Genomic DNA, 72,089 nt, shown 5'->3' with positions numbered 1-72,089 from the left:
ACACCGGGTAAGCCACCCTGGGTCCTCAAAGCCTTGTTTCCTTGTAGTTTGATCGACCAGCTAAGCAACCGACGTCCGAGCTTCCCTCTAGCTAGAAGCAACCAAATCACACTCCATCACAATCAATCCAAACTTCCAATTTCAAACTTTCAATAAGGAATACACAAACTCATTGACTTATTCAATATAACAAGGTTCAAACTTCAATATATCGGAAAGAAAAATTTAGGAGACGTATTTGAGATATACTAATGAGGGGTGATTTGGCCCTTCAGTGATATCATGGCATGTGGCACCTTGGAATTGACATACATCAGCACCAAGTAGGCAACAATTTCGGGTGCACCTTAGACACCTCATGCACACTATAAGAGAGTATCAACACCACCGCGGCAGGGCCGATATATAGGCACCTCGGCATAAGGGGTGACCTCTCATTGCTGACCTGTCTGAGGCCCAATTGGCAACCTGCATGACGTGGTGGTCGACCTCCTTTACCTGTGAGCTATAATTCCAAATCCACTAGAATCACGTCGCCATTGACAGAGGTAACTCCTGCCTCGCCCGCTTCAGAGGCAACCAGATAAACTCTACCGCTTTACGTGAAAGTTGTCTCTGAGGATGAAACCACTCTGAGCGAGACGGACCGATAAGCCATGTCCTCTCGGAGATCTCGAACGTGCAACGTGAAGCCCACAAAAACTTGCACCTATATAAAGGCGTCCCATTAATCAAAGGATACGCGCAATTTAGCTCTCAAATTCTCTAAGCCCTCTCACTTTCAAGTATTCATACACTCTTCACTAACTTAAGCATCAGAGTGCCCACCCTAGGTACTCTGATCACTACTCTCTTATAGTTCGGCCAGTCGACCTTGCCACTTTGACGTCCGAGTTGTCCTTCAACAAGAACCATTAGATGGTGCACCATCAATTGACGTCATCTGTGGGAACTCACTACGAAAAGCCAAGTTCTCACCTTTCTTCTAAATGAGCAATGATATCCTCTAGCAACAACAACATTAATAATGCCAACAACGTCTAGATTGATGACACTTCGACCGGGAGCAAAATCAACCCGTGTAGAACGTAGAGAACCCATCTATCACAATCAGGTATATTACCATCCCCCTAATGCTACCAAGCATCCCGGCTGTCTTGGGACTAAACCACCCTCCACTACCTACTGAGATGACACCTCTCCCACCAATTGAGCCCTTGGTGGTTCCTGTTAGGATCAATGGCCACAAGTTTTATGAGCTGGTGCAATACATTCGCGGCATCAACCTGTGGATGCAAACTTGGGAAGGCCATTTCACAGCAATGGCCAAGATGTAGCCTCAATTTGTACCTAGCATGCAAATGCCACAAGCACTTCAGCAACGGCAACGGTAGGTCATTGGCCAGATCCTTGCACCGACAGTCAATTTGAACCTGAACCAGCAACATGGCGACTTGAATCAGAACCAAAACCAAGTGTCAAACTCCCCCCGCCATTAGAACGGCCAAAACTAGAATCAGGTCGGAAACAACAACTAGGAGGGGACTTGCATTTTGGAAGCTCAGGACCCCACTTATGTCCCATTTGAAGAAACCAGTCAAGCTACCTCCTCGGTCGGGCCCGCCAATACCGACTCAAGTGAGGGGTCCCGAAGGAGGCACCATAGATGCACCCATCGTGCCATAGGGAAAAGCTGCTTTGCCCTAAAGGATGAGGAAGAGGCAAAGAAGGAAGAAGACAGTTAAACAACCACGTCGTCCACCCCGCACATCTCTGTTGGCAGCCAAGATCCTTACAACCCCCGGCCCAAGGACTTCAAGGCCCCTAATCTTGAGTCTTGCAATGGCACCAGTGACCCAGTGGACCATGTCGAGAAATTCCAGGCCCTAATGCAGCTTCATAGGGCTTCAAACACGAGCCTATGCATGGCCTTCCCGACCACCTTCTGAGGCATAACTTGGATGTGGTATTTCGGATTAGTTGTGGGCACAATCCACTCGTGGAAACAATTCGCAAATTTATTCAACACGCACTAGTAAGCACTGCTAAAAGTCCGCTACCAATCTAATGAACGTGGTCTAGCATCATGAAAAACCGCTTAAGGACTACGTCAAGTGGTTCAACTTGGAACTGCTACATGTCTCAAACCTCGACCCCACCATCCAAATCATTGCGGTAGTCAATGGCGTCCAACACCCTAACTTGTGCTGGAGGGTTGAGCTGAACCCTCCTACTTCTATGGAGGAGTTCCTTGACCAAGCGGTCAAGTACATAAAGGTCAAGGAAGCGCTTGGGTCTCGAAGTGAGCCGAGCAGGAAGAGGAAGAGGTCGGAAGATGACCAAGGTAGTAGCAAGTAGCGAAAAAAGAGCAGGTCACCCAAGCGTAGCAGGTTGCTCCATTGTAGAACTAGGTTGCCCGGAGAAGCAGTAGATCATCAGGCAAACACTCTCAGACTCCCCTAGAAGGGGCAAGATTCTAATGGGGATTAAATCGGCCAAGTATTTCAAGTGGCCACCTCGCCTGAAGGAGGCCCAGCCAATTGCAACCAGGAAAGGTACTACCACTTCCATAGGGAGAGAGGACATGACACAAAAAAACTGTGAGAACCTCAAGGACGAGATTGAAGAGTTGATCAGGAGGGGGTACCTAAAGAAGTTCATCAAGATAGATGACTGTGATAGCCTCGTAGAGCAACCAAGATGAGAAGAGGCTTCATTGAGGAGAGAACAGCCCCTGTGCAAACTGTAGTACGACGACCGCTCGATCTGAGGAGTTATCAATATGATCACGGGTGAGTCGATAGTAGCATGTTACAGAATCATGGCCAACCAAAACTTAGTCTGCAAGCTGATCCACGAAGAGAAGAACCCACTTAAACTCCCACGGGTTGAAGAGGTCATCTACTTCATTGAGGATGACGCATGCGGGGTCCAAAACCCTCATGACAACACCCTCGTAGTCAAACATGTTATCCATGACTTCGAGGTAAAGCGGATTCTCGTATACTCGGGCAGCTCAGTGCATGTCCTATTCTTGGAGGCCTTTGAGCATATGGAGTTGCAAAAGGACTTAGTAGCGGCCGATGTACCCGTTGTTAACTCGTGGTTAGCTTCAGTGGAAAGGTGGTGCGACCTATCAGGAGGATAAATTTGTGAGTGATAGCGGGCTTTGCAACAAACAAGGTTCACTTCATTCATGACTTTCTCGTAGTGGCGACCTTCTCTCCCTACAATGCAATTATGGGTCATCCAATCTTACACGTGTTGAGAGCAGTGGTGCCCACTTGCTATCTAGCGATGAAGTTCCCCACCGATTTTGGAGTGGGAGTAGTGTGTGGCGATCAGCTAGAGTCATGAAAGTGCTACGTGGTAGCCCTAAAAGGCAAAGGAAAGCAGGTCGTAGAGGTAGACTTGGAGAGTCCCCCAAAAAACAATGAAGAAATAGCTCGTCCCATGGAAGATACTGCCTTGGTTCCGGTCTCAAATGATGACCCCCAAAAGACAGTATAGATTGATGCTCAAATGCAAAAACCACTGCGCTCTAAACTAGTAAGTTTTTTACTTTCTAATTTAAATGTTTTTGCTTGGTCGACTACCGACATGCCCGACATAGACCTCTATATCATAAATCATAAACTAAATGTTGACCCCTTGGTTAGACTAGTAAAATAGAGGGAAAAGGAACTTCACCCAGGAGAGGAGGAAAATAATCGATGAAGAGGTCAGGAAGCTCCTTGCAACAGATTTCGTTAGAGAGGTCGAGTATCCGAGCTAGGTTACAAACGCAGTGCTCAGGATGCGACCTTGGGGTTCAAGCTGTTGAGTTTCATGGACGCCTATTCCAATTACAACCAGATTCAAATGGATCATACTAACCAGGAGAAGATTGCTTTTGTAACTAAAATGGGCTTATATTGTTATAAGGCCATGCCTTTTGGCTTAAAGAACAGTGGGGCGACCTACTAGTGACTTGTAAACAAAGTTTTTTGGAATTTATATGCAATAAAGTTGAGGTTTATATAGATGATATGGTAGCAGAAAGTAAATCTTCTAAAACTCTAATTTTCGACTTAAATGATGTTTTCACCGTACTAAGAAAATTTAACATGAAGCTCAACCCGAACGAATGTATCTTCGGTGTCACATCAGGCAAGTTCCTCGGATATATAGTAAACCAACGTGGCATTGAAGGCAACCCCAATAAAATCCAAGTCATCTTAGACATGTAATCCCCTAGGTCCATTAAAGAGGTCCAAAGGTTAACAGGCTGGATATCCGCCCTCGTTTTATGTCTAAGTTGGCTGGGCAAAGCCTTCCATTCTTCAAGGTCATCAAAAAGGACCAAGACTTTGAATGAACCGAAGAGTGCCAGTTCACGTTCAATGAGCTCATATGATACCTTAGCTCTCCACCTTACTAACCAGGTCGAAGCTCGAAAACGAGCTAAAGCTCTACCTCTATACGGGTGACAAGGTTGTCAGCTCGGTATTAATTTGAGAGGTGGACAGAGTGTAGCAACCTATCTATTACATAAGTAAAATCCTGTACGCTGCCAAGACTAGATACCCTGACATTAAAAAGTTAGTTATCCTTGGTTTTAGCATCTCGCAAGTTGCGCCCTTACTTCTAGGCCCATACTATCGTTGCCCTCACTGATAAGCCTCTAAGGCAAGTATTGAAAAATCCCAAGGTGTCAGGAAGGTTAAAAAAATGGGAAGTCGAGCTTAGAGAATGCGATATTTGATTTGAGCCTCATCCAGTGATAAAGGCCCAAGTCTTGGCCGACTTTGTCATCAAGTGTACATTCAGCTCGCTGACCCCTAAAATTGGAGTACCTGTGACCACCTCGAAGGCATGGACCAGTGTGGCACCTATCCTAACCTAGGATGAAGATCCTTGGATCCTCCATGTTGATGATTCATCCAATCAAAGAGGAAGCGGGACTGGACTAATCCTCCTTGGACCGAATGATGTCAAGTTGGAGTACGCTCTCTGATTTGCATTCTGAACATCAAATAACGAAGCATTGATTGCATGTTTATCTTTGGCCAAGGGGATCAGTGCAAAGCACCTCACCATCTACAATGATTCCCAGCTAGTAGGTAACCAAGTGAATGGGCAGTACGAGGCTCGAGAGCCTGCCATGCTAGCTTACTTAGCCAAGGTTAAAGAGCTCCTCCCAAATTACCATTCCTGGTATATCCAACAAATTTTGAGGTCCAAGAATGTCGAAGCCAATGTGCTTTCTAAGCTGGCCGATGCGACAAACATAACTCGAAGGACTGTCTACATCGAAGACTTGTCGCATCTAAGCATTGAGAAGGTGGCAGAAGAGGTTGTTCCCATCATGGCAGCAAAACCGAGTTGGATAAATTTGCTCATTGATTATCTACGCCACGTGAACCTAACAGAAGACCGCAACATGGCATGGAGGATAGAGCGATAGTCAGTTCGCTACGTGATCATCGGTGAGTAGTTATACCATAGGTCGTTCACGCTCCCCTAACTGCACTGCTTGTACCCAACCAAGGCAAACCAAGTGCTACAAGAGGTCCATGAAGGTCTCTGCGGTGGAAACTTGGGGGGCAGGGCATAGGCCCAAAAGGCCCTGCGACAAGGATATTATTGGCCAACAATGAAGGAAGCCGCTATACAAATCGCGTACAAGTGTGATAAGTGTTAATGACATGTTAATATACCCCATCAGTCCACATCCAACCTAAGGTACCTGGCTAGCCCATAGTCGTTCACATAGTGGGGGATTGACATATTTGGTCACTTCCCACCAGAAACTAGGCAAATAATGTTCTTGGTTGTTGTAGTGGATTATTTTACTAAGTGGGTAGAGGTTGTGTCTATCACAACTCAAAATGTGTAGAATTTTTTCTAGAGGAACATCGTCTGTCACTTCGAACTCCTATGCATGCTGATCTCAAACAATGAGAAATAGTTCGAAGAAATCAAGTTCCAATATTGGTGCGCTGAGATGAGGATCTAGCAAAACTTCACCATGATGGCTCATCCACAAGCGAACGAGTAGGCCGAAGTGACCAACTGCACCATTCTACTAGGACTCCAAGCTCGACTTTCCCGAGCTAAAGGTTTATGGATAGATGAGCCACCTAGCGTCTTGTGGGTGTACTGAACAACAATTAGGACGACAATAGGCGAGACCCCATTCAAATTAAAATACGGCATTGAAGTCATCATTCCCACCAAAATTGATGTTCCTACCCTACGCTCCAAAGCATACAAAGAGGAAGAAAATGATGACGAGTTACGAACCAACCTAGACTTAGTGGAGGAAGTCTGTGACTTAGCGTACATCCAAACTTTAGCATATCAGCAATGAGTTCAGTACTATAATGCTCGAGTTAAGAAATGCCAATTTCGAGTTGGCGATCTGGTACTCAGGAAAGTTATGGTACTTGAGCCCGATTTGGGAAAGTCGGCCCCTAATTAGGAAGGCCCCTATAGGGTAAGCAAGGTGATCGGTTCCGGGACGTACGAGCTCAAAATCCTCGAAGGGAGGCAGGTCCCCCATGTGTAGAACATCGACAACTTGCAGAGGTATTGTGTAAAGATTACCCAAGTTTCAACCTACGTATACTAAAGTTCACAAAGTCAGAGTGAAATCTCCTAAGTATGGAATGCCACCTCGGAATGATGAGCTACCACTCTATAAACCCAACCACCCTCTTTAGCAACCTGGTTAAGCCGACCCACGCTTCGACCAAAAATCAAAGGGAAGGCAAACCGGTTTTAGCACCAAAGCACCCTCAAACTGACCTCAAAACACATCAGTAGTAGGTGACTAACCTGCACAGGTCCCCCCTGCTCAAGCACATTGGCAACGCTTTGACTTAGTCGGATTTATAATAGGCCAATTCGCTCTTAACACCTCGGCTAACATTTTTGACTCAACCAATTTTTCTAAGATGGAAAATTAAAAGGCACAAGGGGGGCACAATGTGTTGGGGAAAACCAAGCAGATTTCATTACCTTGAGGGAAGAGATATAAGTTTTTTTTTTAAAGAAAAAGAAAAGGAAAAGCAACATAAATTTCCAACTTTCAAGCGCATAGGCTCGAAGTACATCAACATAGAAGAAAAGAGAACAAATCCCCAACAACTACTCTTCCTCATCATTAGCCATTGCCTCAACATCATTCTTGCTGCACTCCTCATCCTCCGCTTGCTCGGTCAAGGGTTCCACATCGACCTCCTTGTCCATCTCGCCGGGGACTAACTTGATAGACACAGAGCCAAAGTCAAAGTTAGGGTAGAGGGACTAAAGGAAGTGGCGGCACAACTTGAAGCCCCTTTTGAGAGAGGGCACGACGGCCTCAACTTTCTTGCACTCATACTCAAACAATAGATGGAACCGTTCGATAGCAGCCACTTCAGCCTGGCGGATGTCCTCGGTGTACATTTCCGCCTTTCGTTGAGCTAGTGGTCTCATGCCTGCACTTCGCTGGTTAAGGTGGTGATAGTTCCTCCAGCCACCTCGAACTCGCAAGTCATATCGACACTATGGCAAACCACCGGCAATCCTCTTCGGCATTGAGACAACCCCCTCCAATTAAGAGAGAAGGAACTCCATGTTGGCCTTCATTTCACGGGTCTCGCGCCTTGAAGTGGCGACTTGGTCCAACAGGATTTGGCCCATAGTGTTGGCATGCAAGCAACAAGAACAATGCGGTTAGAACCAACAAAAGATGTGAACAAGCATTCGAAGTGGAGTTACACACTTGCAGTATACTCCAAATCATACTGGTGCCGACGTCAGTAGGGTCGAGCTCTTTAAAGGCCTGAATGTCCTTGGGAAGGAGGATCCCCTTCCCATTCGAAGGGTGAATAAGGGGTTGTGAATCCGATCAGTGGAGGAAACACCTAGGTGAGGGATGAATGGAGGACCTTGCGAACTAGAGGCATTGGCTTCATGCTCAAGGGCGGCAATGTGAGGCGAGCAAGCTGTTGGATTCAGGATAGCGTGGGATGGATCGACATACATAGGGTCTCCGCCCTCCTCGAAGTTGACCACCTCACACTCCTATCTAGCCAACCTGCCTTCATCCTGTCCTTGTTCCATCGCCAACGAACGAGTCGAGGAGTCACTAACCCTTCTCTTCTTCTTGGAAGGCCTCTTAGCAGCAATCAGAATGGATGAAGTACTCAACATATCTGCAGCAAAGGACAATAAGGCTAATTAGTCAATGCAATGAAGCATATTAGAGTGGAAAAATAACAAAAGACAATAAGGCTGACCTACCTACGAGGCTCAGACCAGCCTAAATGAGCATTGGCACAGTAGGAACTTGTCGATCAGTAACCGTCGAGCTTCGAGGAGCTTAACCTTGTTGCACAATGCCTCGTCGAACTTGACCTCAGGAACCTTTTTGGCTCATCTTTCTAGGTAGTGCCTATAGGCTAGTCATTCTCTTGAGACAGGAATAAATACCTACTCTTCTAGTGCTCCACCTTGGTCGGGAAGCCACCAAAGAGTTTACAGTCAGGTCAGTTATAGTTTGATTTGTTGGGCACCCTCTTTATTAGACAAAGTCATAAGAAGATATCTATGTCCAAGGAGAAGTTGAGGTGGTGACAAAGCGAGATGGTCCCTACGATGGCTCTAATAGAATTTGGGTGAAGATGACCTAAAGAGATGTCATAGTGCCTAAGAACCTAGCAGGGGAAAGGGTGAAGGGGAAAGCGTAGGTCAGCAATCAAAGCCTTCTCAAAGATGCAAACCTCGGCCTGACCATGACTCCAAGGATATTGGTCCTTGTCGGGCTGAATGTAGCCAAAAAAGGTATTTGGAATTTGGAAAGTCGAGATCAAACCTATGATCTCTTCTCCACTCAGGTCAGTAGGTCCAAACTTAGACCTCAACTTCGGTTGACGTTGGGAGGACAGGGCCCTGTTTGGGACCCTCATTGCTCTTGATCCAAGGAACCCACCTCAGCTTGAACGGACTGATAGGACTTCCTTTCCGACTCACTTGAAGACATAACTTAGGCAGGGGAAAGGACCCACCTACACAACTGAGAGAAGCGACCGACCTCGCCTAGCCAAACTGATCTTGTTGAGTTGAAATCGACCTCGCAACACATCTCACTCCCTTCAAACTCCTTGACCTCTCGTTCTATTCCTCCGCAAGAAGCTCAAGAATAGTGCAAATGGGACCCCTTGGGGGTCCCCCATAGGCAAGGGACCCGAGCAACCAACGATCGACATGCGTTTGATCCGATGGCTCATAGGGACATGCCACTTTGATTTCCAAGGGTGAAGTCAAAATTTGAATTTACGTACTCAATTCAAATTTGAGTTTGTTGTTCGACGCTACGTGTGCACCTAGCCCGCCTATTGGATTGGTTGGATGAGTTGATCGAGATGACAAATAGACCAACCGAGCCAACCACTTCGATCCAAAGACCCATAGCGAGCTACTCCCTTCAACTCGAGAGTGGGGGCAATTGATGAGGGGTGATTTGACCCTCTAGTGGCATCGCGATGCGTGGCACCTCGAAACCAACACATGACACCTTAGCACCAATGGACAACGACCTCGGACACACCTCAAACACCTCACTCGCATTGTAAGAGAGTACTGACACCACCTCGACAGGGCCTATCTGTAGGCACCTCGACATAAGGGGTGAGCTCTCGTCGTTGACCTGACTGAGGCCCAGTTGGCAACCTATATGATGTGGTGGCCGACCTCCTTTATGTGTGAGCTATCATCTCCGTATTCTCTGGGATCACATCACCTCATCAATGGAGTCGACTCCCGCCCTGCCTTCTTTGGAGGCAACTAGATAAGCTCTATTGCTTTATGCAAAATCCATCTCCGAGCTGAAACCACCTCCGAGTGAAGTGGACCAGTAAGCCACGTCCTCCTGGAGATCTTGGACATGCTACACAAAGCCCACGGCAACTTGCGCCTATATAAAGGCGTCCCATTAATTAGAGAAGGTACACACAATTTACCTCTTAAATTCTCTAAGCCCTCTCAGTTTCGAGTATTCATACACTCTTTTTTTACTTAAGCATCAGAGTACCCACCCCAGATAAAGCACCCCAAATACTCTGATCACTACTCTCTTGCAGCTTGGCAAGCCGATCTCGCCACTTCGACGTTGGAGTTATCCTCCAACAAGGAGCACTAGATCATGTACCATCAGATACATACATGAATATAGATGATATGCATGGAAATACTATAGACACTTCAATAAATCATAAAATACATCAATAGCATTAGATATAAGGCCTAAATGAGCTATATATACACAAAAATCATATGCTTTAGTGATTTTTGTGAAAAAAATATATCATAATCAACATATAGAACATGAGGGTATTCTTTAATAAGTTTATAACTACAAAATATAAGCTTAATAATTATTAAATGAAACATTTTATGTATTTTTTAAACAATTATTTATTTACTATTAAAGCAATTATTTTGTTTTTTATTCCAAAAATTAAAAAAAATGTAACAAAAAAATAATGCTATGGATATGATAAGTTATCCATAGAATTACAACATAGCAAATATTATGATTAGACCACACCAAAAAAGAAAAAAGAAAACAAATATTTTTTTATTCTAAAAATTAAAAAAATATAAAAATAAATATTTCACAAAAGAATTTCAATACATCTATGGATATTGTCAATCATCCATTGATTTGAAACATATTAAATGTATGTTTAATCACACAAAAATTAGAAAAATAAATATTTTTTATTCTAAAAATTACAAAATAAAAATAAAAAAATAACTATTTCACAATAAATTTCAACAAATCTATTGATATTGTAGATCATTCATAGATATATACATAATAAATCTTTTAGATCTTACTAAAAATGAAAAAATAAATAAATATTTTTTATTCCAAAAATTATAGAAAATAAAAAATGAATATTTTACTAGACTATGGATATGGTAGATCATCATAGATCTATGACATAATTATTCTTCATTGGCAGATTACACCAAAGATATAAAATTTTCTTTTTTTTTATATTTTTATGATTTTTTTTTTCAAAAAAATTATATAGAGCTATTTAAAGAACCAAAAAAATATAGGATTTTCAACTAAAGAGAGTATATCAATGCATATAGAAGCATTTCCAAGCAAGGGCAGAGCCAGTAAATTTTCATTAGGGGGGGGGCAAAAATCTAAAGTGGATTAGGAAGAGGGGGAATAAATGTAAATGGACCCATAGGGGGGCCAACCATTGGGTTGGGGAGTGGGGGACATGGGAGTTTACGTGAAAGATTGTACTAATAGTGGTGGATTTCTGGACCCTAGGGGGGGCCATGGCTCCCCTGGGTCCCCCTATCTCCGCCTATGTTTCCAAGCATCAAAACAAAAGAAACACAAAATATTGCAACATATTATCAAGTAAATTGAAAAATACCTATTTTCACAAATTTTGAAAAAAAAAATAGAAAACTTCAAAAATCTTGAGTTTTAGAGGTTGTTTTTGGAATTTTTTTTAAGGTCTTGCAGCCCAAGAATGTGTAGGGACAATTTGGTGAATTTGAGAGAGAAAGAAAGCTTTTGGAGAGACTTAAAAGCCATCTTTTTTAAAGGTTTTTAATTTGTTTTTCGCCTATAGGAAAGTCGTATTGTATTGGCCAATACACCCTAATACAATCTCGATATAGCTATGATCAAGGTTCAAAGTATCAATACATATCGGGCCATATTGACCGATACATATTGTATCAGGGGCTTTCCAATACGCCCCTACAGGGGGTGTTTTGGGGTCCCGGCTGGTTTAGAGAGTGAACGGTAAACCAGTCATCTGAACCAGATTAAAAAAAAAAACAAAAAAAAATAAAAAATCTACCAATATACCACTACCAACAGGCGTATTGATATTTTGAACCTTAGCTATGATACACCCTGATATAGCCACGATATGAGGTAAAAATAATGAAAAGACATAATACCAAGGATTTTGTAGCATTTCTTGTAACGACCCCTTAAAAGATATGATAACTACAACTATTACCAAGCCAAGGTTCAAAGCGTTAATACCCTTAACATGTGATTTCTATGTATTTAGTGTTTTGAATGATCAAAATTCGTGATTATTTCTACCATTTTGTTTGGACATGTTGATAATGGCTAGTGTATAGACTCTGTTAATGATTGAATTTTTAAATACTATAAATTCTTAATGAAGCACAAATCACTGACCCTAAACGTTGATGTATATTGTATGATATGCATCGTTACATTACCTGTACAGTCCCATTTGTCTCTACAATTACTGTATCCGTACAGTCCCACAGTTTATGCACTCTTTCCACGTGATTTCGAGATTGATAGAGAGAAAGACAAAGAGCCTCCATGTGTTTCTAAAGAGGGGGGAATGTAGAAGGTAGCTGCTACTCTGGCCATGGTGTTTCTCTGGTTCTTTATGAAGGATAAAAAATGATAAATAAATAATTTTTACAACTATAAGGTATGTTTAAGTTCATTTGAAAAACTCAAAGTATATTTAAGTTAATTTATGAAAATTCAAGGTATATTTAATTCTTTTATCCTAAAAAAAGATTCTAGTCAATATTAGAAATCTCCCCTGCCATATAAGACTTGCAATTATTTCCAATTTTCTAAATATTGACAAGAAATATAATCTGGTTCTCGTCTCGAAGGAAAATATAAAACTATGATAACAAAAAGTTGAGATTTGCTAGAACTCTGCTTTTGAAATATAATATATATATATATAATTGGGGCAATAGAACTGGAACTAACCCATTGATACTAGATCCTAGAACCAAAACTAGCCCAATCAATTGGGATCCATCAGGTCAGACCTGACCCATTGACAACCCTAGCCTCATGTACACCCATACCCGCAAAAGGCACATCCTAGGGACAAACCCAAAAATTTATAGACTAGGTTGGACTTAGTCATGATCCAAATGAAACCCCCTTTGTTAAAGGCCTTGACTCCACTTTACATCTAACAAAAGGTAGTTGTAGATCAAGCTACCCAAGCACGCAACTTAAGCCCACCATAAAGAAGATGTTCAAGGCCATGAGCCAAAACCATTAGATTGTTGGAAGAGTGTAAAGACAAATATGCTCAATGCAAAACCATGTATACAGTAATAAAACCATTATGCTCAGTTTGGAAAGAGTACATATAAATATACACACTTATACAGTGCTAAGAATACTATATACAAGGTTTTATACTGTACATATTTGTATTTGTACTGAGCCTTGAGTAAAACCTACAAGGTATCAAGACAACAAAATAACAGGCTTTCCCAAAGCCCCAAGGCCAAAACAATCAATCAAATTTGCACGACACCATGGCCAGGACAATTGTTTCAGTTTCACGAACTCCTCTCTTGAACATTGTCAAAGAAGGCTTTGCTACGAAACCACAATCAACTGATATTAGACTGATTTTGAAGTGCAATTTTATTTGTACTGGTGCAAAAGTTCAAGTCAATTTCTAATCCATTTCTGATTTACTATTGTTGCAAAATTTACTAAATTACTGTTTGCGTAAAGTTAAAAAAGGTCTGACCTCTGAAGCAAAAGTTTAAAGCAAAATTGACCACAATTTGCACCTTTCATTTTAAACTCATGAATTATTATTTTTTTTTGGGTGAAATATGACTGGGGGAACACACCAACATTTTAGGATTAGGATTTTGAGATTTTACAGCCCATACGAACACACAAGTACAGATAGGGTAAAGTATTAGGCTAAACCCAACCCTAATCAATTCATACATTGAAATTGCTAAAACACCCTTAGTATTTATAATTAAATCATTGCACAAACTTGTGTATTAAGTGCTGAATAAAGATCCTTAGATTGTTTATGTTTTCTGCATGTTTTAATCAAATAATTAAAATTTTTTACATTTATTCGTATCATTTTAACTTAATTACAGGAAATTAGATACAGGCTTTGAGGCTTTGGATCACACATGCCATGATAACAACCCCTACTGGTTTTGGGGGAGGATATGAGTTCGAAGGTTTGAAGAGGGGGGGGAGGGGGGAGGGTTTAGAATTTACAAAAGCAGCAAGCAGCCCCCTGCCCTATACGGCAGAAACATCGATTGAAAGCCGCTGATTTTATGCATGCAAACCACTTATTAGTGGCATGACCAAAGACAAAATGAGTTCACATCTCCCGATTATGTCTTGTGGAGCGCAGATGTGAACTCAGACAAAATAATACGACAGGGGCAGCCAATCACCGTTTCACGTACAAATCAAATCAGAAATAATTGTCATTTGGCAGGCATAAAGGATGCAGCCATCAACGAGTGTCCATGAATTATAACACCGAAAAAGAGTAATCTTCAGACAATCTGAAAGGCTTCTTTCATTTTAAGTTAGTTCAACAAAAGCCTAAGTCCAACCAATAACAGAGCACATTGCAATTGGTAAGATACACTTGGAGGTGTTGGCTGAAAAAAAAAAACAAAAAGACCAGCCCGATCACCATTTTTTTTACATTCATATGTAACATGTGGCCTGGTTTCACCACGTCAAAAATTAGTCCTCAACTCCAGTATACAACCCGTCAAGCCCAACAGCACTCATTTTTGCAAGATCCATAGTTCCATACTTCATGATTCCTGAATTGGCTATTCCGCCATCACTAGTTCAAAGAATGGCAAGGAAAACGCTGAAAGACAAGAAAAATCTATCGTTCTAAAAGGCATGATTGCTTTCAAATGGCCCTGTTAGTCCAACACTTGAGAAGAAAAGCTGAAAGCTTGTGCGGTTGAATCAACTTTGACATGAAGAAAGAATAACAGAAAACAATCAACACAGCACCTGGAATATATTACATAGTGGCATTTCATTTCTAAAATTTTTTAGGTGAGACTAGTGAGAGGAAAAATGTACAGAATGTTGCAAGCATGATATGATATTTTGCTGGAAAAAAAAAGGTACCAAGAGCTGAGGGCCAGCAGAAATCAAAAAGCATATTGGTGAAAGTGGCCTGACACCTAAAAGTATTAATTCGAATTCAAAATGAACTTCCCCCTAAACTGAGGTTAGACATCAATTCAAGTTTAGAATCGAGAAAAGGAAGGATCCAATGAATCCTGGGGTGATTATAATTTTACAACATGGCTTTTCTGATATCAAGCTCCACTGCAAGCACGAACCAGGCCAGAAGAATATCAATGACAAAGATAACAACCAGTCACGTTGCACTGTGTATAATTGATACACATGATCCTACTAAGAAAATAGATGAGGGCAAGGATAACATAAAACATTAATATATAATACGAATTTACGAGCAGTGAACACAGTTGTGATCATCACCGGCAATACGTCGTGTGAATTTAAAGAGCACAGCGCAACTGGAAATAAAATGGGATCCACCCATTCAAAGACAAGGCATGATTAAAATAACACCAACAAAAGGAAAGAAAGACCCTATAAGTTCTAAGATAACTGGAGATGAAGATCAGATTCAGCAGCATAGACAGTAACCCAGCCCCCGACAGAAGTCAGATGTGAGTCCACCCACACATTTTCGAATTGGCACTCTTTAGGAGGCAAGAAGAATTCCAGTACGAGGATACTAGGAACTTTAAGTTCCTCTCTGGAATGAAAACCTAAATGAACTACAACAGAGAGGAACCTCCAAGTAAGAAAACTCCTAATTGAAACTAGAATTCACCTTCAATTTACTGGATAGATTATCTTTCTCATGCTGCCATTATGAATGCCTGGATCAAGTTCTCAGCTGAACGCTTTTGCTCTAATGTGCCAGATATCTGAGCCACTCGATCACCAAGAGAAGATTTTGATTCAAGAATCTCTATGGTTGCTCCTGAGATCTGCCACCAAAAACAAAACACATGCATCAAGCTGACTTAAAGTAATAATGCTGATGGCAAATACTCCATTCAATTAACAAAATGATTTAAATGAATCATAACAGATACTAGTTAAACAACACACGCTTGTTGCTGCCACCCAGGTCATGAAATGCAGAACCTCAGAAATGATGATATTATGGACATGCTACTTAACAAATTTCCTAAACAACACAACCAAATGTTATTTCAATAAAGAAACCATGGTATATGTAACCAATGAAGCATATGAATTCATCAAGTAAATATGATAGATTTATAAGTTTTCAGTAGAGCCAACTGGCTAGAGAACAGAAAGGCAAGCAAAGATCTCTTAATCCAGTAACCAACATAATTCAACCTATGTTGGAACTCGAGTTCAGTCCTCACAAGACCGTGATATCGTACTCACAGCCACTTGTAGCCGTGCATTGAGAATATCTCCCCATGAATAAAAGCATAAGAGTATTCCCAAAACACAGTTGCAAGTGGCTGTGAGTACAGAGTGAGCATGGTCTTGTGAGGACTGAATCCTATCTCCCTTGGTTGACCATCAGTATTTCATTTCATCAATGCTTGCACAGCCAGGTGAAAGGGAATAAAGAGTGTATGAACTTTGGGGATCATCAATTCATGGTTCAAGAGAATGAGAGAACAATGAATACATGGCCATTGAAACAGTATGACCTGTCCCTCCACCACAGACTATTCATGCAGCTCTGCCAGTGTAATCTCTCTTCAGGGGCCAAATAGCTTAGAAAAGTAACGTTTGCTATATCTATAAACACAAGTTAATAAACAATAAGTCATACAATCATCAAACATACAGAACTCTGTCCAATGATTGTTTTGCCTTTTGAGTAGAACGGACAGTAAACCAACCTTTCGGATGTTGCTAATGTTTGCACCACCTTTTCCCATCACTTTACCAACTGCATTTGCAGGGATCACCATCTCAAGATTTGAGGGTGGAGGCAACCTGTGCAGAAGTATGGAATATAAAACCCCGCCAAATTTAAAAAAAAAAAGTCAGCCTGAAAGAAATGCAGCTAAAGATATGAACTCAGATCAAACACAAACCCAAAATATGGCTTAGATGAATATGAAGAAAGTGATCCATAACCATTCTCTCCAACCTAAAGGGAAAAAAAGCAAGTCCAAAGATATAAAAGGTTAGCACAGGGGGAAAAAAGAAAAGTTTACACAAATGGCTAATATACAAGGTAAGCCGGAACAAAAAAGCTACTTACTGTATGTACTCACTTCAGTGTGAACAATGCATAGCGCCACAATAATAAATCACCACAATACAACTGTTTATACATCCAATACAATCATCTCTGCCATGTATGCATATACAGGTTCGGTGGCCTAGTACACCACCTCATTCAATAGGATTGAATGTTTGGTCTACAAGATTTTTTAAATAATAACAAGTGGGAGGCCCAGATTGATAGAATTGTGCACCAATTTTGCAGTACCTTTAAGTATGATGTATATAGAGTGTGAGACCACCCAAGTGAACTAGAAGAATGTTTTATATCAAGTCTTAATTTCTCTTACACAAGCAAATGGCAACCAAAGAGTGTCCTTTCATAGCTAGGTAAACTAGCAAATCACCACTAATAGCCAAATGCAAGCATTTCAAGAGGCTCTTTTTACCTATAATAATGATATAATTAATGATGAAATGAAGAAAAAACACTGCTAGAATGAAAGCAGTGGCAGGGGAACAAACGGTCAAGTTATCAGACCAACGAAAGGCTGGAAGAACAGAAAACGAAAAAGGAAACGGAACAGAATTAGTATTGAAGTAAAATCATTTTTTTCATGTAAATATAATATTTTTTTTGAGAAAAATATAATATTCAGGTGTTGACATTCAGTAAATGGTGCTCATCTGGAACTCAAATGCAGTAGTTTGTTTGGGTTGCTAACACGCAATCATTTAAATACTCTGATCCAGAGAATTGTACAACCAAATATATATAAAAAACGGGCAAAATGTTTCTCTTTAGCAAGGAAGACTTGGAATGAGAGGTGCAAGGCCAAGACTTAATTTCATACTTGGTGAGGCATTTCTTGAGATTGTAACTTGAGCCTTTCCCAGTTTTTTTTTTTTTTTATTTCCTATGTTTCAACAGTATAAAGAAAAGAAGAAAGCAAAGAAATTGATTCTCCAACTGGTTAAGAAAGAAATTGATTCCAGCTAGATGAATGGAACATACCGACAATGATCCATATCCGTAGAGGCTGCTTGAAGAAAGCATGCCCAAGCCACTTCCAGTTTCAACCCGATCATAACCCAAAGGAGCAACTGGTGGAACACTAGGGAGGACTGAAGGTACTGAAAGACCACTACCAGAAGAGTACAGAGAATCAGAAACAGGAAGGGGGTTGCGACCACTATCCCTATCCTTCAAAACATCGTCCCGAAGCCGCAGAACAATTTGAATTAGTGCATCTCTCACACTGCTAACAACTCCAACAACCTGAATGGGCAATAACAATGAAAAACTCAACTTTGATAATGACATTTCCACTTAAGGTTGGCTTGAGATAAACAAATATACTAAAAATGAGAAACTTCCAATTAACTGCAAGAGATACAGACCTCAACAAGCTCATCATTGGCCTTAGCACATTTAGGCTTCTCACTTCTGGAGATACGGACATCGGCTTTGGTTCTCCTCCGCATTTCATTTATAATTGAGCCACTCCTTCCAATAATACAACCAATAATTTTAGAAGGAATAAGGAGACGAATGCTAACAGTATCATCATCTTCATCATTTATTTTCTCTTGCAGAAGTAGAACAGCTTCAACTCCCATAGATTTCATATCATCCGAAGCCTGCCAATCAACAGATGCCACAAAACAGCTTTTTAATAAGCCTGAAACATGGGAAGAGGACCAAGGGGGAGAGGTGGAAGAAAAAAATTGTAACCAAAACCCTGCCAAGAATATCTATTAGGATGGAAGACATAGCAGATAACCCTAACCATTTTATCAATTCAGGAAAGAGTAGGAGGATTTTATAATGCAATCTGAAAGACAAAAATATACTAGACCCTCGCATTACTCAAATACACTATCCTGATGCAAGAAAAATGTTAAGCGAATTAGAAACATATATCAGCATTTTGTGACAACACTTGTATGAGAACCTTTGGAAAAAAGAAATGTAAGGGATAAAATCCTAACCTCTGTAGACGTGACTGTGATAAGACACTCATCACGATCACCCTTAGTATCATCAACCTCAATACGAGCACCACTTGCCTGCCTCACACTCTTGATGGAACTTCCTCCCTTGCCAATAACACGCCCAATCTTATCAAAGGGACACAGCAATCTTATTACTAACTCTTCAGATTGAGACAAACCACCATAACTTGAAACTACAGGAAGCGAAGATGAAGAATAGAGAGGCCATGCACTTCCTGAATCTGTGTATCCATGGAGATCAGGTATATGTGGTGTAGCACCAATTACTGAGGGAACAGATCTAGATGGTGGAACAATAGGATCTGCACTTGGATAAAATCCACCAGCAGGATAAATAGAGGCATCTGAAGGGATAATGATGCTTGGAGGAGCTTCAGGAACAGTTGTGTCGAGAGGAATTTCTTCTTTTGGAGAAAACTTGTATGTGATAGAAGACACTGCATATAGTGCCTTCTTCACAGCTTCAGCATCACCAGAGATCTACTCACAAAGATAATAGATCACAAATTAGATATGTTAAACGCAAAAGAAATTCAAGATTTCAACAAATTTCAAATAAAATGGATATCACAATAACTATTTTTCTTTGCAATAGACATCTTGTGGAATATGAATAATATATGAAACATATATTTTATGAGAGTAAATCATGAAGCAGGAAATAAGTAAACAACCATTGAAGTAATTGGAATTACATGGAAAGAGTACATTTTATCCCCACATAAATCCCAAATGTAAATCAAGTAAAATACTATTTCACTCCAATGCATTTGTTTTGCATTAAAGAAGTCAAAGCATCAAAAGAGGGTTTCCTTGCTAAGGAAAGGCAGCCTCTCATATGGCAGAACTTGATGAAATTTATAGGCCAGCCTGCTGCTGTTGCGATTACCTGTTTTTCTATTTGTTGAGATTTTTGAAAAGAAAAGGACAATAGGGTAACATAAAAGCATGTTTAGGCCTAACAGTACATAAACATTCTATGTAGTCCCCTCTTTTTGGAATAAATAGGAAGAAATTAGATGTCAAAAACAAATAAACAGAAAGAATTTACCCACATATCATTATCTTGTACATAGTTTAAAAATCAATGTCAGACCCAGACTTACATCAACATTACAGGTAATCTATGAATTTTGAGTATGAACCTAATAACTTCTAACAGTTACAAATTACAACATGCGTCAAATTAAAGGTACATGTGAATTATTTTGCCTCCACGTGAAACTGGAGAGAAAACTGACTCAAGGTCATTACTCAACTTGTGGCATAAATTTAAAGGGTAAAACTTGTAGGTCTGGTTTGATTTTGTCATGTTCAATGGGTTATCCAACAAGATCAAGATTGAAAATTCCCAACTACAAATGTCTAAGTTACTAATGATTATGAAGGGCCAATGACTCTAACAATATTTCCTGTTACATTATTCAAATACTGAGCTAATTTTTATTATTCAAAAATGATTGATAAGTATTGGTTTTTAAAATTAAACAACTGTTAAGGCAGGAAGATGGAGAAAAGGTTCGTGGAGGCAGGAAGATGGAGAAGAAATCTGAAGGTTGAAGCTAAGGTTTTCCTGTTTGAAGAAGAGAAAGGTAGAGGAAAGCTGAGTCTGAAGATAAGTGAAGCAAGGAGGGCTATGGTTCTGTTGTCTGGAACAAAAGTAGTGGAATGGTTGCAGAAGTTTGTGGAAGGGGCTAGTTTGAAAGGTAAGCAAAATAACAGTCAAGAGCTTGCAGTTGATGAAGGTACGAAATATACTGTTGAGAGCAGAAAGAATGTGAAAGGGTGCTACATAGCTCTGGCTGAGTTCTTCGGTGGAGGAAAGAAACAGCTGGTTTGTTTCGCAGCAGGAAAACAAAACCAGGGGAGGAGGGATGTGAGTAAGGTGCTTCAGGAATTTTTGCTCCGTGGAGTAACAAGAACAAAGGAGAGTTCAGGAAAAGCAGATGGGGTGGTTGAGAGAGATACCTTAACTGGAAGCATGGAGCAGGGATCTGTAATCTTAGCAAAAGCCAATGGTCAATGCAGGGTTTTGGATTACTCGAAGAAGGAAGAGTGGGAGAACAAATTTATAGTAGAGGCAGGGACGAAGAATGTTGAATGGAGGAGAGTTGCAGATTATTTAATATTGAACCTGAAACTGAAGCATGAGTTTATTGTGACTCCCTTTGATAAATGTAAAGTTGTAGTTGATTTTAGGGAGAACAGAGTAGACCTCTCGGCTGTCAACTTCCAGACTGATCTGGGGACTGTCACAGCAAATGGAATCCCCTCTCTAATGCCAAGAACTTCTCGATTGAAGATGGGGTTCTGATAAGGATAATAGGGCTGCCATTCCATCTGTGAAGGCAAGAAGTTGCAGAGGCCATTGCAGTGATGTGTGAAGGGAATTGGATGGTGCTTACTGGGGGGACCTCCACTCTGCAGCTATTCTTCTTAGTGGAGTGAGGCCTGAAGATATACCAAGAAAGGTGGAGATTAGAGTGGAGGGAGTTTTCGTGTCAGTTTGGTTGGCTTCCTCCATTGAAGCAAGAATGGAGGGAGGAGAACAGGTGGAGGAAGCAGCTGTATGTGGAGGAAGCAGATTGGAATTCTCAAAAAAATCTGGGTCTTACACTAAAATGGGCCAACAGCTTTTGGGGAGTCATAAAAACAAGGGTTTTTTGGAAAGTCAGAAACTTGATACACAAGTAACCCCTCTGACATGCAGCAGGTCTTTTTCACAGGTGGTTGGGAACAATGCCACGAAAAGTTTCAAGGTTGGGGAGGGGAGTAAAGAAGAAACAAGTTTTAAAAAGCCAGCTTTTGGGCCAACAAAGAAACTGGGTGAACTGGGGGTGGGTCGAAATGGTGGGCCTAATATTCAGGTGGGGTAGGACAAGAATGCTGAGCCTGTGAACCCTCTTATTTCTCCTGGGCCAAGGGAGAGAAAATCTTATTCAGTTGGGCCCAGTTTTGAGTCCATTTCTAAGAAGCCAAGGTCACATGATCACTTAAGTCCACACGTGACCACAGGGAGGTTACATGGTCACTTAAGTCCACACATGACCACAGGGAGGTCACATGGTTACTTAAGTCCACGTGACAGGGAGGTCACATGATCACTTAATGCAGCAAGTGAACAGTGGGAGGGAACCTCTGATAGACGATGTTAACCGTCTATCATCTTCATCCTCGAGTTCTTCAGTTCGTTCTCGAAAGGGAGGGCAGAGTCAACACTCAAGCTGCTCCCTGCAGTGGATCCCAGCGAAGAACCTGAATCGGCTATCGCCTGAGAGGCGGAATCCAAGAAGCATCAAGCGGTCTGTGTTAGAAAGGCTAGAATCTGGTGTTTGACCTGGAGAAGAAAGCAGTAGTGATGAGGACTTTGAGTCAGATGGAGCCTCGAGTCTGGGTAGTCTTGATCCGTGCACAAGACAAAACTTGATAGAAACAGGAAGCTTGAATACAGAGGTTCTGTTCTTAGAAGAAGAGGGGACTGTTGCAGACTATTCCAAGGAAGAAAGAAGTACAGGAGGCACAAGACAAAACTTGATAGAAACAGGAAGCTTGAAGACAGAGGTTCTGTTCTTAGAAGAAGAGGGGACTGTTGCAGACTATTCCAAGGAAGAAAGAAGTACAGGAGGCACTGCAAATGCTGGACAGCTCCGTCTATCTCAAGCTGAGGAAATCAACATAATCTCTCAGGGCTCTTGGGATTTAAATGGAAAAACTCGACCCTCTCTATTGAACTTGGATAAGGATGAACCAGAAAGGGGAGTGCTGGAGTCGGGTCTTCAAGGGAGTAAGTTAGATGTTGCTGTTAACTTTACCATGAACACTTTACAAAAGTTCCCTTGTAAGGAAATGATACCAGACTCGGTCGTCTTTGGCAAACAGTCCAGTCCTAGCTTCTCGAATGCTCTCCCTAACCAATCAGGTATGATTGTCAGTTTATTTGTGGATACTAACCAGTGTGATATGCCTGAAACAGATGTACCAGCATCCCATCCAGAATGTACGACAAAAGTATGCTTAGAGGTGGAAGAAGGGAGAGTTGGGGAAGGCAATCTTGAAGAAAAGAGTAAAGAATCAGATGAAGCTTGGAGACTGATTTGCACAGAGTTTGAGTTGCTCAAACAAAATGAAGAATATATGGATGGGTTCAATGAAGTGGTCATGGGTAGGGGAAAGGAAGGGGATGACCCTGTTAGAGGAGAACTTCAGACCTCATTAGTGGAGGTTTTTGGTGGGGGGGATTAGGCTGATGCAAGGGCTGAAAGGAGTGAACAGGTGGAAACATTCAATAAGAGGAGGGAGGAAAAAAAGAAAAAAAGGTCAGAGGTGGAAAGATTAATTTGTGACATAGAAGGGAACTTAGAGTTTAGTGGTAGAGGAGATAGGAGAAAGGGATTGAAGTAAGGAGTTGTGGTTTAAGGTTGAGGGTGTTCTATAGGTTTGTGCCTATGAGGATAGTTAGCTGGAATGTTAGGGGTTTAGGGAGTGCAAGGAAAAGGAGGGTGATTAAGGGCTTATTTAAAAGGGAAAGGCCTGACATTGTTATGTTGCAAGAAACAAAGTTGTCAGAGCTGGATAGAAGATGGATGAGGAGTGTGTGGAGGTCTAGAGGAGTAGGATGGATTTCAGCCCCATCTTGGGAGCCTCAGGGGGGATTGTCACACTTTGGAAAGATGATGTAGTAGAGGTAGTGGAGGAGTTAATAAGGAGATTCTCAGTTTCCATCAAATTTAAGAATGTAGAGGATGACTTCACTTGGGTGTTAACTAATGTCTACGGTCCCAATAATTATAGAGAAAGGAATGACATGTAGGAGGAACTGTATGCAATTCAAGGTTTATGGGAATGTCCATGTTGTTTGGAAGGGGATTTTAATGTGATAAGATTTTCTGAAGAAACTAATAACTCCCAACAAACCATCACAACTAGCATGAGAAAGTTTAATAGCTTTATTGCTGATTGTGAGTTAAAGGAGATCCCACTAGTGCAAGCTCGATTTACTTGGTCTAACTTACAGGAAGTGTCCTTGTGGTCGAAGTTGGATAGGTTTATCTTTAATGTTGATTGGGAGAACTGTTGGGGAAACTTGGTGTCTAGAGATTTGCCTAGGGTGACCTCGGATCATTGTCCTATAAGAATAGGTGTGGAAGATTTTATCAGTGGACCTAGACCCTTTAGGTTTCAAAACATGTGGCTAACCCACCCGGATTTTGTGAATAAAGTAAAATTTTGGTGGATTGAGGAATTGAGGGGGACAAAATGGAAAAGGGTAAGATTTCACAAGAAACTACAGAGGATAAGAGCCAAAATAAAAGTTTGGAACAAGGAACATTTTGGAAGACTTGAGGAGCAAAAAGTGAATCTAATCTCTAGGATAGAAGAGTTGGATGAAAGAGAGGCTCAATCTAGAATAGAGGAGGGGGAGAGAGTTCTGAGGGGACAGTTGAAGAAGGACTTAGAAGAGGTCCTACTGAGGGAAGAAATAAGTTGGAGGCAGAAATCGAGGCATAGATGGATTAAGGAAGGTGATGGGAATACTAAGTTTTTTCATGATGTAGCAAATGGGAGGAGGAGAAAAAATTTTGTGTCTAAGAGGTGGGGGGGGAGGAATTCACTAACTAGGATGATATTGCTAGGAAGTTTGTGGAACATTTCAAACCGGTTTACAGAAGACCCTTAGAAGAGAGGAGGGAAATTGAAGGGATTGATTAGTCAAGGTTGGAGGAAGATCAGTGGTTGGAAAGAAACTTTGAGGAAGAAGAGATTAGGAAGGCGGTGTTTTTGATGGATAGGTCCAAAGCTCCAGGACCAGATGGTTTTATAATGGCTTTTTACCATGATTGTTGGGAGGTGATAAAAGATGATCTTTGTGAGGTTTTTAATGAGTTCGCAGAGAAGCATATAGTTAGTCGAGGCATTAATTCCACATTCTTGGCCCTAGTTCCAAAGAAAGCTTATGCTCTCCATCCTAAAGATTTTAGGCCAATTAGTTTGGTGACTAGTATTTATAAAATCCTAGCCAAGGTCTTGTCTTTAAGGATTAAAGAAATCCTCCCCTCCATTATTAGTCAGGCTCAAGGGGCTTTCACCCAAAGGCGTCAGATAATTGATCAGATTCTGATTTGCCAATGAATGTATGGAAGAGATGAAGAGGTCCAAGCAAAGAGGCTTTGTTTGTAAGCTTGATATGGAGAAAGCCTATGATTTGGTGGACTGGCAGTTCCTACTAGAAGTTTTGAGGAAGTGTGGGTTTGGGGAAAGATGGTGCAGTTGGATGACTGGTTGTCTTAGCTTTTGTCACTATTTCGTCCTAGTAAACGGGGTGGTGAGGGATTTTTTTTCCAGCTAGTAGGGGAATCAGACAAGGGGACCCACTTTCACCCTTCCTCTTTACCTTGGTAGCTGATGTATGTAGTTGAATTATCACTAGGGCTGATAGGGAAAATGTGATAAGGGGTTAGAGAGTAGGCACAAACCGAATTCCAGTCACTCACCTTCAGTTTGCAGATGACTTGATGATCTTTTGTGAGGGAGGTTTCGGTGAGAAGGTGGAAAATTTGAAAGAATTGATACAGTTTTTGAAGGAGTCTCTAATTTGAAAATCAATCTAGGAAAAATCTGCATAGCCGGAGCAAATTTAGTTTTTGAGGAGGTTGAGGCGATTGCAGGCTGTCTTGAGTGCTCCATTTCCTCCTAGCCTTTGTCTTACTTAGGGCTTCCATTGGGAGCAAACCCTAGGGAGAGTAGGTTTTGGACCCCAATCTTGGATAAGTTAGAAAAGAGACTAGCTGATTGGAAGATAAATTATATCTCTTTGGGTGAGAGGATCACTTTGATAAAAGCTACCCTCATGAATCTACCTACCTATTATCTATCTATCTTTAAAAATACCATCTAGGGAAGCGAAGAAGTTGGAAAAATTGATGAGAGATTTTCTGTGGGAACCGGGAGAAGGTAAAAAAGACCATATTGTGGGTAGAAGCAAAGAGAAGGGAAGATTAGAGCTCGGGAATGTGCTTAAAAAGAACTCAGCTCTGTTAGGGAAGTGGTTGTGGAGATGACCTTTCGAGCGGGATAGACTCTGACACGAAGTAGTGAAGAGTATTCATGGATGTTCAGAGTGGTTGGGATGCTGGTGCATCAAGGAGGGCTAACCTAGCCACACCTTGGAAAGCAATTCACAAGGTTCTTCCACAGTTCCTTAGCTATGTCAGGTATGATGCTTGTTCAGGTAATTCTATTCAGTTTTGGGAGGACATTTGGGTTGGAGATCTCCCTTTGAAAGACCTTTTTCCTTCACTGTACTCTGTTTCCTTGTATAAAAATGAGGTGATCTCAAAATTCCTTTCGTCGAATTTATCCTTACCACCTTTGTCTTGGGATTTTGGTTTCAGTAGAGGATTAAGGGATGAGGAAATTAAGTGTTTGTCTACTCTTCTATGTCTCCTTGATAAGGTTTGGTTAGATCCCTCAAAACCTGATAAAAGGATTTGGGCCATTCACCCCAAAGGGTCTTTTTCTTGTGGTTCCTTTTTCAAGTTCCTCGGCCAATCTCCCTCTCATCAGAGTTTCCCTTTCAAAGAAGTCTTGTGTAGGCCGGTCCCCCCCAAGGTTATGGCTTTGTGTTGGGAAGTGTGGCATGGTAAAGTAAACACGATGGACAACCTACAAAAGAGAAGACTCGTCCTTTGTATTTCACCAAACTGGTGCATTCTTTGCAGATCTCATGGTGAGGATTGTAATCATCTATTTTTATCTTGTAGTGTCACTGTAGAGCTCTGGGCTTGGCTTCTATCTTTGTTTGGGTCTAGTTGGGATATGCCAACAGAAGTAAGCACAATCTTTAACCCTTCTTTCTTCTCTTGGCCCCATAAAAGAGGAAGGAAAATGTGGAGATGCTCACAAGCAACATTATTATGGGCAATATGGGAAGAAAGGAATTCCAGAATCTTCCAAGAAAAAGGAAGCAGTAGTCAAACCTTAAAGGACTGCATTTTGTTCAAGTCTTTACATTGGTTAAAGACTCTAGAATTATTTAACCATTTTACTTTTACTAATTGTTGGAAGGATTGGAAGTTGGTAGCAAGTTGTTCCTCCTACAGGGGAAGGGCAGTGACTAGCTAGGTCCCCCTCCTCTTGGTTCTTTGAAGCTGAATTTTGATGGGAGTAGCCAGGGTAACCCGGGTCCCTTTGGGATGGGAGGTGTACTGAGCAATGAGGCTAGAGAGGTTGTCTTAATCTACTATGGCCCTTTAGGAGTTGGAAACTCTATCTGGGTAGAACTGCTAGCTGCAATACAAGGAATACTTCTTGCAAAAGAAGTGGGCGTGGAGCAGCTTCTGATTGAAGGAGACTCTAAGACAGTGGTGGACTGGTTAAATAATCCGGAGGATGTCACTTGGGGCTACAAAAATGAGTTAAAGAAACTCAAATGGCTGACAAGAAATATCTCTATAACAGTACAATGGATTGGGAGATCAGCTAATGCTTTTGCTGATGTCTTGGAAAAACAAGGGATAAATAGGGAAACATTGTTCTGGGCACAAATGTAACTATTGTTTTAATTTCAACATTCATGTTTTCTCTGTTGTAGTTTGTGTATTTGCTGTTTGGAGAGGCTGCTCCTCACGCCTCTAAGGGGATCTTCTTGTATCTATTCATTATTTTAATGGAATTGATGTTATTTATCAAAAAAAATGATGAATTGGCAACATACACTTGATTTTCAGAGATAATGACACTTTTATATGTAATATAATGACAAGATTTTTGAACAACACATGCAATTTTTTTTTTCAAACACATACGCATATAAAAATTAAAAGACCTAAATTTTAGCACTAGATGCATTCCTATCAACTGAAAATGGGTCATGTTCATATGAATGAATAAAGGGGACATGTTGTATCATTTGAACACATTCTGGTTTGCACCTTGTGCCCTAGGATAGTGGAATTCTTCCCATCACACTGCCACATTTTAAAACACTAGTAAGTGTGCATAAGTATTTTAGTCATTTATCAAAAAAATGTAAGATTTAAATAGAAAAAATTCAATGGAGTGAAAAGTAGTAGTTCAATTTACAATTTAACCTCATAATTAAATAGGGACTAAATTCAAAAATGAGTATTTTAGTCAAAAGAAAGTTCTACAATTTTATTCATATTTTTATAGTATTGTAAATATAGAATTATAGATGTGTTCAATTTTTCTATTACACTTTTGTATTATTTTTGTGAATAAAAATAATTCTAATATCTCACACTTACATTTTGTTTAAATGATAAATATATGATATTATACATGTGCCTAAATGTTTTTTTTGCAAAATTTATGTATTTTTTTCATTTTTGTATTTTTATATTTTATTAATTTCCATTTTTGTATTTTATATCTTATTAATTTTCATTCTTGGTCAGTTCTAAATTATGTAATTCATTTTCATTACCAATAAAAAATAATTATTGTTCTTATAAAAAATAAAAATAATTATTGTTGATTACACTTATTTTTTTAATTTGATTAATAAAAATATCATAAATGTGTCTAATTTTTTCTACATTTTTGTAAGTTTCTATATTTATTTCTATTTTAAAAATTTTATTACCTAACTATGACTTCATATGTTGATCAATTTGATTTGGATGGTTGAATTGCTTAGCCACCACATGGATTAAAAATGGTTTTTTTTAGTCAACTTTAAAATATATGGGTTATATTGTTAAAAATATTGACACAAATCTCTGGTCATGACAAAGCAAAAAGGGCCAATGTAAATAAAACTCATATTTTGATCCCTAGACCCCTCCCTCTGAGGCATAACTCATATCTCTGTATGAGGGGTCTCTTTTTGTATCCTTAACTTCTTGATGTTTCCAATGGATCCCCTTGCTTACAAAAATAAATAAATAAATAAAAATAAAAATCTAATTTAAAAAGAAAAAATGGGACTATGGGAGTTAATAATTTAAGTATAAGAGGGGATTAAATGAGGTGGAAATTAATAACTGAAATTACATCTTCAACCTTTTCATTAGAGATGGAATAAATACACAATTATGGGCATTTTAGTAGCCACTAAAGCTGTAATAAAATGACTTTTATACCCTTTCTCAAACAAAGAAGTAGAGGGTAATTTTAGTCCAAAAAAGGTTCACATTGCATTCACACTTTTTAGATAGTATAGATTGGATTTACTAACATTAGACTTCACAACATGTCTACTTTTCAATGGTAAATATTATTTTTTTACTGAATAATGACTTTTTTTTATAATTTTTACTGAATAATGACTTTCAAAGATAGACTTTCTGAAACATGCTGGATTTCAACCCAAATTATGTAACCACACAATGGTGGAATTTATCCTAAACAATCCCCATTGGCAAAAAGATGATGACATCTACAGGATTTGATTTCTCAGTGGCAAGGAATAGGTCTGAGCAAGAGAGGTAAGACCTATTGACTGATAATACTGCACACTGTTCTTTGGGGAATTTGGGAGGAAAGAAACAATCGGCTGTTTGAAAATAGGTCCAAATCTAAAGGTGAACTGAGCAACCACTACTGCAACTTGTGGGCCTCTAGTTCAGAGTTCACAGGAGTTAGTATCAATGATCTCAGCAGAAACATATATAACTTCCTGGTTTCTTCCCCTCCTACCCCACTCTCTACTAGAGCTCCTTTAGTTAGGAGGGAAGGAATCTGGACTCTCAGCTTTGATGGAAGTGCTTATGGTAACCCCGGAGCTGCTGGCATTGGAAGAATTCTAAGAGATGAGAATGGCCACACATGCTGGGTTTATAGTGGTCCGATTGGGATAGCTGACTCAACAAAGGCAGAAGTGTTAGCAGCTCTAACAGGGATTCGCCTAGTCAGCAAACTGGGTATCCAAAGCTTCTCAATTGAAGGTGACTTAGTCAATACTATAAGATGGTTGGAACGACAGGAAACTGGACCTTGGAGACTTAGTCACTTCCTATCAGAGGCAAGGGACCTCCTGGCTCCTTTGAATGCTTCTCTAACCTGGATCCCAAGGGAACTAAATAAAATGGCAGATGGTCTAGAAAAATTAGGAGTTATTCTAGAGACTCTGTACTGTGATTCCTGTCCTCCTGTGTAATTCTCAGGGGTCTAGCCCCTCTTTTGTATTTGTACACACTCTTGTGTACCTCTCTTTTCATCAATAAAATTGTTGACTTTTCTCAAAAAAAAAAAGATGATGGCATCTAGGTGAAGTTTTTTTCAGAAGGTTACATAAAGTTCAACAGAGTGGTTTATTTGAAGTATGTGACGTACTGAAGGGTTTTCTGTTGTAAATATAATGCAGTGTACTTATAGTGTATTATAATAAATCCAAAGCAAACAGTAGTACAAAGTCATATACAGAAATTCATAGATAAATATCATACGAAAATTATTAATAAATACTGGCAGAAAAATAAGATTTTATGAGAAAATCTGATTGCCAAATATTCTCCAAAACTGTTGTTCTTGTAACTAAATGTAAAAGACAAACCTCTGAATCAACTTTATCTAGGATTTATTCTTCCTAAAAATGCACTAAGCATAGACAAGAACTAACCTTACCATATCCAGACCTTTCAGAAATACATGATACAATTATATATTCAAAATTGTCAATAGGTTATAGGATATACCAGAATGAAGTTGTCAAAATCCATAGCACATGAATGAGTAGGGTCATTAGCGTCTTTGGGGGAAACTTTGATGTTTGCCTTTGTTTTGCTTCTTAATTTCTTGATTGTTGCTCCAGACTTTCCAATAACATTCGCTGATTGGCTAGTAGGAACAAGAATATGAGCCTCCTCCTTATCTTTTCGTTTCTTGTCAGAATCCCCAGCGGTAGCTACTGCATTAGCAATAGAAGCATGTACTTTGAGAAGTGCATCCTGGGCAGGGCAGAGGGGCTTCATATCATCATTGTCATCATCAACCTCTACATCTTCCTTCTCCTTAACATGGCAATATATTGTTATAACCCTCTCCTTGGCACCAGGAAAAGGGTCCACAACCTTAATCTTCGCTCGTGTCTCCTGTCTTATTGAATTTATTACTTTCCCACCCTTACCAATGACACTTCCAATGACATTATCTGGGCAGAGTATGCGATAAATAACCAACTCACCATCCCCTGTATCATCTTTGTTGTTGGCTCGTTTCTTCTGGTTCTTGGTATCTCCATCATTGTCCCTCTGTGAACGGGAGCGCTTACCAGTCTCACCCATATCTGGCCAATCAAATATACCTTACAGTATAATCACTTCCTATAAGGATATAATGCAGTATAAGCAAGGTTCAAAATTTATCGGGTGTATCGTATCGTCGGTGGCTTCCCGATACGCCTATTTACAGGTGTTTAGGGAACCCCTCTTTTTAATAAAAAATATATATAAAAATAGGCCCAAAAACCAAATTTTTTGAAAAAAAAAACTAAAAAGCATAAAAGCGTGTTATTTTAAGTACCGATACGCCCCTGTGTATCGATATTTTGCATCTTGCCTTCCTTTCCCTACTTTTTCCTTCAAACCAAACACAGCCTTGAGAATGTCAAAGGCATAGACACTATACCATACCAAAAGACCTTACAGAACTACTCGTACACACCAATTCACCGACATTAATTAATCGGTACAAAACAACGTCGTTTCGTTAATAACTAAACTTTAATACGAGCAAAAACGGTTTTTTTTTTTGCTTTTCTACTTTACGAACCAGCCAGACAAAAAATCATCATCCAGAACCACAACGAATACCATAGTAAAACAAAAAATGCAAAAGAAAGGAACTCCTCAGAACGATTTTCTTCTAACAGAACCAAGAGGATTATGCAACAAATAACTATATAAGACTTCTGGGAAAAAAAAGAAAAATAGAACACTTCTGAAATTCTTGCTTTGAACCAAAAATCCAAGAAAGAAAAAGAAAAAAAAAACCGTAACTCTAGGATGCTCAAAAAGTTAGCTTGAAGAGAAGAAACGCTGAAATAATGGCGCAAGAAACGTACCTGTAACCAGGAAGAGGCCGAGGAAAAACCCTAGCCCTAGAAGAGAAACACAAACGAGTTGCTACTTCGTTGAGCTCGAGACTTTGTGGAGGAAGTCCCGTCAGGATTACGATTGGTTCAATCTAGTTGGTATAAAGAGTTGAGTTTCACAACCGGGTTGTTCGGTAATTTTATTTACTTTTTTCTGAAAGGAAACCGGCTATAAGTGGTTAATATTCAACATTTTAGGCGGAACGGGTAAATGCGGGTTCTGGAGACGGGAAAGAAGCTCCGGATTCGAGTAACGTTCACAACCATAGACAACGTTTTAAAAAACGATCCGGAAACGGAACCGTTCTTCCACCGGTTTTCGGGTTAACATCCGACTGTTCGGTTCGAATGGACGGTCCATTCTGACAGTAAAATAAAAGAATAAAAAAAAAATTGTCAAAAATCATTGAATGGGTCAACGGGTCAACTGCCTGGGTCAATAGTTTGTTTACTTTTTTAATGATTTTTTACCAGATTTCGAGTTTGGGGTAAAACGAAACCGGTTGCCTGAACGGTTCCCAAGTCGAATGGTCCGGATCAACAGCGGTCCGAAAACGTTGCCATATACCATACTGTCCAACTACTGTATGGAAAATGGTGGACCTTACCAAAACAGCAAAATCTGAAAATTGGTTGTTCACAATTTATCCTGCAGAAATGAAAAACGAGACCAGATCTGCTCCTCACACCAACCTCACATGCACATCTTATCATGCATTGGAAACATCTCCCGCATCTATAAGTTATTATTCATGGGGGATGTTTCCAATGCACAGTGGATGTGCCTATGAGGTGCTCATATGTGAGGAGTAGATCTCGTTCCATAAAAAACGAGTAAATATGCTTTTTTGGGTGTGAACATTTTTTTCTCGAAAATCATGACCAAAAAGTGCCCACATTACCAAACACCATCTAAATATGCGAATTTGCTTTAATATCCCAAATGCGTCTCACAACCCATTCCAACCATATATTAAGAAATTCTTATAACAAGTAAAAAAGATGTTCCCAATACACATTGAGATGTATATGTCAGACGTACCAATCTGATCTCTAAACATGTGAGAGCTGTTCTATCCGAGCATAGAAGTGCTATCCTCTCTTTTGTTTGTGAACCAATTTGTTGTAACATTATCTTTTTGTAGGTATGGGAGTAGGAAATCCTAGATGGGGTCCTCTAGGCCAAACGGAAACACTCGACTATCGCCAGGCACTTCCAAGGAGTCTTCGAGACACACTCAAGGATGCCGACCACGAGTAGGAAATCTCCTTTTATAATGAGGAGTTATTTTGGAATTGCAATGCTAGCTTGTGGGCTTCAAGGGCAGCCCATATTTCCGCAACTACTCTTCTTGTTCATGCTTCAAAGTGGGCCATTTGGTTTGTGGAAATAGGGGTCTAGAATGAAATCGAAATATAACCATTTGGTTGGGTAGAATTGAAATCTCATTCTCATTTTTAATAGAACGATATTCCCCATTTGAGGGAATGGCAATTCCCATCCATTTCTTCAAGAATGAAAATCCCATTCCAACTGATTTCAATTCTAATTCCAATTTCAATTACTGTCTAAACCAAACAGACAAGCAAAATAGATCATTCCGATTTCGATTCCAATTTATTTCAATTCAGATTCCAATTTCAATTCTGATTTTGGCTATGAACCAAACGGACCCGTGGTTCTATTTAATTTTGATGATGCATTTTCACGAGTTAGGGATGCAAAACGGATCAAATCAGATATCAATAGATCCAAATTTGATTCCTTGCATCCAAATTCAAATTATATCTTATCCATTGAGTTTATGCCAAATGGGATTACAATTGGATATTAAATTGTATAAATATTTAAATTAAAAATGATCAAAATGTAATGTAGTATTAATAAAGTGAACTAAATGACGTTGATATTATATTTTATGAACAAAATTCATTCATAATTACTTACATGAAACTTAAACTTATGAAAATTTAGTAAAAAGCAACATTCAATCAACTTTATTAATATATAATATAAAACTTTATTATATGAGTATAAATATATTTGAATCAAATCAAATTGGATAGGGGTGGATTCATATTGGATCCAATTAGGAATGGATTAAATTCAAATCACCCTTAAGACTATGTTTCATTTGAAGGAAAAGGTAGAGAAATGAAGGGAAAAGACAAGGAAACCCATATAAAACACAACCTATTGGAATGGAATTCGGACAATTGAATGGCATTTGCAGTTGTATCACAAGCATTATGTTGTTGTAATGATTTCTCAGCTCAATTAATATTTAAACCTTTTGCTATGTCATGCATTTAGTAAAACATGTGCCCATTTGAGAGGGCTTTTACAAAATGGCTTCTAGTATTGCAAGGTCGTGAAGCTATATCGGTGAAAAACCAAAAAAGCCAAAAAAAAAAAAAAAAAAGCTTACCTTGAGCTGAGAAATCAACTCATTGCGAAAGCTAGTTTTGCTAACCTCTTCAAGAACTCACTTAATACTAAAGCCCTTTCAAATATGTCCTAAAATATTTTTAGGGTAAAAGGCATAAATATACCTAAGTATTTTAGAAATTGACTTAAAGATACCTTGGGGTTTTAATATGGATTTAAACAAAGTTTTTAAAATCGAATTGGACAACGAACTGGTCAGGGTCCAGTTCCTGGGTCCAACGGCCCGACTGTTCGAACCGAATGGATGGCCTGTTCTGAAAAAAAAAATTAAAAAAAAAAACAGCCAAAACCATTGGACGGTTCAAACGGTTCGACCGCCCAGGTCAACAATTTGCTAACCAAATCAACGGTTTTTGGCGAAATAATGGTCCTTGGGTAAAATGGACCGGTTCCTAGTTTTTTCGGTCCAACCATCTAGTCTGGTCCAGTTTTGAAAACCATGCACTTATACATGTGACACTTTTATCCTTTATTTTCTTTCAAACTTTCAAAAAGAACCTAAGAGAACCATGTGACTCACCTACCAATGACCTAAACCTGAGTCAAAATGCTCGGTCATTCAAATGGCTCCCAGAGGTGTCCTAACACATACAAATAAAGAAATTGACTTTGTTTAGAGCAAACCAACTGTTGTTGTTTTCAGCTATATTTAACATTTTAACATTAATTGAGGTTCTACAGGATACATTGTCTGGAATATTAGTGTTAAATCACTTTTTAATTTTTTCTAATGGGAAATCGTTGACAATAACACAAATAATCTTTTATTTTTGTTTTTTGGCTCAATAACTTTGAACAAGAACTCACCAACAGGTAATCACAACTGTCCGATCTAACCAAATTATTCTTTTTTTTTACATTTTTTTTTAAATTTATCACAATTTTTCAAAATATCTAAAACTTATCATGTCAGTAAGTTTTTATTTTTCAAAACACACCTTCCATTAGTACACCGTTATGTTTCTTAACAGAGGTGTCCTTGTCAGCATAAATAACAATTTTCATGACCAAATTACCATTGAATAGTGAGTTAGAGGAAAATTGGTCTTTTTCAGTTTTCAATTTTCTTGTTTTTTTTTTTGCATTTTTAGTGTTTTGTTATAATTTCCAATGTTTTATATAATTCCTGTTTTTTACATTTTTCTATTTTTTACAATCTATAAACTTTCCTGTATTTTTGTTATTTATTTACAATTTCTGTTTTTCTATAATTTTTGGTGTTTTTTCTACAATTTTTATTTTCTGATTTTGTTTTTCAATTTTTATAGTTTCTATAATTTGAAAATATTTTTTTATTTTGTTTGCAATTTCTATAATTTTTTATACTTTTTGTAATTTCTATTTTTTATGTATTTTATATTTGAAAATATTTTTTGAACTTTTTCCTTTTTTAATGTCTAAATATTAAAATGGTAATATATTAACACCCATTAGTTTGTTTAACGTCAAGTTAGTGACATGGTGAGTTTTAGGCATTTTGAAAAGTTGTGGTGAGTTTAAGAGAAATACTGAAAACTCATAGTGAGTTTTAGAAAATTTCCCTTTTTTTTTCTGTCTCCAACTCTTTCTCGCTTTCTTCTTCTCTTCTCTCATCGGAACAAGAAGAGGATAAATAATACCACAGAGAGAATCACACAGAAAAATATAGGAGGATAAAATAGGCTTTTGAAGATTTTTTATAAGTATGCATGTGGCATTTTACAGATAGAGGGTAAAGTCCATTGGGGTCAACCCATGGGGTATATTTAAGTCTATTTTTAAACTTTACGGTATATTTAAGTCTTTTACCCATTTTTTCGTAAATCCCTTAAACCTCTATAGGGCGTCCACGGTTTGGTTAACCGAACCATGGGCATATTTTGCAAACCAAACCGATGGTATTGGTTTTTTCAATTCTCCAAACCGAAACTGAATCGGTACCATTGGTTAACTAGTTCGCTGGTTTCGGTTCTTCAGTTTTTTGGTTTTTTATATTTATAATATATTATATAAATATATGTATAATATTATATTATAAATAATAAATGATATATAATATATTACAAATATTTTAAAAATATATAATATATTTATAAATAGATTATTATAAATATAATATAAGTATATATTTATATATAATGAATATATATTTATATATAATATATAGAAAATATGTGACATATATTAAAAATATAAATAAAATATACATATAAATATATACTAGTCGGTTCAGTTAACCGCCGATTATTTTTTGTAGGTTAACCGAAAACCGAACTAATCCTTTGATTTTTCAAAAATTCCAAACCAAAATCGAACCGATCGGTTCGGTTAACCGTATTTTGCAGTTCGTTTTTCTCGATTCAATTTGGTTTTTTAGTTTTTCGGTTTTTCATGGACACCCCTAAACCTCTCTTGTGTTTTCTTAAAAGAAATTAAACTTCCTCTAATGATTTGTCTTTAAACCTCCCCTAACTCTTAGGCTATGTTTGGTTCGAAGGAAAAGGTAAGGAAACCTATACAAGGTTTCTAAATGTTTCCCTACCTTTCCCTACTTTTTTCCTTCAAACCAAACACAACCTTAGGGATAATGGGACTTATAGCCCCTTCAGTTACTTTTATGTCAATGGTCACACTAAATGGCCATTATGTCCATACTAGCTGATGAAGGGTGATTTGGCAGGACTTAGCAAGTAAAGGTCACGTGGACATGATCTGCCCAGTAGGTGACAACTCAGCAAAAGGAGCCTAGTCAGCAGTTTTAGAGCTCGGGTGTTCGGTCACCCTAGCACAAAGCCACCTCGGCATAAAGGCATCTCGACACCTAATCCAGTTTGGGGCTCAAGACCCGGAGTGACACGTATCGACTCCAAAAGCTGCCCAACAAAACCCGAACCTCACGGGATCACGTCGCATAACGGCAGGCCTTATCCTCTCACCACCCAGATCGGGCGGAGATGATAGACTTCCTTAACTGATATGTCACTCCTCGACTAAAGTGGAAACGGATTTCATCTACTTAGGCTGAAGATCCCGGGACCGTTTCGTGAGACCCACGACAACTCAGCTATATAAAGGCAACAACCCCTCCAAGGCCCAGGTATGCACGATTCTTTACATTCAAGCTATTTAGAATCCAAAACTTTAGCTCGCAACCACAACATATTACTGACTTAAGTATCGGAGCGACCTCGCCAGGTCTTCCACCCCGGTCTCTCTGATCTCTATTTCGCAGATTGATCCAGCTTGCCACGCGAAGCACAACCAGACAACCCTCTAGCTAGGAGCTTCCAGATCGCGCATCATCAATTGGCGCCGTCTGTGGAAACCGATCGAAAGGTCATCCCAATCCTAGTTATAGTCTCAATCTCGGTTTCAACCTCAATGGCATCATCCAACCACAACGGAAAGAGTGACATGAACATTACTGGGGGGCAAGAGCAGCAAACAGTCGTTCCCCATGTTAGACAGTTATGCCCTTAGCTCCAATCAGATTGATGTACCTTTTTACATTTATTGTAAATGAATAAAGTACATAATTGATTCATGTCATTGTGGTGTGTTTCTGTGTAATACCCTTAAACTGGACACTTATGAGACTCATGTTAGTTTAGAATCTTCACATCAGTTTGATAGATCTTGGAGATTTATCCTGCCAAGGCTGACATTGATGTGCCGCCAAGTTGGTTAGGGTGACTTATCTTAGCTGCCAAGGTGAGACCTAAGGTACATGCAGTGTGGATTTTCTTGAAACCTTGAACTGGACCAAAATTCCAGTATTGCCCTAGACCTTGGAGATAGATGGGCAAAACTAGAATGTTACACCTGACCCCTAAACTCGATTATGGCACTGCACTAGGTGTCGGATCGGGCTGTCTTTGATATGCCAATCAGTGAGATCCTTAGAAGGGGTCAAAACCTGGGTATGTTGGGATAGTCTGAGAATTCATGTGAGTGGGTGATCATAGTGAAAGGATCAACCCCTTTGTCGGACAAAGTGAATGATCGGGAATGCACTTTCTCTGATGGAAACCTAAACTGCCGGCAGTTGATTTCAACTGTTGAAATTTGTTTTTGCAAAATATATATATATATATATATATATATATATTATGGTTTCAAAATATTTTGCAAAAGGTTTTACTTCCCGGGATCCATGTGAGTAGAGAGTGCAGCACACTGTTCCTTGCAGCCGAGGGAGAGGTTTTCTCTTGTTGGGCAGTGTTTGATCATTATGGGCTGAGAGGTTAAGTGTAAAACCATTGAGGGTAATACCTGATGGGCTAATCTTGCATCTGCCCACAGTGGATAGACCCAATGACCATTTAGTATAAATGTTGGGCCCATTAAGAGTCCATAGTGATGGATTTAGGGGTTTACTGTCTTCTACAGTGAATTCGGCTACGCCTTTTAACAAAGGTTGGGCTAAATCCATGTGGCTGATGTGTAGATCAATGTTTGGGTCCCACGCCATACAAAGAGAGCCAACTGGGCAGCAGGTTAAGAGGTTAAGTGAGCACATAAACTTAATGGGCCTAAAGCCCAATTTCAAACTGGGTTAATTAGATTAATTAAATAGGGGCGGATCTGGGTTTGGATCAACATATAAGGATAAGAGGATAAGTCTTGTTCATTTAAAGAGTTCAGATCCAAATAAAGATTTGGATCAAGAAACTCCTAATTTGATTAGGATTAAGTTGATCTTGAACTATAGATAACATAAGGGATTATCCTTATCACTTAAAGAGTCCAGATCCAAATAAAAATTTGGATCAGGAAGCTCCTAATCAGATTAGGAAATTGTATCTTTAAGGCTATAAATAAGAGAGCAAGGCTTACATGAAAAAGACACCAAATACAAGACAACAATCTGTAGAGTTCTTCCCTACTCTTGTCGACCCTACCCAGTTCGATCTCCACTTGTGGGAGTGATCAAGAATTGTTCTTGATATTGCTTCTTGGTAGAAGAAGCAATTTGAAGTCGTGCTCACCAACCCTTTACTCCATTCTTGCTAAAGAATTTGGTTCTTGCTGAAGAGCCATCCTGCTGATCCTGCTTCACCACACACTGTGTCATCTTCAGTGGAAGCGGGTTTTGGTTATCTCCTTGGGCATGAACACCTTCATTGGGAGTTACCGCTATTTCGTATCAGGTATATCCCTCTCCTCCCTTTTGGTTCCAGATCTGGTCCGGTTTGGTTCAAGATTGATCATTAAAAATGCAGTTTTCTAAAATAGGGAATGCGATTCCCATATGGGAAAGAGATAAATTTTTGAAATTTCACCCAACCTTCCTACTGGGTTCGACCATCCATATGATTGATCTCTCTTCCCTTCATTGGTATTAGAGCCAAGTTTAAATCTTGAACCGAATTAAACCAGATCTGGATCTGTGCAAATGGGCAGAAGGCGTTCTACCTGATTTGCATAGTTAATGTTTTTCTGGGAAATTGGTTCCCAGTTTTTGGGCGAATGATATGAAATTAAATCTTTATTAATCTGATTTATATTTAGAACTGTTCTATATATTTTTCTTGGATTTTGGATTGTTCGTATGGTGGAGATCGAATTCTTTTATTGGTGTAAGAAATTTGCAATTTCTTCCATTCATTATTGGTCTATAATTAATTTTATTTTTTTTAATTTTAGATGGAATGTATAGGAATTCAAATATGATGTAATATTAATAGAAAAATTAGGTTTTCTATTTTTATTTCATTCAAAGACGAAGCTGAAAAAACAAAGGAGAGAATTTCGTAGGTTCGGGTTCAATGATCTACGATTTGCAGTTTTGGAAACTGCATACTGCGAACTAATCTTTGTTTTGCAGGGTTGCAGCCTTGCGAACAACCCCCTTTTTATTTGATTACTGATTCTTGAATGTCATCTATTAGTTGTTTAATTTTAGATCATCTTTCTTGAATTTAATCTTGAATTAAACATCAAACCCTAAACCCTTTCGAACTAGATTGAACCAAACTGGTTGGACCGAATCTATGGTTCGATGCTAAAATTTCCTATATGGGCCGAGGGATTGATATTTAATTACAAGATGCAATTCGGTCCACATTTGTAAAACCCAGTTTTAATCTATTAAAATTGCAGTTCAGCCCATATACCTAGATAATATTAATTGGTAATATTATGGAATTAAATGGGCTTTATATATGGGTTTAACCATTATTTAATTGATTGGATCAATTATGGATTTTATGCATGTGATGTATGGATGTGTGATGTGCTACGCTCATGGGCCATAAGCACTTGGCCCATGTTGATTCGGTAGTGGCTCTTTCGCACACCATGGCTGAATGCACATCTTTGTCATGGTGTCCTTAAGATCATTGGATGATCTCCCTGCATGGTGGGCCCCACATCAGCTTCCTCCCCAAGAAGAACCGTGCGGAACCCTAGCCATTTAGGGCCCATCTAAATCTGGCTTTATGAAAGCCAATGGGAGCCACTTTGGTTTGACATTAATCAGATCTAGGGGGTTTTTCGTTCCCTCCATTAAACATAAGTGCATGTGATAGGGAATTTCATATGATAAATTCTCTAAAGGCCTTCCATCATTAGTATGAAGGTTGGCTGTATTGGTGGGTGGGGATGCACCATAAAATTGGGCTATCCATCTGCTAATGCAGTTGGCTAGATTGCTCCATGAGATGATAGGGGCATCATAGACCGATGTGGGAGGGGCCTATCCTAAAATGGAAGACTCTCTCACGGTACCTTGGCGTTCACGAACATGATGGGTGAGCACTTACTGGACAGAAAGGTTTAACCTAAAATGGCTATGAACCTTGTCTGACAGAGGCCAAAGGGAAAGCTCATAAAATGAGTGGATGAGATCCTTCATAGAAGGTGGTGGGTTTTGTAGCTGAAACAGTTGGCTCCATGCACCCCATGTGGTTTCTCACATTTCCAGAGATACACTGTCTCCACCATTGATGGAAATGGAACATAGATTAAAAGCCCTTTCTATGTGATGACATGAATCAATTAGGTTGTGGACTTATAAATCTGCATTGCCTTTACCAGAAATGGAAAATGGAAATTTTACCAAACTGTTGGATGATAACAAACTCAAGGGCTCTAATTATGCTAACTGGTTCAGAAACCTTATGCTGGTTCTGACGTCCGAGAAATTGGACAAAATTGCTAAGAACCCTACTCCGGATCATCCGGGTGACAGGGCTTCTGAGGCCCGAAGAAGAGAGTATCAAGAATGGGAAGAGAAAAATATTCTCTTGCTCGGTGTTATATTATAGCCTCTTTAGACAATCCGATATAGCAACAATTTGATAAGATCAAAGTGTCCAAAGATATTGGATAGTCTGAAGACTATGTATGAAGAACAGATCCGTTCTACTCGACAAAAGGTCTTAAAATTATTTATGACCGCACAGATGACCGAGAACCAATAGGTTCATGACCATCGTCTAAAGATGATGGGTTATATCAACGAAGTGGAGGCTCTCGGGTCAAGGCTAGATCATGACATCAAAATTGATGTTGTCCTCAATTCCTTACCTCTATCATTCAATCAGTTTATCATGAATTACAACATGAATAAGCTAAACGTTAGCCTTTAGGAACTTAGGAATATGTTGCAGAGGGCTGAAGAACTAATTAAGAAGGATAAGCCGATAGCCATGCTTATTGAAGGTGGCAAATCGACCAAAAAAGCATAAGGCTAAAAGGAAGGTTTAGAAGAAGGGTAGCAAAACTAAAAAGCAGAAGAAAGATAAGGCATTGGGTGCCTGCCGCTTCTGCAAACATACCGACCACTGGAAGAGGAATTGTCCTCAATATCTGGAGACTAAGAAGCAAGGTAATTTCGAATCTTTTATCATAGAGACCAATTTGTTGGTCACTTCTGCCTCCTGGTGTATTGACTCAGGAGCTTCAACTCATGCGTGTAACTCACTGCAAGGGTTCAAGATAAGCAAAAGATTGAATGATGGAGAAGTGACGCTCTACTTGGGAACTTCTGCAACAGTTGCAGCTACATCCATAGGAACTATAGAACTAGTTTTCAAAGAAGGAACAATTGTATTCAAAGATTGTCTTTTCGTACTTAATTTAAGAAGAAATTTGATTTCTGTCTCAAAATTGTGCATGGATGGTTATTCTATCTTATTTAGTAATGTGATTATTATTAAACGGAATAACAAATTCCTTACATACGGAGTACTTGAGAACAGTCTCTATTTTCTCCATCATTCTCTAAAAACAAACATTACCGAAACTATGTCAAAAATAATCCCCAAAAAGAGGACTCATGATACAGTTAATCCCATGTGCCTGCGGCATTACCGACGGCCACATTAATATAGATCGTATCACAATGTTGGTAAATGATGGTTCTTTGGATTTTCTAAATGTAGAAGATCTTTCAACCTATGAACCTTGCTAGGGCTGTTCATAAGAATGCCCAACCCGACCAAACCGACCAACCCGGACTGACCCAACCCGAGTTGGCTGGGTTTTCATTCGTATTGGTCGGTTTCGGGTTGGGCACATACAAAAACCGATATCTCGGGTCGGTTTCGGAACCGACCCGACCCGAACTAGTCTTTCTTCTACTAGTTTGGTAGTTCTTACTTCCTACTTTGAGTAGTTTCCTAATTCCTACTAGTCTTCTAGACTTCTACTAGAAATAGAAGGCCCATTAGGCAATTGCAATTAGAATTCAATTAATTAGGTGTTCTTTTTTAGTTTTTTACCTAGATTAGGCAATTACAATTAGAATTCAATTAATTAGGTGTCTTTTTTTAGTTTTTTACCTAGATTAGGCAATTACAATTAGAATTCAATTAATTAGGTGTCCATTTTTAGTTTTTTACCTAGATTAGGCAATTACAATTAGAATTCCTACTAGAACTAGAAGGCCCATTAGGCAATTACAATTAGAATTCCTAGTTTCCTACTAGTCTTCTAATTCCACTTTTGTCTTCTCTTAAAATCTTCTATTCTCTAATGTAATTTGGTTGGTCCACCCCCCTCAACTCAAGTCCTCAACTAATTCAGAGTTTATTCGGCTTTGTACAGGAGCAAAACCGAAACCGACCCAACCCGACTCAAACTGACCAGGTCAGTTTGGCCTACCAGTGGGTCAGTTTCGGTTCCCACCTCTGGTAACCCGACTAGGTCGGGTCGGTTGGGAAAATCCCATAAAACCGACCCAACCCGACCCGTGAACACCCCTAAACCTTGCCTTCAGGGTAAAATGACGAAGCGACCACTTATCGGTAAGCCTAAAAGATCTACAAGCACACTTGACCATACATACTGATGTATGTGGTTCCCTGAATGTTAGGAGATGTAACCAACACGTTTATTTTATAACCTTTACCGATGATTAATCACGGTATGCTTACGTGTACCTAATGAGACATAAGTCTGAATCTTTTGAAAAGTTCAAAGAATTCAGACAAGAAGTCGAGAAACAGTTAGGTAGAGAAATTAAGACCCTTCGATCTTCGATCAGATCGAGGCGGCAAGTATCTCTCTAACGAATTTAGGGACTACTTAAAGGAAAATGGGATTTATCACAACTAGATCCTCCAACTACACCACAATTAAATAGTGCGTCAGAAAGGAGAAATCAAACTCTATTAGATATGGTCCAATCACTTCTCATCCACTCAGAGTTACCTACATTCTTTTGGGGTTTCGCATTGGAGACTGCGATTTACGTGTTGAACCGGGTTCCAACCAAATCCGTTCCTAAGACTCCATATGAGCTATGGATCGGTAAGAAACCAAGTGTAAGACACTTGAAAATTTGGGGTTGTCCAACACATGTTAAAAGAACTAGTGCTGACAAATTGGAATCCAAGACCAGGCGTTGCCTATTTGTAGGTTACCCCAAAGTCTCTGTAGGTTACTTATTCTATGATCTAAAAGAGCAAAAGGTGTTTTGCAGTCGAAATGCCCACTTCCTAGAAGAATATTACATCCTAGATAATCATCGTCAGGAAGTTGTTATTGATGAGGAGAGCCCAGGGGTAGTGGGAGATGTCCCACCAGCTATAGAAAATAACAAACCTAGAAGATCTACCCGGGTTTCCAGGCATCCAATTCGTTATGACTATGACTAAGAAAGTTACTTGGTGGGAGCCACGACCGATGAGGAGGATCCTGCGACTTATTCGGAAGCTATGTTGGACATAGATTCCTTGAAGTGGGTAGATGCCATGTGAGCTGAGATGAACTCAATGGAGACCAATGGAGTTTGGACTCTAGTAGATCTGCTCCTGGGGTAAAGGCAATTGGTTGCAAATGGATCTATAAGAGGAAGAAGGGCCTCGATGGTAAAGTCGAGACCTATAAGGCTCGTCTTGTAGCGAAATGGTACAATCAAAAAGAGGGAATCGATTATGAGGAAACCTTTTTGCCTGTGGCCATGCTTAAATTCATTAGGATCTTGCTAGCTGTAGCAGCGTACCATGACTACGAGATTTGGAAAATGGATGTCAAAACCGCGTTCCTGAATGGAGATCTTATTGAAGATATCTATATGCAGCAACCACAAGGTTTCATAGCTACAGGTCAGGAGCACATGGCATGTAAACTCAATCGATCCATATATGGACTTAAGCAAGCTTCTAGTAGTTGGAACATCCGGTTGGACTCTATCGTCAAATAATTTGACTTTGAGCAAAATCCGGATGAGCCCCGTGTTTACAGGAAGACCAGTGAGGATAAGGTTATGTTCTTGGTTCTGTATGTAGATGACATTTTACTCATTGGGAATGATGTGGGAATGTTAACTACGGTGAAAGTGTGGCTTTCACAGCAATTCTCCATGAAAGATCTTGGAGAAACCTCCTACATATTGGGTCTTCGACTCTATAGAGATATATCAAAGAGGATAATAGGATTATCACAGTCTACTTACATTGACAAGATAGTCAAGAGATACAGTATGAAGAACTTCAAGAAAGGAAATGTTCATTTTAAACACGGGGTCACTATCTCCAAGGGTATGTCTCCCAAGACTCCTGAAGAGATTGAGGGCATGAAAGAGATTCCTTATGCCTCAACCGTAGGGGGCATCATGTATGCCATGCTGTGCACTCGCCCTGACATTTCTCAAGCAGTGAGTGTGGTAAGCAGATGTCAATCTAACCAAGGGCAGGAGCATTGGACCACTGTGAAAAACATACTAAAATACCTTTGAAGGACAACTGAGTTTTGTTTGATATTTGATGGTAGTTCACTACAGATCTAGGGGGATACTGATGCCGATTTCCTCAGGCAGATACTGAGATCGGAGAACGTTGAGGCCAACGAACCATCTCGATTGGCCAGTATCAGCGAAAACACGAAGCAGACAGTATATATCGAAGACATGCCTTACCCTAGAATTCTCGAGGGGGGGGGGGCAGAAGAGGTTGCTCCCGTGTCAGTAGCAGAACCGAGTTGGATCGACCCGCTCGCCGATTACCTGCTCTACGGACAATGCAGCTCGGAGGGTAGAGTGACAATCAGCCCGATATGTTCTGATTGATGGACGGCTGTATAAGGGATCATTCACTTTCCCCTATCTACGTTGCTTGTGGCATTTAGAAGCAGATCAAGTACTGCGCGACATCCACGAGTGACTCTGTGGAGGACACTTGGGGGATAGGGCACTTGCCTAGAAGGCATTGAGGCAAGGATATTACTGGCCTACCATGAAGGCAGACGCCCTTGAGCTCGCAAAAAAGTGCAACAACTGCCAAAGGCATGCCAACATCCCCCGGCTACCTACTGCTGATCTGAAATACCTCACCGGCCCGTGGCCTTTTGCTCAATGGGGGATAGACATCCTCGGACCATTCCCCCAACAACCGGGCCGAGGAGGTTCCTGGTCGTGGCAGTAGATTGCTTCACGAAGTGGGTAGAGGCCGAGCCCTTGGTAACCATTACAACCCACAACGTACAGAACTTCTTTATCACTCTCATTCTCTCCTCCTTCACTCTCTCTCAGTCTCGCCCTCACTCTCTCATGCTCTCCCTTTCTCAGTCTCTCTCACTCTCACTTTCCCGTTCTCCCACTGTCTCGCTCTCCCTCTCTCAGTCTCTCCCATTCTCCCTCTCTCCCTTTCTCCCTCCTTCTCGCTCTCACTTTCTCCAGTTCACCCTCTCTTTCTCTCTCCCGCTCTCCATCTCCCCCTCTCTCTTTCTCTCCCTTTGTCTTGATGTCCCTCTCTTGCAACTTTGTGGTTGCGGTCAAATCTAGAGGCATTGGAACTTGTCAGTTGGAGGCCCATTTCTTGCTAGTACATAATAGTTGAACTTTTCAGGTAGCATTCTCACTTTTTTCAACTCTATTTCTTGCTTAGTACATACTAGTTGGAGGCCCTATCTTAACCGTTTTTGTTTCTTGCGCAACATTTTCATTGCTTCATCATTTTGTTTGGCTTATCCATCAAACTAGGGTTTTGCTCAATACATTGAGGCCTTCCCTAACTGGAGGAAGTTATCATTTTGAACATTGGTGTCACTAACAGGTATTTGACAATTTCTTTGTATGTTAGTTTAATTTGTTTTAGTTAATCAAGAAGTCCTTTCAAATAAATTTGATCTTTGGTTCTCTTTACATTTCTATCAAAGTAAATATGTTGTCATTTTTATACAAAATTTTTTGTTAAGTTGTGTTTGATGCTGATTCATGCCTATTGAATGTGCATTGGAGAATGAGTGTACATTAGTTTACACACGAAAAAGTAGATCAAGTAGGTGTTTGTAAAATTTCTTCTATGAAAGGTCAATCTATTTTGGTTATGAAAATGTCTCTCCAAAATTAAGATGATAGTTTAGTGGTAATCACTCATAACAAACATTAATAATCACATATTGCCTTCTCAGTATGATCTTCAAATTCCTCCTACAAAGGGACAAATCCAGTTAATGAGAAACATTAATTTGTAAGTTGAATGTCCTCAAATCAAAGTATATGATACAAACCCGAATTTGTTTGCCTAAGGTGAAAATTCTATCTAAATTAAAATAGTAATTAAAAGTGATGTTGATAACGAATCAAAAGAAATAACAACCTCTTGGAGTAGAGGAATCGAAAACATAGATTGAGTTTGAACCTCTCGGAATAAAGGAATCGATTGTTTGTTGTCTTTGTTCGTGTTGAACACCTTGCATCCCATCACCATGCAATCGTCAGATGTTGTTTAATGGTGCTTACCTGTGCAATGCAACAACCAGATGAAGTTCATCAATGATAACTAGGGAGTTTTCTTTCCTTGCCCCTTTAATATTTATTACTTGTGTGGTTTTGTTATCCATAGTCTTAATGACACTTGTTTGAATCGATGAACTATTTGTTCACTAAGTTGAGTTCGTTCTAGTTTAGTTAGAATTGAACTAGCTTTCTATAGCTGTTCTCTGGGTGATAATTATTACAAAGTAGGTTCGTTTGTCTTTTTAGCTTTCTTTTCTATCGAAGGCGGTATGGTAGCAAATTAATTTGAACTGTAATTTCTTTTGGTCTTCTTCTCTTACTTCCTTTCTCTTGTTTTCTTCATACCAGTTTCTCTAGTTTAGGAGTTTATATTCCTCATCTCCTTCTTCTTCCTTCCTTTTGTACCATTTCTTCTTCTTTATCTCAACTTTTTATTCTCCTTCACATATAACCTTAAGGCACTTAACGAAGCATTCCAACACATGCTTGTCAACACCCGATTTTTGCTCAGTCTGCCACCTGAACCACCAATCTACCCCAAACACCCGTTCAAACTCATTCGGCCTCCCTGAAACACTCAAAAACTTAAAAGGCTTAACTTTCAACTCTATCGCTAAACCTACCCGATACCTCTCCGATGGCCCCAATCGACCTCCACTTACACATCAATCATTAGATTAGACACAACCACCAGACCCAAGACCTCTCAAAACACCTACCCATGGAATTTGAACTCAAGATTCCTCCATTCACCCATTCATCCAAACAAAGATTATATTTTGATCCTTTCCGCATCCTCAATCCATATCCACTTGATCCGAACACATCTAAACCAATCAAACCTTGCCAATCACCCCAAAATGCCAGAAAACCCCTACATGTGAAATCCCATCCCAAAATACCTCCATTTACCCTTCAATCACACTAAGATTTCATTTCAAGGTCCCCGATTGATTGGATAACAAATCTGCCCGATCTGGGCCTAGTTGGCTCAATCTAACCTTACCAATCACCTCAGAGTACCCAAAAATCCTATCTTGTGAAATTTTATCATAAAATAGACCTTGTTTGCCCCTTCATCACACAAAGATTCCATTTTGAGCCCTTAGATTAACCGAATCGAGCCCTTTCCAAATCTGCCTCATTCGGGCCCAACTAAGCCAATCTAACCCCACGAATCGACCCAGAACATGCAAAAAGCCTCTTTGACCAATTCCCAGAATACCCTTTAACTTAATACCCCTCATTCCAAAATTCCCCTAACTCCCTAAAATACCCTTGATAGAAAATACCCGAACTACCTCTTTGACCAATTCCCAAAATACCCTTGACCAAAATTACCCCTTAGACCAATTACCACATTACCCCTTGACCAAATTCCCAAAATACCCTTGACCAGGTTACCTAAATTACCTGTTGGACCAATTCCCAAATTGCCCTCAACTTAGTTCCCAAGTTACCAAAATACCCCTTGGACCAATCCCTAGAATACCCTCTAACTTAATACCCCTTCTTCCAAAATTACCAAAATACCCCTCAATTCCCAAAATACCCTTGATCAAAATTACCCGAATTACCCCTTTGACTTAAGTCCCAAAATACCCTTTGACTTAATACCCCCCACCTACCAAAATTACCAAAATACCCCTCCTTCCAAAATTACTCGAATTACCCCTTTGACCAATACCCAAAAGGGAAAGTTCCCTATAGGTACCCTGTACTTTAGGTTGAGTGCCAATTTAGTACCCGAACTTTAAAATGTGACAATCTAGTGTTAGACAGTTGTATGCCCTTAGCTCCAATTAGAATGATGTACATTTTGAATTTATTGTAAATGAATAAAGTACATATTTGATTCATGTTCGTGTGGTGTGTTTGTATGTAATACCCTTAAATTGGACATTTATGAGACTCGTGTTAGTTTAGAATGTTCACAGCCGTAAAGGCCCAATTTTAATTTGTTAAAAGCCCACTTCGCAAATAAAGCTATATGGACCAAATTGATCAACCCTAATTTCGGCCCATATACCTAGAGACTGTGATATACGTGCTTTGGGGGATACGCATTAGAGACTGCGATATACGTGGGCTTTTAACAAATAAAGCTATATCAAGATTGGATCTTGATATCAGTTCCTTGTGAAGGGACTGATAGGAAGCTGTGCTCACGTGCCATCCTATTAATTCTTGCGAAGGATTAGGTTTTTGGAAAGAACACTGCTAATTCGGCCCAACCTGTAAAGGCCTAGTTTTAATTTGTTAAGCCCACTTCGCAAATAAAGCTATATGGACCAAATTGATCAACCCTAATTTCTGCCCATATACCTAGAGACTGCAATATACGTGCTTTTGGGGATACGCATTAGAGACTGCGATATACGTGGGCTTTTAACAAATAAAGCTATATCAAGATTGGATCTTGATATCAGTTCCTTGTGAAGGAACTGATAGGAAGCTGTTCTCACGTGCCGTCCTACTAATTCTTGCGAAGGATTAGGTTCTTAGGAAGAACACTGCTGATTCTGCTCCATCCTGCACTGCGCCATATTCAGTGGGAGCAGTCTTTGGATGCTTCATTGGGCGTGAACACCTTCGTTGAGAGATATTATTTCTCCATATCAGGTATATCCCTCTCCCACTGCTTTTGTTCAGATCTGGTTCGGTTCTTGGTTCAAGATTGATTCTTGGAAATTATGATTTTTCTAAAATAGGGAATACGATTCCTAGTAGGATGGAGAGAAATTTTTGAAATTCGCCCATTCTATTCCACAAGATTCGGGCGTCCATACGATGAATATCTCGTCCCTTCAGTGTTATTAGAGCCAGGTTCAAGTCTTGAACTGAATTGGATCAAATCTGAACCTGCGCAAATGGGCAGAAGGCGTTCTACCCGATTTGTGCAGATACAAAGTTTTTCTGGAAAATTTGTTTCCAGTTAATGGACGATTGATCTGAAATTAAATTTTATAAATCTGATTATTATTTAGAATTGTTCTTTATAATTTTCTTGATTTATGGGCTGTTCGTACACTTAGAGATCGAAATCTTGATTGGTGCAGGGAACTTGCGTTTTTGTAGTTTCTTGATTTATTTTATTACATTTGGTCTGTAAAATAATTTTTTTTTAAACTGAATGTATATGCATTCAATCTTATGTAATTATAATAGAAATTAGGTTTTCTATTTATTTTATTTTGGATTGAAGATGGCGGTGCAAGGAAGGAGATTTCGCAGATGGGAGTATCGCTATCTGCGATTTGCAGTTTATGAAACTGCAAACTGTGATCTAACCTCTGTTTTGTAGGATGTATTGTGCGAACAACCCTATCTGACTGATTCTTGAATTTCTTTTATCAGTATTTAATTTCAGATTAACTTCTTGAATTAAATCTTTAATTAAGGATCAAACCGTAGACCCAGTCAAACCAAATTGGTTCAAACTGGTTGGACCGAATTTAGGGTTCAATAAAGGCTGATGTCAGCCCTAATTTTCCCACTAATGGGCCTAAGGATTGATAATTAATTGAATATTTAATTCGGCCCAACCTGTAAAGGCCCAATTTTAATTTGTTAAAAGCCCACTTCGCAAATAAAACTATATGGACCAAATTGATCAACCCTAATTTCGGCCCTAATTTCGGACCTTATTTAATTCTGTTCAGAGTTACCCACATCCTTTTGGGGATACGCATTAGAGACTGCAATATACGTGCTAAACCGGGTTCCAACCAAATAAGTTCCGAAAACTCCCTATGAGCTTTGGACAGGAAAAAACCAAGTGTACGACACTTGAAGGTTTGGGGTTGTCCGACACACGTTAAAAGAACGGGTCCGGACAAATTAGAATCCAAAACCAGCCATTGCCTATTTGTAGGCTACCCAAAAGGCTCTATAGGTTACCTATTCTATGACCCAAGTAAGCAGAAGGTGTTCTGCAGTCGAAATGCACAATTCTTGGAAAGTGATTACATCCTGGACAATCATCGTCAGGAAATTGTTCTTGATGAGGAGAGTTCGGATGTAGTGGGAGGTGTCCCACAAGTTCCAAGTAGTGACCAATCTAGAAGATCTACCCGGGTATCCAGGCCACCAGTCCGTTTTGGTTATGACCAGGATAGTTACCTGGTGGAAGCCTTGACTAGTGAGGAGGATCCTGTGACTTATGCGGAAGCTATGTTGGACATAGACTCCCTTAAGTGGGTAATGCCATGAGAGCTGAGATGGACTCAATGGAGACCAATGGAGTCTGAACTCTAGTAGATCCGCCCCCTGTGGTAAAAGCAATTGGTTGCAAATGAATTTACAAGAGGAAGAAGGGCCCCGATGGTAGGGTTGAGACCTACAAAGCTCGTTTGGTGGCAAAAGGGTACACTCAGAAAGAGGGCATCGATTATGAGGAAACCTTTTCGCCTGTGGCTATGCTTAAATCCATTAGGATCCTGCTAGCTGTAGCAGCATACCATGACTACGAGATTTGGCAAATGGATGTCAAAACTGCATTCTTGAATGGAGATCTTACTAAAGATATCTATATGCAGTAGCCGCAAGGCTTCATAGTTGCGGGTCAGGAACACATGGTATGTAAAGTAAATAGATCCATATATGGACTTAAGCAAATTTCTAGGAGTTGGAACATCCGATTTGACTCTACTGTCAAAACGTTTGACTTTGAGCAGAATCCAGATGAGCCCTGTGTTTATAGGAAGACCAGTGGGGACAATGTTACGTTCTTGGTTCTGTATGTAGACGACATTCTACTCATTGGGAATGATGTAGGAATGTTGACTACGGTGAAAGTGTGGCTTTCACAGCAATTCTCCACGAAAGATCTTAGAGAAGCCTCCTATATATTGTGTCTTCGACTCTATAGAGATAGATCGAATTGGATAATGGGATTATCCCAGTCTGCTTACATTTACAAAATTGTCAAGAGATACAACATGGAGAACTTCAAGAAAGGAAATGTTCCTTTCAGGTACGGAGTCACTCTCTCCAAGAAGATGTCTCCCAAGACCTCTGAGGAGATTGAGGGCATGAAAGACGTTCCCTATGCCTCAGCCGTAAGGAGCATCATGTATGCCATGCTGTGCACTCGTCCTGACTTAGCTCAGGCAGTGAGTGTGGTAAGCAGATTTCAGGCCAACCCAGGGCAGAGCACTGGACTGCTGTGAAAAACATACTCAAGTACCTTCGAAGGACAAAAGAGTATTGTTTGGTATTCGATGGTAGTTCACTATAGATCCAGGGGTATACTGATGCCGATTTCCAATCAGATCCATATGATAGAAAGTCTACATCTGGGTATGTTTTCACAATAGGATCGTGTGCTGTTTGCTGGAAAAACAGCAAACAGGGGTTCACGACAGACTCCACAATCGAAGTCGAATACAATGCCGCAAGTGAAGTTGCCAAGGAAGCCGTGTGGATGAAGAAGTTCGTTCACGAATTGGGAGTAGTTCCATCTAGTACATCACCCATCCTGTTGTTGTGTGACAACAATGGAGCGATTGCTCAGGATAAGGAGCCATGAGCCCACTCGAAGTTGAAGCACATCGAGAGGAAGTACCACGTACTGTGGGAAATTGTTGGTAGAGGGGACGTCCTGATTCAGAAGGTAGCATCAGCGGAGAATGTAGCGGACCCATTGACTAAGCCACTGACACAGAAAGTGTTTGAGAAACACGTGGAAAGTATGAGACTCCGGCTTGTATCAGATTGGACCTAAGTGCAAGTGGGAGCTATTAGACAGTTGTATGCCCTTAGCTCCAATCAGAATGATGTACATTATGAATTTATTGTAAATGAATAAAGTACATATTTGATTCATGTTCCTGTGGTGTGTTTCTGTTTAATACCCTTAAACTGTACACTTATGAGACTCGTGTTAGTCTAAAATGTTCACAGCCGTTGGATAAGTTTAGGGAGATTTATCCTGCCAAGGCTGACACTGGTGTGCTGCCAATTGTTGGGGTGGCTTGTCTCAGCCACTAGGGTGAGACCCAAGGCACATGCAGTGTAGGATTAATTGAATCTTTGAACCGGACCAGATTTCCAGTATTGCCCTGTACCTTGGAGATTGATGGGCAAAACTGGAAAGTTACACCTGACCCCTAGACTCGATTATGATACTACACTAGGTGTCGGATTGGGCTGTCTTTGATATGCCAATTAGTGAGATCCTTAGCGGGGATCAAAACCTGGGTATGTTGGGACAATCTGAGAATTCATCTGAGTGGGTGATCATAGTGACAGGATCAGCCCCTTTGTCGGACAAAGGTAATGACCGGGGATGCACTCTCTCTGATGGAAACCAAGACTGACGTCAGCCGATTTCAATCGTTGAGATTTATTTTGCAAAATATATTTTATATGAGATATAAAAGTATATATATTATGGTTTCCAAATGTTTGCAAATGGTTTTAATTCCCGGGATCCATGTGAGTAGAGAGTGCAACACTGTTCCTTGCAGCCGAGGGAGAGGACCTCTCTTGTCGGGCAGTGTTTGATCATTATGGGCTGAGAGGTTAAGTGTAGGACCATTGAGGGTAATACCTGATGTGCTAATCTTGCATCTGCCCACAGTCCCTGGGTGTTACAAGGTGGCTTGGCCCAGTGAACACTTAGGGTAAGTGTTGGGCCCATAGAGTCCATGCGATGGGTTTCAGGGGGTGCACTATCCATAACAGTGTATTCGGCCAGGCCTTGTAACAAAGGCTGGGCTGAACCCATGTGGCTGATGTGTACATTAATGTTTGGGTCCCACGCCATACAAGGAAACCCTACTGGGCAGCAATTTAGAAGGCTAAGTGAGCACATAACCTTAATGGGCGTAAAGCCCATTTCGAACTAGGCTGATTTGATCAGTTAAATAAGGGGTGAATTCTGGGTTTGGATTAGCAGATAGGATAGGGTCTTAACCCTATCCACTCAGAGAGTCCAGATCTAAATGTGATTCAGATCTGAAAACCTCCTAATGAGATTAGGAGAAGGCTGATCTAATCTACAGATAAGATAAGGGTCTACCCTTATTCCTTAAAAGGAATTATGATCCAAATATGATTTGGATCAGCAACTCCTAATGGGATTAGGATCTGATCCCTTTAAGGTTATAAAAGGAGGAGGGGGCGGCAACCTTTAGACACACAAGATCATCACCTGTCTTCAGAGTTAAAATCCCAGAAGAGAGAATTCAGTACATCTGCGAAAATTCTCTCTTGTCGCCTCCTTCCTGCCGCCGCCTTATTTGCCAGTTCTATCTCCAGTTCAGTGGGAGAAATCAAGATTGGATCTTGATATTAGTTCCTTGTGAAGGGACTGATAGGAGTTGTGCTCACGTGCCATTCTGCTAATTCTTGCGAAGGATTAAGTTCTTGGGAAGAACACCGCTGATTCTGCTCCATCCTGCACTGTGCCATCTTCAGTGGGAGCAGTCTTTGGATCCTTCTTTGGGCGTGAATACCTTCGTTGGGAGATATTATTTCTCTGTATCAGGTATATCCCTCTCCCACTGCTTTTGTTCAGATCTTGTTCGGTTCTTGGTTCAAGATTGATCTTTGAAAAATATGATTTTTCTAAAATAGGGAATACGATTCCCAGTTGGATGGAGAGAAATTTTTGCAATTCGCCCATTCTATTCTGCAAGATTCAGGCGTCCATACGATGGATATCTCATCCCTTCATCTAGTACCCGAACTTTTGAAATGCTGATAGTTTAGTACCTACTGTTAATGGGCTGTTAGTTATGTATATCACATGACCTCATGTGCCATTTAATATTTTTAAAATGTCAAAATTACCCTATTAATAAAATACAATGTTCATTATCTTCTTTCTCATGAAAATAGAAACAGATCTCAAGCTCTCAACAGTCCAGACGAAAATCGAAGAGTTTGCTTGTGCTTGTCGCTCACTATCCTTCGCCCGAACTGTAAACTGCCGACACAGAATGAAGAAACGATGGCCATCAGAGATAGACGTTAAGGTTCTGAACTGGAAGCAGGTCAAGGAATTGGTCGATAGAGATCTCGGTGTGAAAGAAGGTGGTGCCTTTCTGCACAGATGATGAAAGTTTGAAGAACAAAAGGTGACCTTTGGTGCGGTGGCCATTGTCTATCAAACTCCCACCTTTGTATCGCAACACAACAAATTCTTCCCTTCCTTGTTATAGATTTTGGATGGATATCTTATTTGTTGGCATCGGCTCCATTATCATCACAGATTGAGGTTGAATGAGCTAAAACACATATTGTATGATGATACCATACGCCATCAGTATAATTTCTGGGCCGTGATTAACTGTACAAATTGATAAGTATACCTGCAACAAAATAATGTCAGCCTACTAGGAGTAAGTGGTTGTACATGATGTCAAGAGTAACCATGATTGATTGACTTAATAAAGTTGTAACCTGCCCCCTTTCTCATTTCACTCGTTTCCTTGTATTCTCTAATTTTCATGGACATCTCTGTATCACCAATTTCAGAATAGAAGCTTGATGCCTACAACAACACCGTTGGATTGTCTGGGTTGAGCTCCAGCAAAGCTATTGCAACTCTTCTTCCTACCTTCTCATTTCGATGTACTATACAACTACGCATCAGGGAGCTCCACATTACTGAATCACCCTTAACTGTGAGCATTTTAGCAACACTTTTGCTTCCTCTAACAAGCCTGCTCGCCCTAGAAGATCAACCATGCATGAATAGTGCCTCCTGTTTGGGTAGACGTCATGGATGGTTTCCATTGATTCAAATATTAATTGCTCTTCTCTCACCAAACCTGAGTGACTACAACCCATTAACACAGACAAGAATGTTGCAACATCTGGCTTCAGACTCTCCTGGATCATGGTCTCAAGTAGAATCCTTGCACCTCATATGATCGACCTAGTTGACAGAACCCACGAAGAACCAAATTCCACGTTGCTAAACTTCTACTAGGCAATTCATTGAACAACTGCCTAGCAGGGTTTAAATATGAAGCTTGCGGGTATAGATCAATCAGTGCGGACCCAACAAACAAGTTTGCGTTGAACCCAAGAAAAACCACTATGCAATGAACTTGAAGGCTTTCTTGGTAGAACCCAACATTATTGCAAATACCCAAAATTAAAGAACATGTGGATGGGCTTTCTCTAAGGCCTCGAGAAACCATTTCTTTGAAGAGATCAAGGGCCAGCTCTAGAAACCCATGGCGAGCATGATCAGCTATTACCAAGTTATAGGAGACGACATCACGGACAGGCATTGCTTCAAACATCTCAACGGTTGAATCAAGATTGCCACATTTGATCAAGTTATCGATCGTTTGGTTACAGGAGAACACACCCACGTGATAACTTCCATCCAGCTCCAATAAAGAAGCTCGGGTTGTTGGTTTTGGTATAACAACGATGGCAATCAATCGGGCAAAGCTTAAAAGACTTCTTGTTTGCATTCGCATTGCTTGCAATTGCAAGCGCCTTTGGTTTTGATTTTAGCGAATAGGTTGATAAAGAAAATTAGATTATATTTTAATGGTATTTTTGTCTTTTCACGTGCCATTTAACAATTGATTAACGGCAGTACAAGATTGTCGCGTTTTGCAAGTTTGGGTACTAGATTGTCGCATTTTAAAGTTCGGGTGCTAAATTGGCACTTGACCTAAAGTATAGGGTACCTATCGGGAATTTTCCCTACCCAAAATTACCTTTGACTAAAATTACCAAAATGCCCCTCCTTCAAAAACTACTAGAATTGCCAAAATACCCTTGACCAAGTTACCCGAATTCCCCTTGACCTAATTCCCAGATTACCCCAAGTTTCCAGAAAATACCAAGTTGATACCCCCAAACCCTACCTTACCTATTGTAACACCCCTTTTTTCTCAATTTTCGTTTAGAAACCACCCTTCCTTCCCATTATAAATAAGGGTCACTATTCCCAAAGAGGGAGGTCGAGAGGGGAAAGCTTGAGGAGGAAGGTCTCTTCAAATACAGAAGGGGAAGCTCTCTTAGGATTTTTCCTTCGAGCTGCCAACATAAGAGTTAGAGAGAGAGAGAGAGTTTCAGGAGGGTGGGGCGCAAGAAAAAAAGGAGGCAAGAGAGAGTTCCAAGAGTAAGAGACTAAGGGAAGAGATACATAAACTAAGAAAACTCAGAGGAAAGTGAGAAAGAGAAGGAAAAAAGTCTGAGAGGGAGAGAAGAGTGGTGATTCAAGGCAGAACACATGATCCTCATCTCCCTATCGGTGCTATCATCCTTCGTTCGGCGTGCTTCGACCTACTCTACCATTGACCCACCACAGCTTGCCTTTAAAACCTTAACTTACCACTGTTCTGCCATCGTCCTGCTCCCATTGCCACTATCGAACTACCGAGTTAGGAGTTACATATCATTCATCGAGCTCTCCAAACCCAGGCTTCACTAGTTCTGCGAATACCAGCATCATTGGTCCTTGTAAAGGTTACAGGAGGTAAATCTTCTACCTCCCCCTTTTTATTTTATTTATTTTTTTAGAGTCTTTTTTGACGGTTGAATAATTAACTCTAATAATCTAGCTTTGTTTTCTTTATCTCAGTTTCTTGCCGTCGACTTAATCAGTTCTTTGTAGCTAGATTTCGGGTGGGAATTGGGTATTATCTAGCATTTGGAGAAGGAAGTTATTACGCTTTCTCCACTCCTCAGACTTACCAGCCGAGTCTGAAGGTAAGGATTCTAATAGAAAAGGGGTGGGGATTCTCACCCTTTTGCTCAAGTCCCTGCATCCAAAAGGAGTTGGTCTAAAGGAGGGGGAAGATGCAACTTCAATAACACCTTTCCAATTTGCTAGAAAATATGGATTACCAATCCGCTAAGATGTAGTGTTTCCATATTTTTGAAACAAAATTAAATTAAAAACAAAGTCGGAGAGGGGAAATCTGGTGTTCACATTAACAAGAGAGAGGGGTGCTTAACCCCTTCCCTCTCTCTCTCTCTCTCTCTCTCTCTTAACTTACCTGGAATAGCCTTGTCTCGAACAGGCAGTGTGGAGTCACTATCAATTCCGAAACATTTTGCCTATTTTAATTCCGGGAGACCCATCACTCCCCATTATTGATTTTTGAAGGGTGGCGACTCCATAACTTCAGCCATGAAGTGAACTTCCGGGGTCATTTTCTCGATGTTCACAATGCTTCACAGTAATGCTCAGGGTAATATAGACATAGTTAACATTCAACCTCACATCCCTCCTAATACAGAGGAAACTTGGTAGCTCTCTCTTATCTGTCGTCTTTTTCCCCATCTTATTGATCAGTTTGATGAGGTAGTTCAAGGGCTCTATGAGCTTTGGAACTTAGGCCTTAATCAACTGTTGTTAGCTCCTTCTCTTCATGGACATTTTCGTCTAAATTTTAGATATGAAGAGGATTACATAAGAGTTCGAAACAATGACCCTTGGACATTAAATGATCAATGGGTTCTCATGCAACCATTGGTTCCTGGACGACCCCAATATGCTTGGAACCTTTAGGAGGTTGATCCATGGGTTCAAATTCATGGTCTTCCTTTTGAAAATTTATCAGTAGACATTGGATGTACCCTGTTCGAGCGATTGGGTCCTACCTGTTTCATTTTTGTAGTTCAAAATTATATTCATGAAATGGTAACAATTTCAGTCGACCAAACTCTAAAAACTGGGTGTTTTGTGAGTATTCATAACTGAGTTATGTATCGGTACAAAGATCTACCTTGGACCCGTTATCTGTGTGGGAAAATAGGTCATCTCTTCAAATGTTAATCTAAAGAGTTAGAAATATTTCTCCCATATGGGATAAAAAGAACTATACATGGGAGAGTACTACAGTGTATTGCACTGAATCCTAGATTTTGTATTCTAGACATAAGTTCTTTTCCAACCATCCAACAAAGGGCCTTTACCTTACAATGATCACAAGTCTTGATATTCCAGAATTAAGTCCTAATCTTTAGTAGTTTTGCACAAGACTGAAGCCAACATTCTCTTGCTTGGCATTCCAAGACTTTACCATTGCACCACCAATGGCCCCCTCATCCAACCAATTTAATGGCTTGGACTAAGCACCAACTTTCAAGTTCAATAATTTATTGGAGCTAGATTTTTCACAAAGTAAATGAAAGAATATCCTAGAACTTGTTGAAGATAGTCAATTCAATTAGGAAATTGCTTCATTGGTTTTATTTTTGAACTATTGCCCATTTGGTTTTGGTATTTGGACTCTTGAGATTGTTGTGCAGATGTGTGCATTCGTCGCACATTTGATCTAGCCTTGCATCACACCTAATAAGTGCATATAAGTTGAAAAGCTTACATGATTAAACCTTGAGATATTCCATTATTTATCTCTCAATGCATGCCAATACTTTTGAGCAATAAATCCCAACGAAGAAAAATTGGTTGGTATCCTAATAGATCTGAAAGCCATGTAACCATAAAAGATGGACATGGCATAAAAGTTGTAGCTATTGTGTCCTTACACTCCTTGTATTAGGTTTATATACTTTAATTGCCATCTTATTACTCATGTACATATGGATTTAAGTTGTTAGGTAAATTGATTGGCAAGGACAAATACCCTCAATTGTATTGATGTTGCATAGTGATGATCTATTTAATAATGAAATAATAGTTGGGAAAAGAATAGACTTGGGCCCGCTTATAATGTGTGGACAAGTTTCAGGCCTTATCTCAACCAACATCTCAACTCTCCTAACCTTTACTCCCTTTTGGTCATCCTTTTCAATGGATTAGAGTTTCCTCTAGTCCTCTCACTAGATTGAAGGTAGCCCCAACATAGACAACAAACATCTCCATTGAACACAAGTTTTAGAGGATGAAAGAGCCTAAAGAGAATATGCATGGGAGAGCTTAAAGAGATTTACTTAGTTTCTAAGAAAGTGTGAGAAATACCAATGGTGTTCTACCATAAATCAAAGGTGGACTACACATAATATTGTTAGTTACATATTAATCACTTCCTAACATTGGACTTGAACGATTGAATGCCCAAATTGCCAACCAAGTAAACATTTGCAATGATGGACAAGAAAAATTGGCCAAGCCCATTGGTACAAGTAATTTTCACTCTCATTTTAATTTTTTTTTGTAACATTAGACTTGTATGCTCACATTGGCTTCAAATGCCCGATCTGTGAACTTGGAAAATTTTTCTTGGTGTGTGGCTGATTTCATGATTGAGTTTACATGAAGCTACCAACTTACTAAAAAATATACCTAAATGGGTTTGATGGGCTTAGTCAAGGATGCATGAGACATGTGATCATATGAAAGTCATTTGATGCCAAGGATTAATGAATGAATATATGAAAGTCATTTGCACCTTGCTTACCTTTACTTGTGGTTCTTCATACCCTAAATGAGGATGATCATCTTCTCCCCAATGAACTTCGCCAACATCCTTGACCCATCTTGATAAGGTCTTACCATGATAGCAATGAGGGCATATAATGCCATTATAGGAAGATAACGAAATTATAAAACCACCATACCTAGTATATCTTTCTTTGATTGTCAAATGATATTACTTATTTATAATGGTTGTTTCATTTCTTTATATTTAAAATTATCATTTTAATTCCATCTTGGTAAATTTTTACCAAGTTAGTTGATGCTTACTAGGTTGGCACATTTGGCTCCATATATGCCAAATGGCCATTAAGATATATTTTTTTGAAGAATAAGATAAAATTCATTAGAAAAGAAAAAGAATATATTAGGAAGGTGATAAGGCATCACCCAAAGAGGAAATAAACTCAAGAGCTCAACAATGATGTCACATATCCCATACTAATACCCCTAGAACCAAATGACAAAAACTTACAATTTTTCTCCAAACAATCTCGATCATAGTCCAATAAAGCAAACCAAGAGATCCAAATGGAGCAAAAATGTCCAAACCCACCCCTAAGCAAGAAACTTAAAGCCTCCTTGCTTCACGACCTAAACCTCAATCGCCCACCACAAATTCATCCCCTCGGCCTGAAACATCTTCGTCCCAATGCTTGTCACTGTCCCAATTAGTTTTTTTTTTGTTCATCTTCGCTTCCCTTTTCCTTCTTTCAAACTCCTCAAAGGCCCTTTTGGCAAACTCCTCCCCACCCCAGAAAAGTAAACTCAGGCTCTTTCCAATCATGACCTCTCCACTCACCTGGTTCTAAAGAGTTTCATTCCCAGTCTTGTTGTCAACGTTGCCGTTGTTTTGCATTGTCTCTTACCAACAACAGAGTCATCAGCAAACACTTTTTCTTTCTGTTGCTCCTTTTCTAACTAAGAGGACCTAGGTTGGCAATGCATCATTGTCTCCCTATTATCAGTGCCAGATGTCCTACTGCTTATAGATCTTCTCCTCTTAGAAACCCATTAGAAGTTTTTCATGGGACTTGTCCCTGCTAGGCCAAGTTTTAGCCTAGAGAATATCTTCGTCACATGCACTGCATTAGGATTTTTCGAACTACAATGTTTGTTGTTGATTACCTCATGTATCTGGTACTTTTCCTTTTTGTTAAACTTGCTCCTATAACCCACATCCACCTCAAATCTTCCTTCCATCATCTCCTCAGATTTAGATCCATCCTCATCGCGACTCCCCTCCAGATTCATTGTGCCTTTTTCATCACCTCCTTCCCCTTTTCCTTTATTCTCACAATCTCTCTCAAGTGCATCACCATTAGAGACATGTCCTTCCCCCATCTCCTCCTCCCCCCCTTCTAACCCCTATAATCCCACGTGGATATCCACTCCCAACTTCAACACAGTTGGCTCACCAAAGTTCTTGCTCCCATCTAAAACTTTAGGCATGATGGAGTTGCCAAAAACCTTAGGGGCTCTACCATCCAGGGTACATGGAGCGTTTTCTTTACTAAAATTGTTGAGTTGCTCTCATGATTCATGCTTATTTCACCAATGATACTTTTCTTGTCGGATTTGTCATACTTGGCAATCACCTAGATCCATGTCTCTCCCTTTCTTTTTCTGCTTACATTCGGGGCACTTCTCACCATCGGTTCTCTTATCTTAAACTTTGGTCTTTGAATATCTAGCACCTTCTTTTTGAAATCTGTGACCTTCCTCTGATTCTTTTTCCTTCCCTTTATTGTTTCACCATTGCATTCCTTATCTTCGTTGACGGTTGCAATAGGTTGAGACGCTGGCTTCAAACTTAACCCCTGTATAGAGGTAGATGATGATAGACAAATTGATTCGTCCCCAGTCGACCTACTCATAGTCCCCTCCCCTCGAGTCACGTGATTCCTTAAGTACTCACATGACTTGTTATTGCAATCAAAGTGTAACTAGTATAGTTATCTCTAATATATCCTTGATTTATTATTTATGACTGCCACATGTCCTTGCATTTGCAATTAGTCCCATAGGTCCAACTTGGTAAAGTTTTATTAGGTTGGCAAATATAGTCTTTTATTGCCAGATGGAATGTAAAGAGAAGTTAGGTAAATGGGAGGGGTGGAGGATCAAAAAGTTTCACTTGGTCAAATGGGAGGAAGCGTGTAGGTTAAAAAAGGAGGGAGGTTTGGGGATGAGAAAAGTAAATTTTTTCAACAAGGCCCTTTTAGGTAAATGGCTGTGGAGATTTGGACAAGAGGGAGGCATTACATAGGAGGGTAGTGATTAGGAAGGGTATGGGATAAGTGTATAGAAGGGTATCTTGAAATTTAGTTAAATTTAAAGTAGGGTAAGGAATTAGGATAATGCTTTTGGGAAGATGAGGGCATTGGTTTGGAAAGTTGTTTGAGGTGTTCCCCAAGCTTTATAAGCTAACATATCAACATGTAACCATTGATCAGTGTTATGAGTGGAGGGCAGCAAGTGATCTGGAGTCCAAAATTCGGAAGATCATTATTAACTAAGAAGTGGAAGAATGCATTCTATTATTAGAAAAGTTATAAGAGATAGAGATATCTAGAGGCATAGCAGGAGTATGGTGGAAGGAATGCAGAGATGGAAGATTGTCAGTTAAATCTTATTATAATGTTTTGATAGTAGGGAGTGGGTAACCTGTCTTAACTTGGATTCTCAATCTTCCAAAGTTTGACCAAGTGCTTAAATTTGATTTGGTTGAGGATTTCTGGGGCACTTTAGAGCTGATTCCATGTAATTTTGATTCCTTTTCAGTTTGATCTAATCTTTATAATGGTTTGTCAAGTTAACAAACCATTTATTGATATGTACCATGTGTCCTCACTCATACCTGTATTTGTAAATATGTACTAAGATAGGTTGGAATATGACTTCACTATTAAAATAAACTTCAACCTCAAATGTTTCATTAACTAAGATATATAGATTGAATTTTCATACAAAACATTTGACAAGACTCATTTTAGTCATACTTTTTTCGTTTAGAATGTAAGGTACAATCTATTACCAACAGTTCTCTCATGCATATTCTTCTCATTCAAAATGTCCTAATTGCTAATTTGGTAACAGTTTACGAAGTTAGGACTGAGGGATTAATTTCAAGAGTGATGACACATGGCAACCATCATTAATGTTTAATATTGTTATATAATGAATCAAATGTGGACTACACACAATGGTGTCAATTACACTTCTACCATGTTCTCACAATTTCCTTAAATGACAAATTGATAAACATTTATGAAAATGAGTGTAAGGCATTGATTAAGTTTATTGATGAGGATATAACCATCCTTAATTGGAATTAATGTTGCAATATAAATATTTGATTTATGTCACCTAATAATGTCAGTTATTATATTTTCACCCATTATTCCATTATCGTGATATGTCTTAACTACTATCTTGGTAAAAGTTTACCAAGATGAGTTTGATTTATTGGTTAAATTGATTAGCATGGACATGACACTCTTTATGTTGCACAGTGATGCCTATAGACAATAACATGATTTGATTTATATCACATAAATCTTTTACCAAGATGGGTGTGTGCCATTGACAACTCGTGTCACACTTTGTGTTATTCACCCACTTTCCTTAGATGGCTTAAGCACCAACCTACTAATCTTTTACCAAGGTGGATGTGAGTCACTAACTAAGTTCATTGGTGAAGATATAATCATTTTCACTTGAATTTGATGTTGCAGCATCAAGGTTTGATTTGTATCACATAATAGTTTCAAATATCGCTTGTACACCTAATCTTTCATTAGATTTCTATGTCTGAACTTATCTTAATAAATGTTTACCAATGTTTTTGATTTATTGGTTAAAATGCTTGGCAAGGACATAATACCCTCCATCTCCCTTCATGTTGCATTGTGATTTTCTCATAAGCAAGAACATGATAGTGCCAGTTATTATCGGCTCAGCCTTTACATTCTAGCATTATCTGTCATGATTGCTAGCCTTGTAAAAAATTATCAAGATAGGTTTGGGATATATACATACTAATATTATGATGCCAATTATATGATGGTCATGCTCTCACCTTATCCTTGAATGCCATAAATGCCAATTTGATAAACTTTTATTATGATGGAAATGATGCATTGGCTAAATTTATTGGTAAGGACATAGCTAAATGTAGAGTCTTAGGCTCTTCTAGGTTAAATAAAATTTTTCTATGAGCGACCAACATTTATTTCAATTCCTTCCTATTGTCTATCTTACCAATGATGTAATAGTGTTTCAATTATCATGTTTCATCATAGCTAAGCATGTTTTTAATGAAGGGTAAATTTCTTAAACTACCCTTATGGTTTACCTAATTGACTAACTATACCCGTATTGTTTGAAAATTGATTGAGGCTACCCCTACCGTTTCTTACAATTGACTAACTCTATTCTCACCGTTAACTTCCATCAAAACCCAAGCAAAATGCCTAAACTACCATACAACTTAAAAAATTCAGAGCTCTAAGTCTAAGACAACCCTATAACTCCCACTGTTGGGTGAAATTACATGGACCTCCAACCTCCAAGAGTAGCTTTCTGCTAAAATCCTAGCAATTATGAAGGCGGTGTTCATTCAGATAAGGCCGGACCAAATGCTCGATAGAGGAATCATTGAGTTGGCTACAATCAACTTTGAGGCTGCGGAGGTAAGGGTTCGGCGGCAACAAAGGCCTTAACAAATTGATCGATGGAGCTATATCCTAAAATAGGGATCCGTATTTAAGAAATAAATGAATGAACAAATACATCTAGGGTAGTTTCTTATTAAGCTCTGGAACAAGCAAATCGTAGATATCGAATCCTTTCCGTGGTGAAGGATTAGCTTACTTACGAGCAGATGGAAACAAGGGTGGAATGAGAGGACTTGAGAAGCGCAGGTGCAACCTTCACTCTTCCTTTTGATTTGTTTTAGCATGGAAAAGTGGGAAAACCACACCCAGCGGACAAAGCCAATGTTTAATGTCTGAGACTGTGGCTTTCTCCAGTGCATACGGTGCAGATACGGTGTATTTTTCTCTAGTGATCTAGTGTTGATGGAGACTGTGGGAGGAAGATAAAGGGAAAAGAGAGAGGTCGGAGGATGAAGGGTGTGCTAGGTAAAGAGGAAGGAGACAAGGATAGTTTTGGGTTTTAAAAATTTTAAACATCACATGATGTCACGTGCATATGGATTTTAACAGAATATTAACAGATGTTAAAGATAAGGGTAGAGTTAGTCCAATTGTGAGAAACAGTAGGTGTAATGTTGGTTAATTTACAAACAGTAAGGGTACACTTAGTCAATTAGCTAAACCATAAGGGTAGTTTAAGAAATTTACCCTTTAATGAATTACATTACTTTCCTCCATCTAAGATGTGCTTATTGGTGTGTATCACCAAAATTGACATGAGGTTGTTTGTTTGCATAGTAATTGTTATTCATTTTTTTTTGTTGAATGGTGTGCCTATTTGTTTGAACTGTTGGGACATACAGTTATTGTTAAGACATACAATCATCATCATTTAAACTAGGGAGGAAGCTTGAAACATTTACGACAGCTGATGTATCTTTGATTTTGGGTTTGCTAGTGAGAGGCAAATTTGTAAATTTGTACATGGTCCTACACACATTACATCTATAAAGTAAAATCTTCGGCAAAATGTGATACAATGGAGTGATTTAGAAGAAAAAATTAGGGAGTTGTTAGGAAACAATAAGGCAGGAAGGAAATATGTCCCAAAGTTGCTTACTGTCTATATATTGGGTCAATTCCTTTTTACAAAGACCTGCTATATCATTAACTATAAATGGTTTGAGTACGCCGATAAGCTCAAAGAATTGAGAGATTTGATTGGGCTGGTGTTTTTCATAGGGAACTACTAAAGAGTTTGAATGACGTATCTATGTCAATGATGAAGGAGCCACCACCCAAATTTGGGTGGTTATGTGGTTGTGCTACTGTACTCATTGTAAGTTTACATTTTGTATAAAAAGTACTTCCGTTTAATAAATCTTGTATGCACACATTGAGTGAGTTTTTCTTGTCTTTTCATATGCATATTTGGTTGTTTGAATATTTAACTGTATGGATTCCTTTGGTGAGGGATGTATTTCTAGGAATCGCAAAATGGTCTAGCACCACTTATCGTCAGAGAACATATAGTGATGCTATTGCCATGCTTACGAATGTTGAAGTAATATAATGAGAATTTATCTATAATGTTAGTCTTCCAACATAGATTATTGTTCTGAGAAGATAGTGCTTCATTTTTTCAAGGTTATTCAAATTTTAATTCCTACCTCTAATAAAGAAGTGGCTATATTGGATGATGGAGAAGATGAGGAGGAATGAGCCTCTTCAAATTAGGATTTGGTTTTAGAAATTAGATATCTTAAGTCAAAGGTGGCACAATTAACAGAAGAGAACATTTATCTTAGGTCCTTATTACCATCACAAGTAGGGGACGAAAATCAAGGTGAGAAAGAAGATCAACCTGAAGGTGTGAGGGATAATATCAGTACCATTAGAAATGTTCACTTCATGCGAGAAAGAAAGAAAGCTCATATTTTGTATCTACCATTTGTTAACGAAGGAGCAAAAATGATTGAGCAAATGCACATGATTGATGTGAATAGTACAACACCACCATCAAATAAGAAGGTAATCCATACCATTTATATTAATTACGATGGGTTGGAAAAACAAGTTTAGACAAGATTTTAACATTTTATATTTCAGGTCATCCATGGAAAGAGATTATGGAGCAGATGCAACTTCAAAGGCCAGTTACCTAAGAGCTAACAATTAGTTATTAGATAGTTTTTATCAACTCCAGTTACTAGGTTGATTACACATACATTAGACATTGATAAATAGTATACCCTTGATTTAGTGATTTATTAATACAGTTTTCAAATATGCAGTGAAATTATTTGGACCGATGGGACTAATACCTTTGTTGGGATAAACTTATACTCACTATTCGATAGTGGCCTGATATGGGATGATGTATGTAAATCTTGCAACAGATTTTTTTCACCTATGATAATTATATATTTGTTATAATTTGTATATAACTATTGCTTTACCTTCATTTTTTGATAGGCCATAAATGCATATGGGTGTCTTTTACTCGAAAGGGGGCGTTAGAAATTGGGCAATACTGAACTTGAGTAGTTCTTGTATATTAGCACATTTGCGTAGGTAATGGGTTTTAACACTTTTTGTTTCATTTATTGTGTACTCATATATTTAATAATCTATTTTTTTCCCTTTTCAAATACATATACCAGGAAATTATTAAAACGTGTGATGATACTGTAATAGAACCTTATATTGGCCCTCTTTTAAGGCAATAGTATAGCAAAGTATTTATACCCTTGCAAAGTAATGGGCATTGGCAGCTTTTGGTAATAAACGGGGATAGTGATTGCATTAAATGTTATAGTTCAACCCAGCCTGCTATATACAAGCAATTTGCTAAAACAATGGTATGCGTCTATGCGCTACACTATTTTCATGTGTAAGTGTTTTACATTAATTCATAATCATCATTGACTTTGTAATCAATATTTGTCTTAGTCAAACTGCTATAGAAGTAAATTCTTGGGTGTGGGGTTTATGGGAAAATGGGGATTTAAAGTATGCAAGGATGCTCCATCCCAATATGCCAATGGATACGATTATTTAGTTGTTTACCATTGATTTTTATTACATTGTTACATATCTTAAGTATTGCATAATAACTTTGCCATACGTGTTGTGTAGTACCGAATGTGGGGTTTTTGTAATGAAGTACATTGATTGTTTATGTTGAAGTACCCCATGGGATTTTGACTTCAATGATACACAAATTTTACGGTGGAAGATTAGTGCACCGATATTTTAATCCCATCTAGAGTAAACACACATGTCCACAAGCTCATTCAGGTTCTTGTGTTCAAGTATGTGAAACCAATGATTTAATTATTTTTATTTGAAGAGCATCTGGAACTATATTTTTCAAAATTTTCAGCATGCATTTTTTTAAATAATTTGGTCCTTAAGTGATATTGGTTGGCTATATCTAGAAACAATCCACGTCATACAACATATTTTTTTCCTTTCCCCAAATTCCCTCCTTTTTCTATGAGCAATAACTCATAGATAAGGATCGATTTCAATAGGCCAGATTTTATAGTACAATTCCATTTGTATTGAACTGTCATGTGGAGTGAGAAAGAAAATACCATTTAAAAGGAAGCTTAGGTATAATGAAAGATTCTAGCCGACATTAATCCCTCATTGGATGTAATCCATTTGTAAGTATGTAATTTGGGTAAAGAGTAAGCCAATTGTACTTGTATCTGAACTGTATCTTAACAACCCTTTGACATGTGAATGATTAATAAATCTCATAATTTAACCTTTCCAAATTTAAATGTAATTTGTGGATGGCATTGCCAGCCTAGGTTACACATGTAGGGGATCTAAACAACCCAATCTCAGCCAACACAAAACCTTTTGTGTCACCCTATCCCACTCTTCCCTAACATACAAGTGCATACACCTCCATTATAATTTAAATTATTTCATTATGTTATTTATGTTGAGACTTGTTTCTAGGTTAATTTTGAATAGTAAATCTCTTAAACTACTCCTACTATTCACAAAATTAACAAACTATACCCTTACCGTTTACATATTGTCTTAAGCTACCCTTAAGTTTTCTAACAATTGACACGTCGGTAAACACTAACGAAAAAAATGAAATATCGAATTTGCTCTTCACTATTCATCAAATTTCAAAATAAAACCCAACTAATGAAAAACCCTTGGTTTCCATTTTTTTTTCAAATGCAAACAAGGGTTTTACAGGGAGGAACACACAACCCTTCCATTAAATCTCTTTGAAATCAATTCTCTCTCCTCTCTACCACCTCCATTGCACACAATGGGATGTCAAGGAAGCTATCATCACCACCGCTGCAACAGTTGCCACCATTGGTGGAGGTTATCTTGATGACGGAAATAGCTGAGGAGATGGTAGAGCCTCTATAGGTCGTTAGTATTGCAAAATCTCCCTCTCTGGTTACTGTGCAACCTAAGCATCCAGATCTGCAAGTGGCTACTCGTACGGATCTTCACATAGGGGCTACCCATACGGATCTGTAAACTAAACACAAGCTTCGTCTTCAATGTTTTTCTGGTTTATGGCTTCAGCCAAGGCTTCTCCTGGTCATTCTTTAGAGTTGTGTCAAATTATTATTGGAAGTTTGGAAGGATGTTCAAAAGGTCCAACATTCTATAGTCGAATTATACATTGGGCTCTACTACATCCCTTGGGTGATGAAACCCATCTAGGGTCTTCTCACCGATGTCTTCCTAGTCAGAGGTTACCAACATTGGCCATACTTCATATTAGGTGAAGTTGTGGGGCTTGTTTTAGCTTTAACAATTTCTTTTCATGGAAAATTGCCAGCTTTAGGGGCGTTGGTTTGCCTGATTGGGATCGTTGCGGGTGTGGCGATCGCCAACGTGACTATTGATGCATGCATTGCGAGGAACAACATTGAGATGCTATTGGCGTTGGATTTGCAGAGCCTTTGTGGGTTTTGCACTTCGGTGGGGGCCTTGATTGGTTACTCTACTAGTGGCATGTTTGTTCATCAATTAGGCACACAGTGAGAGTTTTAATTTCTTGCAAAGTATCTGTTTAGTCATTTGATCCAATCTCTCTATTCTCTCTGAATCCTGAAATGGGTGTATGTGAGTTGTGTTGCAGGGGTCTCTGGGGCTTTTAGCGATCCCACCGACACTACTTGTTCTTAACGATACCAAAATTACTGCCACCACTCACGTGATGTCACATGTGGACAGAGTGTGACAGAAAATTAACGACAAGAGAGGTTTTAGACAATTGTCAGAAAACTTAAGAGTAGCTTAAGACAATATGTAAACAGTAAGGGTACAATTTGTCAATTTCGTAAACAGTAGGGGTAGTTTAAGAGATTTACCCTTTTGAATATCATTTATCTGAATATTATTCTCATGGAACAGGTAACTCACATCTTCGTCTGCTTGTGGAATGACCATTCACTAAAAGCCACTTATTTATGCTCTTGTAAATACCATTCACCCCATTCTTCATCGCTGCCAACTGACCTTGTGGCCAACTGTTTGATCCCATCAAGAACCATAATTTTATTTATCCACCCCATCTTTCCCCTTTGTCAGTCTCTCTTATGAGTTTTCACCAATTTTTAATCGTTATTATTTCCATTCATTATGTTGAATTTGTTGGTTCCTTGTTTTATTTGTTGCATGGACTTGCTTAGTTGGACAAATACACAATTTGAACCCTTGCAATGAACATCACAGAAGAGGTGGGTTGTTGTGTGTGGCCCATAGCATATTTTACACTGAAAATATATCCTTGAAGATGTCCATATAGCATCCAATATATTTAGATTCTTTTGAGTAAGGGTAGCAATATTATTTCTTTATAGCTGTATGTGTTACAATGGAATAGTGTATTAATTATTTGTGATGTATTACTTATAGTATATGAGTTAAAACAGTATGGTTTGGAACTTTTGCAATATTATTTCTTTATAGCTGTATATGTTACTTGTAGTATTTGTGATGTCTCAACAGTAATGGAGATGAAACTTTAGCCTATGCCAAAAAACTAAGCCAATACTCATTTTGGATAAATCTTCGCAATATTACTATCAAGGCATGAGGTACTATTGAGGGATGAGTTAGACAGATTGAGACCCTTTTTGTTCTTGGTATTTGACTAGTGGCATGTATCATTGATACAGGTACGGAATGTGCCATAAAGGAAGTGACAATTATTGTGTGGCTTCAGAGAGTGAAAAGGAAGTAGCAAGAGCAGTGGTTGATGCAGTTGTTACTGCATGGAGATGCAAATTCC

The 72,089-nt window shown here is 39.2% G+C and overlaps 1 protein-coding gene and 1 pseudogene across 6 annotated transcripts; both read right to left on the bottom strand.

The window, feature by feature from the left end:
* Nucleotides 1-14,360: 14,360 nt before the first annotated feature.
* Nucleotides 14,361-32,277, bottom strand: LOC104588765 (KH domain-containing protein At4g18375-like). 6 transcript variants are annotated; one of them, XM_010246836.3, is made up of 9 exons: nt 32,136-32,277; nt 30,769-31,358; nt 19,088-19,591; nt 18,497-18,736; nt 18,111-18,374; nt 16,963-17,018; nt 16,765-16,861; nt 15,705-15,864; nt 14,361-14,842 (listed from the first exon to the last, which is right to left on the bottom strand). In XM_010246836.3, exons 2-8 carry the CDS (start codon nt 31,354-31,356, stop codon nt 15,733-15,735), a joined length of 1,881 nt encoding a protein of 626 aa, XP_010245138.2. In that variant the 5' UTR covers nt 31,357-31,358; nt 32,136-32,277; the 3' UTR covers nt 14,361-14,842; nt 15,705-15,732. The 6 variants fall into 6 exon arrangements, with proteins under 6 accessions (XP_010245138.2, XP_010245139.2, XP_010245137.2 ...); XM_010246837.3 differs by having other exon boundaries at nt 14,361-14,798; XM_010246835.3 differs by lacking the exon at nt 14,361-14,842 and having other exon boundaries at nt 15,282-15,864.
* A 23,870-nt stretch (nt 32,278-56,147) lies between these two features.
* On the bottom strand, nt 56,148-57,222 carry LOC148801398 (pentatricopeptide repeat-containing protein At1g50270-like; annotated as a pseudogene).
* Nucleotides 57,223-72,089: the final 14,867 nt, after the last annotated feature.

The sequence above is a fragment of the Nelumbo nucifera genome, chromosome 3 (genome assembly GCF_055504915.1).
Source record: "Nelumbo nucifera cultivar China Antique chromosome 3, China Antique-T2T, whole genome shotgun sequence".
Lineage (NCBI taxonomy): Eukaryota > Viridiplantae > Streptophyta > Magnoliopsida > Proteales > Nelumbonaceae > Nelumbo > Nelumbo nucifera.
Note: the sequence above shows the minus strand (reverse complement) of the source record. Positions and strands in the feature narration are given on the sequence as shown.

Excerpts from the sequence above, each read along its gene's own strand:
- LOC104588765 (XM_010246836.3), bottom strand. The coding sequence starts at position 31,356 with ATGGGTGAGACTGGTAAGCGCTCCCGTTCACAGAGGGACAATGATGGA. Across the intron at positions 19,592-30,768 it reads ATTTTGACAACTTCATTCTG|ATCTCTGGTGATGCTGAAGC; the intron begins GTATATCCTATA and ends CTTTGTGAGTAG. Across the intron at positions 16,862-16,962 it reads TCATCTAAGCCATATTTTGG|GTTGCCTCCACCCTCAAATC; the intron begins GTTTGTGTTTGA and ends ACTTCTGCACAG.